The 60,948-nt window shown below is 39.5% G+C and overlaps 1 protein-coding gene across 1 annotated transcript; it reads right to left on the bottom strand.

Moving 5' to 3' along the window:
* Positions 1 to 214: 214 nt before the first annotated feature.
* coch (coagulation factor C homolog, cochlin (Limulus polyphemus)) lies at positions 215 to 36,437 on the bottom strand. The gene is made up of 11 exons (XM_072251104.1): positions 36,424 to 36,437; positions 32,822 to 32,863; positions 32,319 to 32,450; positions 14,597 to 14,730; positions 11,595 to 11,654; positions 9,646 to 9,729; positions 9,416 to 9,563; positions 9,177 to 9,280; positions 5,040 to 5,266; positions 3,963 to 4,476; positions 215 to 543 (listed from the first exon to the last, which is right to left on the bottom strand). The coding sequence occupies exons 1-11, from the start codon at positions 36,435 to 36,437 to the stop codon at positions 368 to 370; spliced, it is 1,635 nt and encodes a 544-aa protein (XP_072107205.1). The 3' UTR covers positions 215 to 367.
* Between the last annotated feature and the right edge of the window lie 24,511 nt (positions 36,438 to 60,948).

Here is a 60,948-nt window from a genome sequence, read left to right as displayed (position 1 = left end):
ACATTAAATGTAATTTGCATTTAAATATTTAACTGAGGTTACTTGTCAGTGAAATCAAATGGCCATCAATGTTTTTCCAACACTCTCACTGAACCTACAACAACATTTTCCTCAAACATGCAATTGTCTCTTGCACAATACAAGCAGTTTATAAATGCATCTTTGTACATAAATGTAATTAAGCTTTTCCAATGCTGCTGTCAGTTTGGATAGTTTGTAGGAGTAATGGCACATGCAGGACTGTTTGTTAATAATCAGGCCTAGATTTCTACAAAATATTGCACTATCACATTTGTTAGTATTGTCATAAGAGATCTAATATGTTGTTGATAAAAGATTCCCTTTGAATATCAAAGCAGGTGCTGGATCACATTGCTTTTGCTGAATAGTCGTTGCAAATTCCCTTAAGAATATCAGGCACCAATTTGTTCACCATTGGGAAATCTTTCGCAAAGAAATTATGTGAATCTTTAGGTTCTGAAGCCATCGCTCTAAGTTCATTTGGCATTGCCCATGAAATTCCAACTGAATAAACTATGACACCTGAAAGGGGAAAAAAAGTACATGAATACTTGAGAGAAATATTTCATTGTTGAAATCCAAACCAATATCACCTAAGCTTTCTTGGGGTATAGTATATTATTTTGTAGGATTCTGCCTCTTAAATTACTCGAGTTTTTAGCCAAAGTTCGATTGCCAGAGACATAACATGATGGTTTTAGTGGGCAACCTTTTAAAGCATTGCAGCAAGATTTAATGAATATGGCTCCTCAATTTTCAAATAGAATTTTTTTTTATCATTCTTTCTTTTTGTTCAAACATCAAATCACCACAAGTACTAAGCTATTAAAATATCAGTTTGGGTTGTAAATTTCTTTTGTCTAAGATGGTTGTTGTTACACTGGCACTATTTTTTAAAGGTTTAAGACTAACGACAGCAAATTGAGTACTAAACCTTTACCACCCTCTGATAAAGCAGATTTTCATTATCCCTCTATCCTTCTAACAATTACTTTATGTATTTTGATCTCTGTTAAGGGAAATTGGTTAATTCCATTTTCTCTTATTGGCTTCCTCATAATTTTATAAATATTAGCTTTAATTCTGGTGCTAGAAATGGATTACTAGGTTAAAGCTCCTCCTTTGTGTCTTTTCTATATCTCTAAAATACCATTCCTTTTAAAAGTATTTAGCTGTCAACCCTTTGTTCACATAAATCGGTATTACAACCAGGGATTTTGATCAATTTCACTGAGAATTTTTATTTGTGAATCACATGCTCCTTTTTTCATTGTAGATCCCAAAAAAAGGGGGAAATTGTAAAGCATGAGAAACTAAAAGCAGTTGAAAAATATTTATTCCCTGTGCTCAATACTCAGTTAAACCATCTCTCGCAGCTATTACAGACAGTAGTCTTTTTGGATTAGTCTTTATTCGCTTTGCACAAAGTGGTGGAGCAAGTTTTGTCCATTCCTCCTTGCAAATTTGCTCAAACTGTGCCAGTGGACAACAATCAGATGTTTGATTGGGTTAAGGTCAGGACTCTGGGCCACTCAAGGGATAATTTTTCTTCATTTAAAGCCACTCTGCGGTTGCTTTGGCAGTGTGTTTTGAGTCATTGTCCTGATGAAAGACTAACCTCCTCCCCAGTTTGAGCTTTCTGGCGGAGGCCAGCAGGTTTTTTAATCCAGGATCTCTGTATTTAGCAGCATTCATCTTTCCATCAATCATGACCAGAATTCCAGTCCCTCCTGCTGAAAAGCATCCCCTGTTCCCAGTAATTTAATAATCCATTTCAAATGCATTTTTAAATTACCAGAATTAAAGTGGCTGTGGTTTCATGTTTTTTTTCCAGTTTTTCACAATGGACTGCACTGAGCTCCGAGATATGTTCAGTGCCTTTAAGATGGTCTTATAGCCTCCCCAGATTTGTGCTTCTCTATTATCATTTCCCTGGCTATATTTAATGTACTTTTGTGTTCATTTTGGTTTGGTCTGTTGAAAACGTACTATAGTGTTAGACCCAACAGAGAGAGGGGGTATTCTTATGAATTCATTGAAAAAAAGGTGATCCTTCTATCTTCTGTATCAACAAATTGGTTGTGTTGGAAGATAATATAGAGTATTGCACCCGAGGAAAGTTAGTGTAGTAATTGCAAATGGGATAAATACCTTTTCAGCCTTACAATTCTGGTTTTTAATTTTTAGTAAATTGTCAACAGCTTTTGAAATTTTTCTTTTGATTTGATATGATGCATACAGTTTACAGATTAACTCAAAAATATCCTACTTCAATATATTTTAAATCTAGAAAATGAGACGGTAAAATGTGAAAATAGTTGTGGGGGCTGAGTACTTTGTCAAGGCAGTGTATATTGGTTTTCAACTTTTAAGTCCTTAAATTTAAAAAATAACCAGTTTTAAAAACTTTTGTGAAAGATTTAAGTAAAGTTGTATAACAAATTGAATAAGTTAAATGACTTAGGGAATTTGTTTTTTATTTGTGGACAGATCAAATATTGACCAATTCAAGTGGTGCTTCTTTAATGCAGTCATCTTTAACGATGCAGAATTCCGTAAGCATTTTCCTGCCAAGAGGATCACAAAAGGTAGGATTGTATTTTTAATTAAAGTTTCACTTTTGAATGTACCAAGGCATGATTGGCAAGTTTGCTGATGATATTAAATTAAGGGGTCTTGTTGATAGTGGAGCAGATTACAATGAATTCCAAAGAGATCTTGATCGGTTATGGGGATGGGCTGAGGAGTGGCAAATGGGTTTCAACTTGGATGAAGGTGAGGAGATGCATCTTGAACAGTCAAACCAAGGTAGGACCTATACATTGAATGGCAAGGCACTGACGAGTGTTGCAATATAGAGGGACCTGGCAGTTAAAGTTACAGGGAGAAGGCAGGAGAATGGGTTTGAGAGGGATAATAGATCAGCCATAACAGAATGGTAGAGCAGCCTCCATAATCTAATTGGCCTGATTCTGCACTCCATGTCTTATGGAGTATAAGCGCATAGTTCACTGAAAGTGGCTGCACAAGTAGGAAAGGTGCAGTAGAAACAAGGCATTTAGCATGCTGGCCTTCATCAGTCAGGGCACTGAGTTGGGAGGTAGAGACGTTACGAGTATTGTGTACAGTTTTGGTCACCCTGTGTAGGAAAGACACTGTCAAGCTGAAGAGATTTACAAGGATGCTAGACTAGAGGGCCTATGTTCCAGGGAGAAGTTGGCTACGCTGCATCTTTATCATGAGCTGCCAGAGAATGTGGTTGAGGCAGGTACAAATGCTATATAAAAGAGGGATTTTCATTGGAACATGGAGGGAAAGGACCTGGAAGGTTATGAACCAAACACTGGCAACTGGGCCTAGCAGGGAGCACACTGTGCTGCGCACATACCAGTTAGTTCAAAGGGCCTGTGCTGTATTATTCTGACCTATTGTGCCGTGTGGAGTGTACTGTGAAGATATGACAGTCATGTGGTTTATTGTCTCAACATAAAAGTTTTAAATATCAAAATAGCATTTGCATTTATGATGACACAAGGGAGTACAGGTGCCAGGATCTGGAGCAGAAAACAATTGCTGAAGAAGCTTAGTGGGTCAAACACCACCTATAGAGGCAAATGGGTAGTGACATTTTGGTTCGTCATTATGTATTAGGTTTTTAAATAATTTATGATTGTGGTCATCATTGCATTCCAAAGTTTAGCCTTGCCATCAAAGGAATAAATGGACACTTCGGAAAAAATGGATAGAAAGAGTTAATTAAACTCACAGGTCTTCTACTGGCTGGTTATGGATTTGCAGTCTCCTCGAGTGGGAAATGACATAAGATGCAGTATACATTAAAGGGCACTTTATATGCCCTGTATATGTTGTAAAAAAAAAAAAGACAATATATTCTACATTATAGCTAAGATTGAAGTGATATTATTTTATCATCCACCCACCTGCTTGATGTGCCAGAGTTGCTGGACTCTGAACATCATCATAAGATTGACCATCAGTGATGACAATCAGCACATTAACGTTGTTGTTCTTGATTTTTCCAAAGAGGTTCTTTAAGGTGTAAGTGAGTGCTTCTCCTGTAGCTGTGCCACCACTCCAGTAACGGATGCTACTGATGGCATTTAGCACATCATCCTTTGTTAAATGGTCATCAAAATCAAATTCAGTTCTTTGATCATATGTGAACTGTACAGCACCAACTCTTGCACCGATCTGATGAATGTCAAAGGGTTTCAAAATTTCACTGATGAAATTCAAAACGGTGCGGAAGTTGCTATCACCAACACTGCTTGATCCATCAATTAAGAAGCCAAGGTTGACTGAATTGTGACATGTTCTACTGCATATCATCTGGCTGTGAGAGCACAGCCTTTGTGCTATAGGTTTTATAAACTTGTACATACCAAACCAGTTTTGGATGGCATAAGAAAATAATCCATTGTTTCTGCAAACAATCTGGAATTGAAGAAAAACAATGAAGCATTATTATAGTGACACAAGAAATTTTGGATGCGCTAGCAAATTAAGTTCACCCTGATATTTTGTACCAGAACAATGCAATAAAATATATTACTTATTTGAATTTGGTGGTTAAGTTTTATAATGCTGGTTATCTTTTGCCTAGAACAATATTGCACATTCTACTCTGCTTTTGGAATTGGCTTCCATCAAAATCTGTGTCTTTATTTATTCCATAAAATGGAATAATCTGACAGAGTAGTTAATTGTTGAAGATTCATTAGCAAATGTTAAAATCTAAAAAGCTACATGATATCCCATTGGTTACAAAATTATTTAAAAGGGTTTTAAAATATTACCAGATAGAAAGCAAAATATGAAGCCACCGCCTGAGCAAAATTCACAGCTAACAAAGTGATTGATGGGGGAAGAACAGGACATAATCAAAATGCTGGTGATGCAATGGATTGGAAATAATAAATACCTTTAACACTTCTATTTTTGTAAATAGAAAACAAATGATTACATTATTATACTCTTAATTGCTGCAGTGATCTTACCTTTTCTGCATAATTCTGGTCTCGCACCATTTTCCTCTCTTCAGGAAGGGCTTTTGCAACAGAGACAATAAAAACATTAATGCCTGATTCTCTTGCCCGATGTGCAGCGTTTTCAATTTCATCTGAAGGCCATCCATCCACAAGGACAACTACAACTTTTGGATATCCAGTCCGTGCACCCTTGTTAGGAGTGAAAAAGCCCTCTGTTGTGTGCATCAGTGCTTTACCTGGTATATACAATGAACATTTTAAGTAAAGAAGTAATTATTTAGAAAATTTCTACATAACTTGAGCTGGTCCAGTTAGTACAATCATATGGATGCCAGTAGGAAATACAAGTATCTGTTCTTAGCCTAGTTGGTAGGGAACATAAGACATCTTTCATGCACAGCAGCCTCCCACCCCCATCCCATCCTTACTGCAAAACAACACATCCATCTCCCAGAAGTTCACCATTAAATGAAAAGAAAACTTCTGAACAACTCATTTCATGATACTTTTTTTGTACTGACCTGAAGAAACCAGCACAAGGAATGAAAAACATTAATGCTTTCATGACTGTCCTGGACCTCTAAGAAATCTGTGATTTTTGTTAACATTGAGAAGCTATAAACTGGGGCTCCTTTATCTTATCTGTTTTAATAAATGTGTAAAATGCAAATGGTTGGATACATTTTGTAATGGTTGTAGACATATATGCAACTAGTTAATTTTGGGAAAGAAACTAAAAGTGGCCTCTTGGAAGTTTTAGTTTAACATATGAATTTCCTTATTTGTAAGAAAGAGTTTCAGACCAACTCGTGTAAAGTCCTTTGGAACAGCACCACACTTATTCCCACTGGGATGAACGAAAAAGCAAAGCTTTCTACTTTCTTCTGAGTAAATTTTGGAGATCATGTGTAAAACCAGTACTGTCAATCAATATTCAAGTAAAAGTGCTGATGATTGAGGTTTTGATTGGATAGTTGGTACAATACCCAAAACATAATGTCCACAACCTGCAATAAGTCACTGAGGGTGTTTATGTCATAACCCTCAAATGCAGGCATCAATGGAAGATGACTGATCTTATTGTACTTCTAGAAGAAACTGTGATTGGTTGTTAGAGAATCTGATAGATTGCTGTCAATATACGTCTTTATTTTTTAAAAAAAGGGGGGCAACCAATGATGCTTTTGACTCCCAGCAGTCTGTTTTGCACCAAAGTCAACTTCCTGAGTTTTTTGTCTCTCTCAAATAAGATGTATTTAGAAAGGGGAGAAATAAAACAGCAGCATCTTCCCAATAAAAGATTGGGAAATTTCCCCTATTAAAGGCAGTGATGGAGAACTGTTATACAAATCACAGAACTTTGATTGAAGTGTGCTCACCAAATTTGATTTAAATGTTTATATTTATTTACCATTAATTAATTTGTTTTCTCAGCTCTTCCATATCTCTTTCCCTGTAGAATAGGATGGTTGCCTTGAAATTAATCTCTGGTTGTTAATCACAGTGAACTGACAGTATATTCTACTCTGTGTCTGATATTCATTTTATTGATTTCAGGGACTATTATCGCCCACCCCTCTTCCTTCAATCCCTCCTGTGCTGTTGCATCAAAAGCAACGGAATCCTGGTATACTGAGCTGCCAGTCCTGCCCCTCCTGCAAACAAGTCTCACTAATGACTACAATATCATAATTCCAGGTGTTGATTCTTGCCCCAAGTTCATCTGCCTTTCCTACAATACCCTTATGCACAGCTCAGGATATTATTCACACCATGCGCAACCTTTTGCTACACTGAGAGCTGCTGGCAATATTTTGCCTGTGGATCAGTTCACCAGTATGGCACCATGCTGTTAGATGTTAGAAATGAACTGAAGGTGAAATGCATTTGTTCTCCTTCTCTGCCCAACACTCAACAGTGACCAGATTTGGTGCAGAACATCATGCACTTCATATCTACACTCTTAGTTTTATCCCAATGATGGCTGGCATATGTACCTTGAACACCTTCAAATGATGAAGTCACTAACTGTTTGAAAAGTTGTGTGTTCCCAACTTAATTCTTCATTTTTGATTATTTAAATGTACTTGAAATGTCTGTAAGTGTCTAAGATTATCAGAGGCATTCAAAGATATTCAACAGCTTTGGCATGATGACAGAAGGCCCTCAGAGAGATTTGGAGATGAGGCTTCAGGGTCCACTATCTGAGGCCCAATTGCTGCCCGCTCATCACAATGCCTTGCTGAAAGGGTGTGTACAGGTCAAGTCTCCAGCAGGCCCCAAAGAGAAACTGCAGTGGATAAGTGCAGGGTGGTATGAAAGAGTGGGATATGGCTGGATCAACAGTCAGCAAAAACAAACTAGCTGTTCATCTACCACCAGTCTCAGTTTCATTGACAATTTGACAGAATGAGTTTTAGATTAAAACTAAGCTCTTTTTTAAATATATACATCACTCTTAATTTACTGTACCTCTACTTTGAAAGTTGCTATCAGTGAGTCTGTATGGAAACAGTCTGGAAAAATTGCAGATTTAATGATATTAGTGAAAATCTCTTGCTCTCTATTACTAACCAAGAAATTAGGTACTTGTGTTCTGGAACAAACTATAGGATAGAGAATCTATACCATAAAATGATGAAAATATGACAGACATAACCTTTTAAGCCTCAGATATTAAAATGAATGCACAGATTATAGTTAACAATGCATTGAATCGAGCAGGGATACACCATAGTTACATTTGGAGTCATTGATATGTTATGTTCACTCTCGGAGATGGGATATTAAGAGAAAACAAAACCTGGTAAGTATCATTTGCAGTAATGGTGCTGTGAAAAATACATGCCATCTTATTCGGGGAACAATATGTACAAACTACAGTAAAGAGGCCAAAAAGTTTAAGAATCAGCATATCATTCCATATCAATAACAAAATGCATATTTTCAAGTTGCCAGCTTGATTGGAGAACAATGTTGAAAGTCCAAATTAAAAATGCAGAAGCGAGAATAATGTTAATGTGTATATTGTAATAAAAAAAACATTCCAAACTCTGGCTGAGCAGTTGTCCCGAGCTGCTTGGGAAATAGAGAACCTAGAAAGCAGGAGACGGGAACAAGACAACAGAAGGAGTTTAGGAAGAGACTGTCACTTCTCCGAGGGCAGCCCTCACCTCCTCCAGAGCAGCCATAAGGTTTGGCTAACTTTAAAAGTGCTGATAAACTAAATGGAAGCAAAAATATATGGTTATATACCTATCTCGAGAAATACATGTTATAATGTGAATTTTACATTTCTCAATTTAAAAAAAAATCATTTATTCATTCCTTTTTCCCCACCTAAATGAGAATATATACATGGGAGGAATACACAGGGAAATCATTTCTGTGTAATGGACATAGTTTTTTTTTTTTACTTTTATAGGTACTGCAGTGGGGGCCCTCAACCTACAGGTAGGAAGGGCTATCCCCCACGGCTAGACTTTTCTTCTAGCCCAACCCAGTGTCATCTAGAGACCTCAGCCTTGGAACCACACCTTCCTTACCTTTCTTTTTATTATTCACTTTTCTTGGTTCTTATTTGTTGAGGGAGTAGATCGATTAAGTTATATTCTGCAAATTTCAATGATATACTAACAAATAAATACACTTAGTAAGACCATATATTTTGGGTATATACCTCAAGAATGGTTGAAAAGAGAGAAATATAAATATTTAGTGAATGTACTGCTGATGGCTGGTAAAAAGACCCTTACCAGGAAGTGGTTATCTCAGGAGAGCCCAACTTTAAATGTATGGATGGAAATTACAATGGACATTTACAAAATGGAGAAGATAACAATATCTGTTAATCATAAGTTGGAACAATTTTATTCATACTGGAAAAATGGTTTAACTACATAACATCTCATAGGCCTGATTTTATTCTCACAATCAATGAATATGTTGTTTAAAAAAAATCACTCCCTACTCTGTACATAGTTTTCTTCTTGTGATTGTTCTTTCTTTCCTCCTCTTTCTATAAGAGTATACTTCAGATAAATATTATGTGGAGAATTGTGACAAATTCTGAAATACATCCTGTGGAAATGTTTGATGATGAAACTCAATAAAAAATAAATTACAAAAAAAAAACATTCCACTCACCAACATTGGTCTCGCCTCCCTTATACGTCACATTTTTGATCGCAGAATTAAGATCTCTTGAATTAGTGTTATCCTTCAACATGAACTCAATTTTAGGATTGTCACTGTAATACATGAAGGACATTGTGACTCATTTTACACCGATGCAGACACTCACATTTTCACAGGTGCAAATGATAGTTTAGCCTTAATTGGAAAAGTTTAAGAGAGCAATTTGATACAGTTTTTTCCTATTTTACCTGACTTGTACAATGCCAACAAGTGGCCCTTCTGGCCCAATACCAAGCAAATTGGTAACTCTGATGACAAAATTCTTCTGTAGATTAAATCTGCGTTTACCTAGGTTCCAGCTCCCATCGATTAAAAAAGCGATATCAGCTTTGCAGTCTGTGGGATAAAGAACATACGGCCGTTCAATCAGTAGGTAAAATTTTACTAAAAGGAACTGTGTGTGGGGGAGGGTCCTTACCTTTGATTACTGGTTTTGAATTCCTTTTCGCATTTTTTGCAGGTTTTTTCTTTATAGTTCTTGCTAAAATATGAATAATGGAACCTATTAGGTGAAATACAGTTCTTATATGTTTTCTTTTACAGATCTTAGTGAAGTTTGCAATACCATGTTAAATGAAGAGTTTTTTTCTTAAAACATCCACAATCCGTTAAAATAGGAACATTTCTTAGGAACAGAAAGTGCTGGAAATACTCAGTCATTCAGAATGCATTCTTAGGAGGGAAAATAGAATTGACATTTCAAGTCCTTTATCAGTTTGCAGATCAGTTCTGAATAAGGGTCATTTGCCTGACGTCAATTGTGCTTATCTTTTCACAGATACCACCTGACTACTTGGGTATTTCCAGCATTTTCTGTTTTTATATCTGATTTCTATTATCTACAGTCTCATGATTTTCACAAACATCAATATTAATTTACCTTCCAAAATATTTGTCATAATATTAAAAAAGTTTATCAACAATATACAATAAAGTTGAACCATGTATTATCAGATGTATCTTTCCTAATTCTTTTAAATAGCTTTACTATCGTGAAAGTGCTGACATGAAAAACAAATTAACTGCTCACAAACTTCTCCATCGACCTTGAATAAGTGTCTGGCTGAAATTTGTAAAATCCTATATTCTTAACTAAATAGTATTGGATGAGAAGGATTAGGTAGATCAAAATTAAATAATAACTGTAGGACAGTGTAGGTTTGTCATGGCTGAAATTCAATCATATATATCAGGCACTTGGAAAAAGAACACTGACCAAAACAATTGTTATAATATCCAGAAAACATGTTTCAATAACAATAAGTAACTATATTCTATAGAGTCATAGAAAAGTATAACACAGAACCAGGCCCTTCAGCCCATCTAGTCAATGCTGAACCACTTAATCTGTGCAACTGGAGAATTGGGTCTGGTTCTGTCTGGTAGCTACAGTTCTGGATGTGGAGGTACCATCTTGAGGTTACGGGTGTTCAGTAAGGAGTTGTTTTCTTTGGAGGAAATATAATTCAGAAGAAAATTGGTAGATGTTTACAACACGTGGAGCAGACACAATGTACCAAATAGCCTAATTCTGTTCCTATGTCTTATGGTCTAATTTCATGACTGGTTTAGCTGGGATAAACTTTCCTATTAAAAGTGAGAGACAAAGGATATGGGGAGGAATGAGGGAAAGCTCTTTTCTTTTTAGGAAAAAAACCCCACAGTGCCAATGATATGCAACTGATTGTACGATGATCAAAACAGAGTTAATTGAGGCTTTCAAAAGATAATTGAACAGGTAGTTAAGGAAATTTACTTACTGCCCAAGGAAAAAGCAAGTGAATGGGACTAAATGAATTGATGTACAAATCCTGGGAATGTAACCGCTGGACAGAATAGCCTCTTTTTCAGCTTTAATAGTTCTAAAATTCTGCAACAGGTTTTGTTGTTGTAATGATTTTCAGTCTGATTAGACATCACACAGTATTAATCTTAATGGCTCCGTCTGTCTAGGTAGACAATGGATGCGCCCGGTTCCTGGGCGATGAATATGGAGATCCTGGGCTGCCCAGACATCGAGATCCCCCTCTCGGCCTCGCGGATGTGGTCCAAAGGAATGCGAAGCAGTACATTTGGCATCAGCTTGGGTGCAGGAGCTGCCGGCAGGTGATGTGATACATCATCCAACTGCCTTAGGGGCTCCACTCCGGATTTGTGTAGGGTTTACTCCTTAGCCTTCTCTTCTCCCGAAGATACCCACAAGGCAGTGGGATCCATAACCCTGGATAGGGGCCCATACCGGGTACTGTCAGCCAGAGCCAGCTGAGCCCGGGACTCGTGTAAGGCAGGGTCGTCACGCCCTGTAGTAGTGACATATGGAGCCACTACCCACACAATATTATGAGATGTATAGTAGGCAATACAAACCAGTTGGAATTACTGTTGCCTTTGGCTGTCCAGATACTTCAAGACTTGTTGTATTCCCTCCTGTAGAAGAAATTAAGTTAATATTTCAGACTTTGTACAACTTAGAGAAACAGCTTTCTATTTGTGTGGAATAAGACCATCTTATTTACAAGACTGCGTTTACATCTTTGGCCTGAATGCAAGTCGGGATTTATTGCCTTTTGATATTTTTATGCACGCCACATGTTTAATTTTGTAAACTGAGAGAAAACAGTGTAAACCGCATGTTGGTTATGCGATTTGCAAGGCCTATTCAGATTTTAAATAGAGAAAGTGGGCGTGAGATTTTCACAACCACCAAAATGTGAAATAAGGTGAAAGAACTTCAAATATTTAAAATGACATCTTTAAAAATTTAGTCACATTGAAGTTTCATGCAGGTCAAAGCAAACTATGGTGTCTGGTTAAACCTTTTTCTCAATTTGAAAGCAAGGTCACTTTGAAGCCAAATCATTTCTATGTTTTATTTTGGAAATTATTTCTGTGAATATTGTCATTGCAATATCAGCTGGTGATTTATGAAAGCAAAAGGAACGATTGAATATTTAATAATCTACAAGTTGACAAATTTGGTGATTAATATTGTTAAGTATTGGAATTTAATACAACTTTTATAAAATGCATACAGAAGGAATATTCCATTAAACTTTAACCAAATCTATTTATATATATGTTAATTATTTTGATATATTTTCCATTGGTGATGGTACATTGCTCTGGTTTAAACTTTCCAAGGTTTTATAAACAAATATTAAAGCTTATTTTAAAAAAAATATGGTCTTCACATTTAAGCACACGTTGATAAACAAATTTGAAGAAACTCCTGTGTGGAATGTGAGACTTAATAGGTAGATTGATAATAATGGTGAAACATTCACTTTTCTTAAATAAAATGAAATATTATTGAAAACAGCAGGCCAGTCACCATCTATGGTGATGAAATGTTACTGATCTGAAATATTTTATCTGTTTTTCTCTCTCCACTGATACTTTCCGAACTGCTGAGTATTTTCTGGTATTTTGTTATTTTTTAAGTTCAGGTATTCAACATCCACAGTTTTGCTTTTGTTTCATGATTGACTCTTCATATATTAACTTTTGTAAGCACACACAAAATGCTGGAGGAACTCAGCAGATCAGGCAGCATCTATGGAAAAAAACAGTTGACATTTTGGGCTGAAACCCTTCAGCAGACTGGAGAAAAAAGGCTGAGGAGTAGATTTAAAAGGTGGGGGAGGGGAGAGAGAACCACCAGGTGATAGGTGAAACTTGGAGGGGGAGGGATGAAGTAAAGAGCTAGGAAATTGATTGGTGAAAGAGACAGAAGGCCATGGAAGAAAGAAAAAGGGGGAAGGAGCACCAGAGCAAGGTGATGGGTGGGCAAGGAGATGAGAAGGGGGATGGGAAATGGAGAGGGGGGCAGTTTGGGGGGTATTACCAGAAGTTTGAGAAATAGATGTTCATGCCATGGGGTTGGAGGCTACCCAAACAGAATATAAGGTGTTGTTCCTTCAACCCAAGTGTGGCCTCATCACGACAGTGGAGGAGGCCATGGATGGACATATCAGAATGGGAATGGGAAGTGGAATTAAAATGGGTGGCCATTGGGAGATCCTGCTTGTTCTGGTGGACAGAGCTACATGCTTGGCGAAGCGATCTCCCAATTTACATCGGGTCTCGCTGATATACAGGAGCCACACCGGGAGCACCAAACGCAGTGATTGACTCCAACAGACTCACTGGTGAAATATTGCCTCACCTGGAGGGACTGTTTCAGGCCTGGGATGGTAGTGAGGAAGGAGGTAGGGCGGGGAAAAACCTCATAGTTCCCACACCCTGCACCTCCCTTATCTACCTCCTACCCAAGATCCACAAACCCATTCAAGTAGACCCATTGTTTCAGCTTATTCCTGCCTCACTGAACTCATATCTGCATACCTCGACTTTGTTTTATCCCCCCTGGTTCAGCCCCTTCCCACCTACATCCATGACACCACACACGCTCTTGATCTTCTCAAGGATTTCAAGTTCCCTGGCCCCCATCATCTTATTTTACCATGGTTGTCCAGTCTGTATACACCTCTGTCCCCTACCAGGAAGGCCTCAAAGCTCTCTGTCTTTTTTCTGGACACCAGACCTAACCATTTACCCTCCACCACCACTCTCCTCTGCCAAGTGGAACTTGTCCTCATTCTAAATAATTTCTTCTTTGGGTCCTCCCACTTCCTTCAAACAAAAGATGCAGCCATGGGCATTCGTACGGGTCCCAGCTATGCTTGGCTGTTTGTTGGCTACCTGGAGCAGTCCATGTCTGAAGCCTACACTGGTGACTGTCCTGCACTTATCCTACGCTACATTGACAACTGCATTGGTGCTGCTTTCTTCACCCATGCTGAACTTGTCGACTTCATCTACTTTGCTGCCAACTTCCACCATGCCCTCAAATTCATCTGGTCTATTTCCAGGAGGCCACACTAGGAGAACCAAGCACATTAAACTTCCAGTAATGCCCCCTAACCCCCCCTTCTCCATTTCCCATCCCCTTTTCCATCTCTCACCTCATCTCCTTGCCCATCCAGCGCTTCCCTCTGGTGTTCCTTCCACCTTTTTCTTTCTTCCATGGCATTCTGTTCCTTTCACCAATCAACTTCCCAGCTCTTTATCCCTCTCCCCTCCAGGTTTCACCTATCACCTGGTGATTCTCTCTCCCGTCCCCCACCTTTTAAAGCTACTCCAGCCTTTTTTCTCCAGTCCTGCCAAAGGGCTTCAGCCTGAAGCGTCGACTGTACTTTTTTTCCATAGGTGCTGCCTGGCCTGCTGAGTTCCTCCAGCATTTTGTGTGTGTTGTTCAGATTTCCAGCATCTGCAGATTTTCTCTTGTTATTTTTGCATACAATGGGAATTTCATCAGTAATCATTCATTTATTATTTGAAATTCTTGAAAAGAATAAAGCACTACTCACTGGAGACTGTAAAAGACCTCTTCCATTTGTGAAGTGATGAAGACCATACCCCATTTGCAAAGGAAGGGTGATAACCACTCTGTCCTGGTAGAAACTTAAGATGAACCGGTCCTCCCCTGCTGTCAATCACACCACTGCAATACATCACAATGAAAGACAGCAGTGAGGAAATGCCATTTACATGTGTGTTTGGGATGATTGTTGGCAACATTATAATAATGAGTAGAAGGTGCTTCTTTAACTGATTAAATCATTGAATATGTTTTCTTTAATTGAACAAAAATGAAAGAAAACATGAAATTTCAACTAACAGTTACTTAACAATACATGCCTTGAGTCTGAATAATATCACTTATAACAGTGGTTAGTTATTGTAAGAGCATTATTAGTAATATTTCACAACTATTTTTAATGCTGCCAAAGGTACAAGTGCAATACCATTAAGAGTTTTATAGAAACCTCACCAACCATGATAAAATTACAAATGGTATTATAATTTTGTACAGGCTCCAAGTAGATCTCCAGTGAAGAGATTTGACATTTTTTGTTTATGGAAAGTTGATTAACTTTTATTATTAGATCACTTCTCCATGCATGATTTTAGTTTTCTAAAATTAGTAGAAATTGATCCACTGAAGAGGTTGTTTCTTCAGTAGGGTGAGGCAAAATAATTAAGAGCTTAAACATCTCCCAGGGATTGGTTACAGCATATTACAAGCTTGGAGAAAGTGTTATTCTAAAAGCAAAATAATGTAGATATTGAAAGTATTCAGAAGGTCCTGTGGAGAGAGAAAGCTAGTTATCCCTTTGCATCAATGATCTTATTTCTGAGAGTAATCCATCTTTCCACTCCAAGTCAGAATGGGATTTAAAGCTTATGATAGTTGTAAATAATATAAGACTTTAAAATAATTGAGAATGAAAGAAACCGTTCATCCAAACTCAATCATCCCTTCCAGGATTTCCTGCAATTCTCTCACTTAAATACTACAAAATGTCACGAACATTGCACTACTGCAAGTCCTAAATTTTTCTTATGCCAGTTAATTTGAGATTTAACAAGAAAGCAAAAACAGAAGAAAAAATATAAATTAACTTTGGCCCAATATCACACTAGTTGTGACATGATTTATAAAGTAAAATTGTGTGTGTTACTTTGCATTTCCAGCAGCTGCAGAAATCTGGTGTACATTAATTTTATCTTGGTTTAGCCTTTCTCAGTTGTGTGTGCTTTATTTGAAGTACTAAGATGCAGAAGAAATATTGTTCCAGCAATGGTCAAATTGTCAGAATGAAATGATTGTGCACTTTATGGATGTATAGCCAGAGAAATCGCAAAGCCAAATAAAACATTATACAACTTACACAAAAAACTTGAAAAATGGTCTTACCGGTTGTCACTATTGGTGCAGTTTAGTTGAAGCAATCAAGTTAAAGCTTCATGCTTGTCAGCAAATAAATCACCATTTTGCAAATTGGTCAATCATGGTAAAATCAAACTCAAAATTGTGAATTATTGCTTTTTTTTGGGAGGAAGCAATGCAAATAAGTCACACCTGGAGGCCAGGGATGTGATAACTGCAATTCAACCCATCAAAATTTTAGTCCATTGCCTCATCAGGACATGGAAGCCACAAGATGCCTTTCTAAAACTAGTGTTTAGGCACTAGTTACTTTTTTACATTTTTTAAAAACAGCATTTTTATGCTGCAGGTAAAATAGAACATGAAAAGAGTACAGAGAAATTAATTGAAGATGAGAGGAAATGTCAGTCATCACGATAACTAACACATTTTCTTCACTCTTTCTTTGAGGCAAAGAGCTGAAAAAGCTTTACAATGAAAAGACCATGTTCCAAAAAGGAACAATACATGTTATGGAATGCATCAGGTAAATAGAAAAATAACACAATGGCAAGAACTCATAACCAAAGGGAAACTGATGTGGAATTCCCACCAGCCCTCCATTGTAATTAAAGCTGAGGCATTGCCTCACTTGCTTCCGTAACATGCTGCCCCTGGTCACATCACAAGATGTGCAAGTTTTAGTCCACGGTGTTTTTCTCAAGGGATTAATTGTTCATTCAATTGACCCTACAAGCTCTTCTTGCGGCCTGAAAATGAGTGGTGCAAGTTTGACGAGGATGCCTGAGGCTGAGGCTTCTGTGGTTGGCAAAACCAGGGGTTCAGTCTCCTGAGGGTGTATATATATATATATATATATATATATATATGGATTTCACTGTCTGGACTAGTGATGGGAAAGTCCCAGCCAGTCTTCTTTCCTGTGCACTGGCAGGCAATAGGTAAGGCTGAGATGAAGGAGGAAACCTTGTGAGAGGGCAATCTACATCACATCCAAACTACTCTTCATCCCTTTCACTCTTTGAGGAAGAGATCTGATAATGAGTGAAGTTCCAATTACAGGATATTTTGAAGCTGGCAAAAATGCTGGAGCCCAGCGTCTGAATGGCACCAGCTTAAATTTTGATCAAAGATGTATAAGCATCTAACAGGATTCCTGTGGAGAAGGTTATTTGTGGTATTCACAGAACTGACCGCGGTCTCCTTTCTAACAACACTGGCCGGAATGTTGACGATGTGGCATTTGAGTGTTCAGACTGCGGCAACTGAGAGAGAGACGACTCAAATCTCCAGTGATTAACAGTGCACAAAGAAACCGTTTTATTTTTGAACTGTGTTGTCACTCCTCTCAACCAGAATACCGGAGGCCACTCCTTTGTTGGTCCCGTAATGTTCAATCATGCTCTTTGCATCTTTCTCCAACTATCTTTTCTAGTTATCTCCAGTTCTCAGTATATCTACTTCTGTTGGCAAACAGGTTACGAGTGAGGAGAGTAATCTCCTCCATAACCTCCTTTGCAGGGTCTAAGTCATAAAAGAAATCCATATGAATGGGAGAGAGAGAGAGAGAGAGAGAAAGACAAGGGTCAGCACATGAGAAGAAATATGTCTTGTTGCACATTGATTTCATGTTTAATGGTGATGAAATATTAAACCAGGTATTCAAGATTTCTTTGGCATTGGTTCCAGCCTCACCTTTGCTGAAGTTCCCACCTTCTATTCACCAGTAATGAGCATTTCTTCACTCCCACCTGTGTCAGAATCTGGATGGAGACTGTTCCTCAGTTCAGCGACCCAAACATTCATCCTCCCCTCATTATTCTGGCCTTGGCTCATGAGGCAACATCTCCTATGCAGCAATTACAATTTGTAGGAAGTGTTGCATGATAACTCCATGTGGTGAGCACGAAGCTGTATGTCACGGTTGTACTGTACAAAATAACATGTGAAATTGGAGGGGTGAAAAACCATCTTGTTGTGAGCCGATGTCTGGTTGAATGAGTTTAAGGAGAAGGTACTGTTTGATGTCACAATGATCTGACATGATTGAGAATTAAGGTGAGGAGAACTTGGGTGTTGTGGGGAGAAGGTATAGTACAGAAAAATACAGACAGAGAGGAAAACTACTTTGTTGTCTTAGTCAGGCTGTTGACCTCCTGACCAAGCTTGCTACTGGTCTCAAGTTAGCACTGTGTCTACTATCATCTCCATAACTGTGCTATTAAACATAGCCTTTGACATGATGGTACAAGTTACACCAATTCAAAATAACATTTCCAAGTGGATGAAATTGGAACACTAAAATGTTCTTCGTCCTTTAAATTTGTACTAGGTAATCCCACAGCTCAATTACTTGGCCTACCTGTGACTGAAAACTGGTATTTAAAGTAATTGAGTAGAATCAGAACACAACCAACTAATTTTTGGTGACATAATCACATGGCTGGCTAACATGTTGCTTTCTACTGTGTCTGAAAATCATCCATTTACAATAAGTCCAATTTAACAAATTGAAATTTATTTAATGGATTTTGTTTAACATTTAATTTGGTTATGCTTAGTAGTAGGGATTCAAACAAAGGAATTGTGAATTACATTTCCTGTTTCATTTCTGGAGGATTTGTATGTTTCTTTTCTAAACATACATATAAATCCAGAGCTTAGAGGACAAATGCAACATTTTTAAAGTTACTATTAAACGTATTCAAAGTGAACTCAATTCACTTCAGTAGTATTACTGACTATTGCTAGAAAGAAGAACGCAAGCATAAATACTTTGTTAAGGCATTTACTTTTAAAATTGTGCAATGTAGTCAGTGACATCCTTATATAAAACATGCAGAAAACTTGAGTTAGATGATAAGCAGATTTCTCATCCAAATGAGAGAAATGTAAATGGCATAAAATGAAAAAAAATACAATTGAACTTCTAATGAATTTTAATTTAGAAAATCCCCTTCAGAGTGAGTAATATTGCACAGTAAGCACAAATAGATCTCACCATGTATTTTGAAAATGAGACTTTTTTCTTACAATGTTTTAGAGTTGTCCTATCATATCCATATTCACTTTTTTGTCTATTTGTGCTAATCCCATTTGACCACATTAAGACTGTATCCTTTTGTGCTTTGCCCTCTATTTTTAAGTGTCTGCCTTAATGCTTCTTAAATTAGTAATTGTATTCAATTTCATGATTTCCTCTCGCAATACATCTCAGATTTCAACCCCTACGTTAAAAAGCTTATTCCTCATATCCCCTTTAGAAATTCTTCCACTCATCTTAAATCTATGCCCTCTCATTTTTGATGCTGTCCCATGGGGAAAAATTCTGTGCCTCTCATAGTCTTAAATACCTCTTTCTCTCTGGGAGAAAACAACTGAGCCTATCCAATCTACCACAATAACTAAGATCCTCCAATCTAGGCAAAATCCTGGTGAATAATCTTTGCTCTCATATCCCATAATGAGAAAACCAGAATTGTACATGGCAATTGATTGAAAAGACTGCCCTGTAGATCTTGTCCATGCACTAGAGTGCTAACATAATTTTTACTATTGAGTATTTTCAATATTTAAAATTATAATCAATGACATTGGAACACCTGGGATTTCAATCAATTCATTCGTTTAAAAAAAAAGCAGTTCTGCAAAGGTAGACTTCAAACGATAGATCTGATGCAGATGAGCATTTCTGAATAGAAGAGATTTTTCAAATAAAAATTTAAATTATTCCCATTTCTTACAGTTATTGATGTGACCTGTCACATCAGGTAAGCACTTCGGACTACACTTGCAGAAGTTAACATAGAAAGCTTTACTCATACTGCTGTTAATTTTAAGTGGCTTTCCCTCTATTTATTTTGTTTTTTTATTATTTACTTACAAAACAAAGCTATGTTTTAGCTTCCTTCCTCTGGTGAATTGGGCTGAATGGCCTCCTCTGTGCTCTAGGAAACTATCATACTTCTAACCCAGTCAATTCTGCTTCCTGAAATAACATAGGAAAAGTTGGAAGCGAACAGGCCGGTCAGAAATTTTAAGATGTTTTAACTGGGTATCTTTCATCTGTTTTTGTTCATAAATTGCTGATGCTAAAACTGCAACATTGCTAGCTTTGTTGCTATTGAAAAAAAATCTGACATGTCACTGAAATATAATGTAAGCATTGTGGAATAAAACAGAAAAAGTTGGAATTACTCTTATCTCTCAGTCAGCATCTATGGAAAGAAAAATAACTGCATCACTTGCTGAGTATTTCCAGCATTTTAATTTATTTTTAGATACATATACAATGCCTGGCCTTTCAAGTCACTCCATCCAGCAACCCACCAATTTAACCCTAGCCTAATCACGGGAGAATTTACAATGACCTACTAACCTGTACGTCTTTGGACTGTACCCATGCACACATGGAAAGAACGTACAACTGTTTTAATTCATATTTCGAGCATTTGTAGTGTTTGGCTACGTAACAATAACAATGAATATACGCTTTTTGCCATTCCTTTATCTATTTTCTCTTTCTCCTTGTGCAACCTTTAATAATTTGAACATAATCAATTTTCTCAAGTGGCTAACTAACTTGCAGGCTGTCCTCCACAATTTCTTTTAAAATGTTGCATGCGTACTAAGTGGCAGCTTCAGGGAGTAGAAGCTGTGTGGAATTCTCTTCTCTAAATTAGTAAATTGAAGCTGCAACAAAAAGTAATTAGAACTAGATTTAAGATCAGCAGCATATGTGATGAGATTATCAACTTTGTGGCAGCAGTACAACGCAATACATGATAATATAGAAAAATAAATCAATTACAGCAAGTATATATATGTATATTAAATAATTAAATTAAAAATAGGGCAGAAACAGAAATAATATTTAAAAAAATAGGTGAGGTAGTGTTCATGGGTTCAATGTCCATTCGGGAATTGGATGGCAGAGGGGAAGAAGCTGTTCCTTAATCACTGAGCATGTGCCTTCAGGCTTCTGTACTTCCTTCCTGACAGTAACAGTGAGAAGCAGGCACGTCCTGGGTGATGGGGGTGCTTAATAATGGACATCGCCTTTTTCAGGCCCTGCTCCTTGAAGATATCTTGGATGCTATGAAGGCTCATACACAAGATGGAGCTGGCTAATTTTACTACTGTCTGTAGTTTGTTCTGAAGTTTGTGAACCCTTTTCTGCATTAATTACTCATAAAGTGTGGTCTAATCTTCATCTAAGTCGCAATAATAGACAAACACAATCTACCTAAACTAATAACAATTGTACTTATTCTCATCAATAATGAGTACACCATTTAAACAATCACAGTCTAGGTTCAAAAGTGTATGTGAACCTTCTACAAAAGCTATTTGGAGTCAGGTGTTCTAATCAATGAGATGAGATGGAGGTGTGAGTTGTAGAGGTGCCCTGCCCTATATAAAAGACACACACAGTCAGGTTTACTGACAAAGCCTGCTCTTCTCAAGAAAGATCTGTTTATGTCACCATATCTTGATCAAAACAACTTTCAGAGGACCTTAGAAGAAAAATTGCAGCTGGAAAAAGCAATAAAAGCATTTCTAAAGAACTGAGTATTCATCAGTGCACAGTGAGAGAAATTGCCTACAGATGGAGGAAACTCAGTACTGTTGCCACTCCCATAGGAGTGGGTGTCCTGCAAAGATCACACCAAGAGTACAATGTGCAATGCTGAAGGACATGAAAGAGAACCTAGGGTAACAGCAAAAGATTTGTGATATCTCTAGAACTTGCTGACATCTCTGTTCATGTGACCACTATAAGAAAACAACTGAACAAGAATGGTGTTCATGGTAGAACACCATGGAGAAAACCACTGCTCTTCAAAACAAAAAATACTGCATGGCTCAAGTTTGCAAAAGACTACCTAGATGTTCCACACTGTTTCTCGGACAATATTCTGTGGACAGATGAGACAAACATTGGACTTTTTGGCAGAAATGCACCTTACTATGTTTGGGGGGAAAAGGGCGCTGCACACCAACACCAAATCCTCATCCCAACTGTCAAGCATGTTGGAAGGAGCATCATGGTTTGGGGCTGCTCTAATACCTCAGGGCCTGGACAGCTCGCAATTGTTGAGGGAACAATGAATTCATGGAGAATGTCAGAACAGTGGTCAATCACCTGAAGCTTAATAGAAGTTGGGTGATGCAACAGGACAATGATCTGAAACACAAGAGTAAATCAATAACAGAATGGTTTAAAAAGAAAAAAAAGTTGTGTTTTGGAATGACTAAGTCAGAGTCCAGACCTTAACCCAATTGAAATGCTGTGGCGTGACCTGAAGAGGGCTATTCATGTAAGGTATCCCAGAAATATTGATGAACTGAAACAGTTTTGTATGAAGCAATGGTCTAAAATTCCTCCTCATTGTCGTGCAAGTCTGGTCAGCAGCTACAGGAAGTGTTTGGTGGAGGTTATTGCTACTAAAGGAGGTTCTACCAATTATTAAATACAAGGGTTCACATACTTTTTCCAGTCTGGACTGTGAATGATTAAACAATGTGTTCAATAAAGACATGAAAAGTACAAATGTTTGTGTGTTATTAGTATTGTATTTGTCTATTATTGTGACTTAAATGAAGATCAGACCACACTTTATGAGTAATTAATGCTGAAAACCAGGTAATTGCAAAGGGTTTGCAAACTTTTTTCTAGTAACTGTACATACCCTGTCATAACTGAAAATCTAGAAAACTGGAAAAGATAGAAATTAGAAATAAAAAAGAAAATTTTAGAAGCTTAGGAAGTCAGGCAGCATCTGTGGAGAGATAAACAGTTAATGCTTCAGGTGTAACATAACTCTGTTTTCCCCCACAGATGCTATCTAATTTGCAGTCTCGAATGAGTTCAGCTAACTCAACATTCACTAGCTCGATAGAATCATCGAACACCAGGTATAGCACTCCACCGTTAACAGAAGATAGTTGTTTCATCCAGTAAATAAAATTAGAATCAACAGCAGCATCAGAACTTGAAATAATAATTGCCATTTTCCATTTTTGCTGCCTGTTAATCTTTAAAAAGTGCATAGATATTACTGCAAGAATACGATTATTTCAATGACTGCGTCAGGTACCGGGGGAAGTGAAAGAGGGAATTTGTTTCCAGCACTGATGGCTTACTGTGGTTCAAGTAAATTCAGCATTGTATGTTATCTGCATCTGAGGTTATACCTGAGCAAAGTTATGAGAAGAGTTATGTTTTATTTATTCTTTGGACTTGAGAGGTTTAAGGTCAGCTGATAAAATGCAAACATCTGCAAGGCAGCAAGGATTGTGTATTTTATTATCCTATCTGAAATGCAGCACTCTCTTTCCTTACAGTGATCCATTCATTGACCTTTCTAGGAATTGGCAAATCTCCCCTGATGCAAGTATTGAATGTGAATGCCATTCAAATGTGGGGCACAAACATATTGCTGGTCGATTAAGTTCCTACATAAATCAAAAGGCAGTGTATTTTGAATGGAGTAAAAATCTTACATTTTGTATTAATTCACTCTTTAATTTGATAGCTGCTGCTGTAAATGTACATTCAAAATGGCCGATTGTCCAGAGGTTTCAAATCAACCAAGATATGGAAATCAGAACAGCAAAATGTAAATCCTGCTTTGCAATAATCAAACAATACGCTCATTCTCTTCCCTTTCTCAGTTTCTATTATATCCAAACGATGCTGAGATGTGAATCAGGATGTCAAATGCAAATCTGTGTCGCTGCAGTGTTGGGAAATGTGTTGTCGTACAACTTATTAGTTAATTCCTCCATACTTGATTGGTATATGGGTTAAGGGTTACAGAGAGAAGGTAGGAGAATTGGGTTGAGAGAAAAAAATCAGCCATGATAGAATAGTAACACACATACAATGCTGAAGGAACTCAGCAGTTGACACAGCATAAGTGGAGAGGAATAAAATGTTTCAGGCTGAGCCCATTCATCAGAACTGAATATTCAATCAGCCACGATTGAATGACAGAGCAGACTCTATGGGTCAAATGGTTCAACTCCGCTTGTGTAGCTTATGGTCATCCCAAGTAAGAGCAAGTTAAATGTCCTTCAATTTCAAATAATCTTTTCATCTGACTTACAAAATAACTTCTTAGTGCAATCATTCTCAGTTCACCATGGGCAGAAAATCCGCAACAACAAATGACTTGTTTGCTTAAACTTGTCCATATTTTGAGAAATAGACTAAAATTACTGCACTAGAATAATGTTACAAAATAAATTAAGTCATAGAGTACACAGAAACAGGCCTTTAGCCCAACTAGTCCATTCCGAACCAAAATTCTGCTTAGTCCCATCAACTGGAATTTGGACAATGGCCCTCCATCCTCCTCTCATCCATGTACTTATACAAACTTCTCTTAAATGTTGAAATTGAACCTGTACCTGCCACATTTGTTGACAGTTCGTTCTACACTCTTACCACTCTTGAGTGGAGAAATTCCTCCTAATGTTCCTCTCAATCATTTCATATTTTACTCTTAAACCATGAGGTCTGGTTCTAGTCTCACCCAACCTCAGTGGAAAAAGCCTGCTTGCATTTATCTAATCTTTTCTGCTCATAATTTTGTATACCTCTATCAAATCCCTCTCAACCTTCTATGTTCTAAGGAATACAGTCCTAACCTATTCAACCTCTCACTCTTACTTGGGTCCTCAAGTCCCAGCAATATCCTTGTAAGTTTTCTCTCTACTCTTTCAAACTGCACACAAAGCTCCAAATTCGGCCTCACCAGCATCTTATACAGCTTGAACAGAACATCCCAACTCATGTACTCAATGCTTTGATTTATGAAGGCCAACATGCCAAAAGCTCTCTTTATGACCCTATCTACCTGTGATACCACTTTCAAGGGATTATGGATCTGTATCTGATTATAATTAAGATTATTGTTTTTGGGCTGTGAGCTGGTATCTGTTCCAACCACTATTGTTCATATTTGTTTTGGTTGAAGTGTTGTGTTATATTTTGAACATTCCTATTTGCTGATTTAAAACCAAAACAATTCCAATTTGTTTTACCAACTTTCAGTTATCACTGACAGGATAGATCCCTATGATGTCTCAACTAGCTATATATAACCCTGATGGATTGTAGACTTATTTGGCCTTCTGAATCTTGACTGCTTGCACTGTAGTAACATAAATGGGCAACTCCTTTAATTAGTGGAGGCAATATGAGATGATATCCATTCTTGCAATCAACTGAACAATGGTAACTGGAATCAGTGGTAAATTATTTGATTGAGGCGCTCAAAATTCTCAAATAGAAGAATGTGAAAGGCAGATAAATACAGGTGTGTAGGTCATTGAAACTGTAACTAATTTATCAGGAATATAAAGGTTAGATTGAGTATGTTATTTGCAGACTGCTGAGAATAAGGAAAACTACTCACTGGATATGAATTTTTCAGCTCATATGCTATCATTTTGACATACTGTAAATAGACAATCCATGAAAAAAATTATTCCAGATGCCATATTGCCTTTTCTCAACTCCTAAAGTTCATTCATCTATTCTCCTCCATGTTAGGTAAGGAGACAAAACAAATATTTGGATTTTATCTCTAGACTCTGATAAATAGGGTCAGAATATATATCACCCTGTTTTAAAATTATTTTTAACAAATTATTCCAAAGAGCTTAAAAGGGTGAAGATTCCTATTGTATCAAGGTCTAACTTCACATCGAATGTTCTGCAGGACACAAGATTTTTGTTATACTGAGGAATAGTTGTGATAACATCATTAATAAAAATACTGCAGTATTAGTTAACAATTTTGTTTTTAACTCTGTGGAACTAAAGTGAACATTTAATAAAATACTCACTCTCATTATTCCCTACATTCTATATATTAATTGCATAATGTCAATTAATTCCCCCCACCCCATTAATCAGCCTGCACTGTATTTTGTTGGCTTTTCTCTAAAGCAGAGCTTAAAGTCATTACTGGCATTACTTTGTTGTCCTCTTGATTTAAACATTCACTTTGAGAGAAGAGGAACCAGTTTAGAGATTTATTTTTCATTATTAAAAACAAATTTGACAGCCATATTGTCAATCAATTAGAAAGTCAGATCAAGGAAGTGGCCATTTCTACCATCAACAGAACACAGCTGAAAGGTTTCATGGACTGTAATTAGTTTAAAAAAAACAAGCATATAAGATTTAAAATTTTAAAAGCAGAACATGCAGAAGTAAGAGTTTAGAGAGAACAACTGGGAGAGCAGAGATTTTGCAACAGTTAATTTCAAAGCTATTGTAAGGTGTTACCGTGCATGAGCCATATGATTTTGTTTCAGAAACTAAAAAATTAAAATCTTAACCATTGTTAATTCATGGATCACTGGTGTTTCTTTATGTGCTGTCTAATTAGCACATTTTAAATGAAGTAAAATATTTTTGCCAAATTGACACTGGATCTATAGAGCATTTGTAATCAAGATATATATTCAGTACAGGTCCTCCCCACATTACAAATACCTGACTTATGGACAGCCCATGTATATGAATGAGCATTCGGGAAACCAGTTGGATGGATAGGGATGGACTTCCCAGCTGCTGCAGGTCTACAAGTATCTCTGGCCAGGTGGGAATGCAGAATTTCCATGCCCTCTCCCCAATGCCCGCACCCCACCCTCCTAGCCCACACCCTATTCTCTGATCCAAGATGAAAGCACTGATGAGTCTAGCTTACTCGCTGATTCTGTAAGGCCAACTGACAGCCATTATTTCTACACCTGATCAATCTCCCATCATAGCCGTTTCTGTGGTCCTCTCCCCTACAATGTTATTCAGTTACAACCTGTGAATTGTTTGTTGCTAACACTTATCAGGAATGGAGCCCTGTTGTAACCTAGGACCGTGAGGCAGCGGGGGTGCTTAAAAGAGAGAAAATTGTGAAGGTCGGTCATTTCTTTGGCAGTTGAACGGGGCACAACTGCGCAAGTGCGTGTAAGTCGGACTGTGAGGCAGCGGGAGTGTTTAAAAGAGAGAAGATTAATGGAGTGGGCGACATTGTAGTGGGAGACAGAGTAGGAAGGCTTTGGCGAGCAGAGGCTGAGGAAGAGCTTCACTCCAAGTGAGGTAATGCTGGGTAAGTTCCTTTAATAAATTTAATTACCTTAAGAGCAGGTAATGGAGGCAGCAGTTAGGGCAGTTGAGTGCTCCGTTTGCAGTATGTGGGAAGTCAGGGCGAGCACAATCGTCCCTGATGACTACACCCGTAAAAGGCGTACCCAGCTGCAGCTCCTGACAAACCGAGTTAGGGAACTGGAGCTGGAGCTGGACGAACTTCGGATTATTCGGGAGGCAGAGGCAGGAATAAACAGGAGTTACAGGGAGATAGTCACCCCTAAGAGTCAGGAGACAGGTAGCTGGGTGACTGTCAGGAGAGGGAAAGGGAACAGACAGAATGAGCAGAGCACCCCACCAATAATAAGTACATCGTTTTGGATACTGTTGATGGGGACGACCTACCAGAGACAAGTTGCAGTGGTTGCGTCTCTGGCACCAAGACGGGACCCTCAGCTCAGAAGGGAAGGAGGGAAAAGAGGAGAGCAGTAGTGATAGGGGATTCAATAGTTAGGGGGACAGATAAGAGGTTCTGTGGAAGAGATCGAGAATCTCGGATGGTCTGTTGTCTCCCTGGTGCCAAGGTCCGTGCAATCTTGGATCGAGTTCTCAGTATTCTCAAGAGGGAAGGTGAGCAGCCAGATGTCGTGGTCCATGTATGGACCAATGACGTGGGTAGGAAGCGTGAGGAGGTCCTGAAAGGTGAGTTTAGGGAGTTAGGCGCCAAGTTAAAGGACAGGACCTCCAGGATAGCAATCTCAGGATTGCTACCAGTGCCATGTGCAGGCGGGTTTAGAAATAGTAAGATAGCACAGATCAACACATGGCTGAAGACATGGTGCAGGAGGGAGGGCTTCAGATTTATAGATAATTGGGCAGTTTTCCAGGGAAGGTGGGACCTGTTCCGGCGGGACGGTTTACATCTGAACTAGAGGGGGACAAATATTCTTGCAGGGAGGTTTGCTAGAGAGGCTCCAGTGGATTTAAACTAGATACAAGGGGGGAGGGGAACCAGAGTGTAGGAACAAATGTAGGGGAGAAGGAAGAAAAAGAAAATAGTAAAGTTGTTTGCACCGTTAGTGATAAACAGAGAGTAAGAGGTGGAAAATTTTCTTAAATGCATTTATTTTAATGATAGGAACATTATAAGAAAGGTGGATGAGCTTAAAGCATGGATTGATACCTGGAAGTATAATATGGTAGCTATTAGTGAAACATGGTTACAGGAGGGGTGTGATTGGCAACTAAATATTCGTGGATTTCATTGCTTCAGGTGTGATAGAATCAGAGGGATAAGAGTGGGAGGTGTTGCATTGCTTGACAGAGAAGATATTACAGTGGTGCTCTGGCAGGATAGATTAGAGGGCTCGTCTAGGGAGTCTATTTGGGTGGAATTGTGGAATGGGAAAAGTGTAGTAACACTTATAGGGGTGTATTATAGACCACCAAATGGGGAGCGAGAATTGGAGGAGCAAATTTGTAAGGAGATAGCAGATATTTGTAGTAAGTACAAGGTTGTGATAGTGGGAGATTTTAATGTTCCAAACATAGACTGGGAATCCCATACTGTAAAAGAGCTGGATGGTTTGGAGTTTGTAAAATGTGTGCAGGATAGTTTTTGCAGCGATACATAGAGGTACCAAATAGAAAAGGGGCAGTTTTGGATCTCCTGTCAGGGAATGAGATAGGTCAGGTGACGGAGGTATGTGTTGGGGAGTACTTCGGGTCCAGTGATCACAATACCATTAGTTTCAATATAATTATGGAGAAGGATAGGTCTGGACCCAGGGTTGAGATTTTTGATTGGAGAAAGGCTAACTTTAAGGAGATGCAAAAGGATTTAGAAGGAGTGGATTGGGACAATTTGTTTTATGGGAGGATGTAATAGAGAAATGGAGGTCATTTAAAGGTGAAATTTTGGGGGTACAGAATCTTTATGTTCCTGTTAGGTTGAAAGGAAAGGTTAAAAGTTTGAGAGAGCAATGATTTTCAAGGGATATTGGAAACTTGGTTCGGAAAAAGAGAGATATCTACAATAAATATAGGCAGCATGGAGTAAATGAGGTGCTCGAGGAATATAAAGAATGTAAAAAGAATCTTAAAGAAATTAGAAAAGCTAGAAGATATGAGGTTGCTTTGGCAAGTAAGGTGAAAATAAATCCAAAGGGTTTCTACAGTTATATTAATAGCAAAAGGATAGTGAGGGATAAAATTGGTCCCTTAGAGAATCAGAGTGGACAGCTATGTGTGGAGCCAAAAGAGATGAGGGAGATTCTGAACAATTTCTTTTCTTCAGTGTTCACTAAGGAGAAAGATATTGAATTGTGTAAGGTAAGGGAAACAGGTAGGGAAGATATGGAAACTATGATGATTAAAGAAGAGGGAGTACTGGTGCTTTTAAGGAATATAAAAGTGGATAAGTCTCCGGGTCCTGACATGATATTCCCTAGGACCTTGAGGGAAGTTATAGCAGGGGCTCTGACAGAAATATTTCATTAGAAACGGGGATGGTGCCGGAGGATTGGCATATTGCTCATGTTGTTCCATTGTTTAAAAAGGGTGCTAAGAGTAAACCTAGCAATTATCGGCCTGTGAGTTTGATGTCAGTGGTGGGTAAATTGATGGAAAGTATTCTTAGAGATGGTATATATAATTATCTGGATAGACAGGGTCTGATTAGGAACAGTCAACATGGATTTGTGCGTGGAAGGTCATGTTTGACAAATCTTATTGAATTTTTTGAAGAGGTTACTAGGAAAGCTGACCAGGGTAAAGTGGTTGATGTTGTCTATATGGACTTCAGTAAGGCCTTTGACAATGTTCCACACGGAAGGTTAGTTAGGAAGGTTCAATCGTTAGGCATTAATATTGAAGTAGTAAAATGGATTCAGCAGTGGCTGGATGGGAGATGCCAGAGAGTAGTGGTGGATAACTGTTTGTCAGATTGGAGGCCGGTGACTAGTGGTGTGCCTCAGGAATCTGAACCAGGTCCAATGTTGTTTGTCATATATATTAATGATCTGGATGATGGGGTGGTAAATTGGATGAGTAAGTATGCAGATGATACTAAGATAGGTGGAGTTGTGGATGATGAGGTAGGTTTTCAAAGCTTGCAGAGAGATTTAGGCCAGTTAGAAGAGTGGGCTGAAAGATGGCAGATGGAGTTTAATGCTGATAAATGTGAGGTGCTACATTTTGGTAGGACTAATCAAAATAGGACATACATGGTAAATGGTAGGGCATTGAAGAATGCAGTAGAACAGAGGGATCTAGGAATAATGGTGCATAGTTCCCTGAAGGTGGAATGTTATGTGGATAGGGTGGCGAAGAAAGCTTTTGGTATGCTGGCCTTTATAAATCAGAGCATTGAGTATAGGAGTTGGGATGTAGTGTTGAAATTGTACAAGGCATTGGTAAGGCCAAATTTGGAGTATTGTGTACAGTTCTGGTCACCGAATTGTAGGAAAGATGTCTACAAAATCGAGAGAGTACAGAGAAGATTTACTAGAATGTTACCTGGTTTTCAATCACCTAAGTTACAGAGAAAGGTTGAACAAGTTAGGTCTTTATTCTTTGGAGCGTAGAAGGTTGAGGAGGGACTTGATAGAGGTATTTAAAATTATGAGGGGGATAGATAGAGTTGACGTGGATAGGCTTTTTCCATTGAGAGTAGAGGAGATTCAAACAAGAGGACATGAGTTAAGAGTTAAAGGGCAAAAGTTTAGGGGTAACATGAGGGGGAACTTCTTTACTCAGAGAGTGGTAGCTGTGTGGAACGAGCTTCCAGCAGAAGTGGCTGAGGCAGGTTCGATGTTGTCATTTAAAGTTAAATTGGATAGCTATATGGACAGGAAAGGAATGGAGGGTCATGGGCTGAGTGCAGGTTGGTGGGACTAGGTGAGAGTAAGCATTCGGCACGGACTAGAAGGGCCGAGATGGCCTGTTTCTGTGCTGTAATTGTTATATGGTTATAGGAACTATGGGTATCCTTCAAGAAATTAAGTCTTTCTTTAATCTAAGGATTTCTAAAATGACATATATCTTCAATTTAAAAGCTCATCTTTCTCTTCTGATCAGACCCATAACACCAAGTACAAATCCTACTAGTCATTTCTGCACCAGCTTCAGCACTTGACTGTGTCCTGGTGGCCAGAAACATAGACAACTCCCAGTGCAAGTACTGATTATAAATTCACCTACTTTGCATTGTAGCATTTTGGCTGAGCAATTTAATATTCTACTTGATTTATATAGTGTGGACACTGTAAGTGTTTTATCAACTCAGACTCGAGATTTTCTTTTGCATTCTTTCCTAAGCCAATATGGGGAAGCATTGACCCCTGAACTTCTTTTTGAGCTTGTATAATTTGTATTGACCCTTTCAGTTTCAAACGTCACACAAAGATTAGTTGACTGATTTTGAGCCGGTGCCAATGTTCATGAACACTAAGTTTTAGATCTTGCTGAATTTGGTGAAACAACAGTGCTTAAAGAGAGCCCTCTGTACAGATTAAGCCATTTCGACAGTGAAAGCTGTTCCCTTTTCAATATTGGTTGGAGTTGGCTGCCACTTTAATGGGATCCCTGACACCCGGCAGTTATTATCAAGTTGGCTGAGAAGCTATTTACGTTAAAGCAAACAAAGAAGAATGACTTTTACCTCATGAGTTTTTTTTAAACAAGGTATCACATAAAGATTTGATCCTATGGTGGAAATTGAAGAATAAGAAACAATATGATTTTATAAATATCAAGGTGGGGAGATATTATAATCCAAATACCTGAACTTTGTTTATGGCCCAGAGAGTGCATGGATGGTAAGTATGCCTTAGTATTAAGTTAGAACTCATTTGGACATTATGCAACAACACAACTCCAGGGCGCTTCACAGTAAGTAATTATCTGAGATATTATTTGAGTCAATTGCTTCCTCCTGTTTATGATGTGGTAGGGAAATAAAAAACATTAAATGGTTTCTGTTAAAACTTAGATATGTAGAATTATTCTCATCTTTTCACAATCATTGTAACTGCAACAACTTGCCCAACATTTCTATGGATGCAGGAAAATGACTTGTTATTTGCATGATGCCATCTATACTGCCAAGTGATTGCTTGTGACTAGAGTGTTCATCAGCTGAGGTTCCAAAAGCCTTGGACATTTCTTAATACTGAATATTCATCACCCCCATGTGAATTTCTTTTGAGAACTTTGATTTCCTTTCAAAGTGTAAGCTTCATTGGGAAAATCTCACCTGTGAGCAGCAGCTGAGCAGATACTGGAGACAGAGGCATACACTCCAGTTCCCCAGACTTCACTCCGGGAAAAATCACAATTTGGTGGGCACAGCACATCCACCTGGCTCTCCTTGAAGGAACTACCACTGCTGGAACACATGACTGAAACTGGCACTTGAAGAACAAAGCACACTCTGTAATACACCTCAGAAGAATGTTAATGTTCCATTAACAGAACCATCAAGGCTACCCCATCAGAATGCTTTAGTAACTAAATCTTAATAGAGTCACAAAATGATATCAACAATCTACAGTGTTTCATATGAACACTGAGAGAAAAATAGACAATAAAAAGTAAATATGGTAGGATTTAGGGAAGCGATTACACATCTGTTGCATGGGATCTGTACAAATACATTTAATCTTGTTTCAATAAATCTATTAACTTCTAGTACAGAATTTTATAAATTTTATTTAAGACTTGGTTCTTGTCCAATAGATGTAGCTTTTACAATCATACCTGATCCTTGATCTGGTGCTGCTGAGGTAAATGTTAACGTTCCTGTATGCAAGAAAAGAAGAATCCTTTGTAACCCCAGGTTAATTTCTGACATAAATTTAAGAATCAGTCACATTAGTTGGAGAAAATGGAAATGATGGCTTGCATAAGAAGTCAAATAAATGGCAGTCCAGCCCCAATAATTAAATTTACAACGCACTCCAACAACCTTAACGTGAACATAGTGGGAGCTTAATGAAAAGAACGAACGATGTGAGTTAATAACTTTGAATTTTCAGCTACTAGATATCAGGATCTCCTTTGTGCAAATCCTTGTAAATTCCAGATTTTCTGGAGATATTTGTGTCTTTTACTCATCCGCAAGCGCAATTCAGCGGAGACTTTTGCTCTGTTCCATTCTAAAAGTACCGTATTTACATCAAATGGACGCAGAGCTCGGGAAAGCAAGGTGCACCGTTGGGTTGGATTTTAGTATTCGCCCAAAGCATTCCCCAGTTTCCCAGTCTGTGCCTGTAACGCGCTATTTGGTGTCTCTCCCCCCCCCCCCCCCACACCCACCCCAGCTAGGCTGCAGGTGAGCTCTGCTGTCTCGGGTCATTTTGAGCATTTGAATCTCCTCTCCCAACCTGATGGAGTTCGCCGCCACTGACTAATTGCCGAGTTTCCATTGGGAATGAGGCACTTACCGAAAAAGACGATTGCCCTAGTTAGAACAAACATGGTAACAGCATCCAGAGTATTCCGATCCAAGAGCTACAGTCAATGATAAAAGCACACAAGGTGAATATCACGGGAGTCAGGCTGTAACCACAAGGCGACCGACAATCCGCTTACGGCCGAATACTTGAAACAAAACCAACCGCAAAACAAGCAGCTTGGTTTAAGCCGCGTTAACAATGTACTGCTCAAAATGAACAGGTCAAAGCCCCTTTTCAATGATACAAGCTGAAGATGTACCCCCGGTGGCATCGCTAACCCTTTCTCTTAAACTCTCGGAAGAGTGGGGAAGATGCGCTTAATCAGGGCTTTACTTCAGCCCATGTTTTGTGATCTTATTGTCCAAACTTCAGTAACAACCGCTCCAGATATCTTAAGTATCCGGTATTGGATCAACATTAACGAATTTCTCCATGTCCTGTCGTTTATTTACTGCCAATCCAATGTTAATAAGAGGTTCGACCCTTTTCTTCCCCACTGTCCCTTCATACCTCGTCCAGATTTCCACTCACTTCACCTACCGTTCGCTGAGGAAACGAGACGATCTTACGCTTCACTCGGTAGTTTTCTGTGCCGCCAGCGAAAGGCTCAAATCTCACCCTGAATCTCAACTTCTCCAATTCACCTAAATACGCCTGGTTGCGTCACGCCGAGGCGTTCCAGATGCGCAATTTTGCGGATCACTGTATATTTCGTATTTATATCTGGCACTCTGGCGGCAGAACGAGTTTTCAAATCTGGATTGGCACCGAGTGACCGTAAATTAGAAGGGGGTAATCTACAAGCAAGAGAGAAGGAATCGGTCGACGATCCAGCCACAGATCACGGGGACCCGTTGTGGCAGCATCGCCGGAACGGGGACAATTCACCAGGACTGGGAAATTGATCGAAAGGGAAAAATCAAGAATTGAAACTATTAGTAGCTCAGGTAGCGTCTGTGGAAAAACACAGGCGTGAAAAATCAAACAAAAAAACTCCATAACCTGTCAGTTATGTTTGTCTCCGATTCAGGTGAATTTGCGTAACCTGAAAAGTAGCTTTTATTTCTTTCTTCATAGACAAGTATTTCCAACATTTTTGTGTTGTTTCAGATTTCCACCACGTCAAGTGTATTGCTTTAGGTTATCATCAGGACTATAGATTCTCTAGAGAAAGAAATAGCCTGGAATGGAAATTAATTGGAAGGGGAAAAAAATAGACCGGAATGAGAATTACTCAGAAGTGCAGATCACCGAAATTAAATTTATATTAATAATAATCAGAAATCATCAGACTGCAAACTCATCAAAGCCAGGAAACCGGTAACCACAAATACAGTTCCCTTCAATTCTAAAGTAACCAGAATAGTAATTAATTAGAAATGGAATTTGCCAGAACTGTGTCAGATCTAAAAACCCTAAGATTTCAACACAACCAGATATCAGAATCAAAGTCAGTAGCACCAAATCACTGGAACAGAAAGATACCAGACCCAGAAATTCATGAAAACTCAAAAATATCACATCTGAAAGTTGACAGAAATGGAAATCAACAAACCTGAAAGCCTTTTACTCAGAATGGAAATTAATGGTAAAGAAAATCATAAGTGATCATGAACACGACTGGAAATTGCCTAAGTTAAACAAAAGTCAGAACCAGAATTGACCAAGCATACAAACAAGAACTGAAAATAACCAAAGAACTGGAAATCACCAAGACCAGTTAGTCATCCCCAAACTGGAAATCATTAAAACCAGAATACATCACAAATACATTCATAAGAAAATTGGAATATATTTCCACACTTTACACTGTATCTTTAGTAATAGATAATGAAAATTCCTGAATTTCTATTTTACATAATAACAATATATTTCACAATTAGGTATATTAAAAATCTGCATTTATATTGTACCTCTAACATGGGAGGATATCCTGTGACTCTTCACAGAAACAAACCTGATTGTGGAAAGCAAAGAACACTCTGAGTATCACAAACTAAACTGTAATTCTTGAAATATATCATTAATCAGAATATGTTGCTGTGAAAGCACAATACTATAAATATCTCATTAGAGCTGTGAACAGGGAGGAATGTGACATCGGAGCAACACAGATATTTTACAAGTATATTTAAATAAGTTCATTTGCAAATCTGCTGGTGGGGGGAAGGAGGTAGCTAATATGTCATATTGATCGCAAACCTTTTATAGTACGTCCAAACTAAAGTTCTTCCCATATGATTTGCAAGAGCGAGTTGGGATTGTACACTTGGTTATAAACCAGTTTCCTATTCCAACAGAGAACATCCCTGCATCTTCTTCAGTGATTCTCTTGGAAAAGAAAATGTTGAGATGGTTCTCGTCCAGTCTGTAATGTTCTCATTTTTTTTGCAACATCGTTTCTCTGTTGCATTTACTTTCTTTAACGAAACAGTTAAATGAAATTTCTCAAATACAAAATGGTAGCACGGTCAGCTTTCATCTCCACTTGCTATCTACTATGAAATATGAACAATATGAAAGTGGTTATCAGAGGAAAATTAGACCTTAGAGCAGGGGTTCTCAACCCAACGTCCACAAACTCCTTGCTTAATGGTATTGGTCCATGTCATAAAGAACAGTTGGGAGGCTTTGCCTTAGAGGCTTGGCCGTTGTTCAACTGTACACTCTCCTAGCCATACAGTAATCAAGTGTGGTGCTAATGAGTACATGTAATTGTAGAAGCTTAAAGTCAGCCGAATATCCTTCAGCACTGGGCCACAGCAACTCCTGTGGATTTTCAGAAACTTGAAAAGCAGCAAGCAATTAAAAATTATGAACTGTCTGTAGAAATAAATCAGCAACTGACCAGAAATGCTTCCTTAAATAGCTCTGGTGGAGTGAGATGGAGAGTTGGGCCATTACTTTGCTCGAGGCATGGTTAGATGGGTAAAATTAAGAAAAGCCATTATCAAGAATGTGGGTTTAAAATGGCAGTATTGGTGTCAAACCCACCTCATTTGCTAATTGATGTCACCATGTTCTTGGACTGCACACTTGTCACATTGTCTTTTGAATCATCCTTTCCTCAAATATGCAAGGGCAAATTGGCCCTCATTTTGAAACCAAATGGCACTTGGGCACCCCCAGAATATATTCTATGGAACCAACGGATGCAATAAATATTTTAAAATAAACTCCAATTATTAACAAAACTCTGCTCTCTTTTGCACTGCACATTTTCATTTGTGAAAATTAATTGAGAATCTAGCTGATTACATCCAAGAGTTAACAGTTTCTGTACTATTAAAAGTCTGGACAAGTACTGGGGATCTGTTGTTTCCGTACTGATGAACCAACTGACATTTCTGATTGTTATCATAAGCTCAGATGGAATGATTAAGAACACATACACTTGTATTCACAATTGGTTCTATAACAAACACAAACAAAACATTATTAATAAATCCTAAAATACCATAGAATATTTCATTATGAAACCCCTGCTTCTACAGATTGGAAGTGAAATTGGGCATGAAACTTAAAAGCTTAAAGGTGTTCTGATTCAATTTCCAGCCCATGTTTCTGCATATTTTTCGACTTTGAAGTCACATTGACATTTGGTTTGGTGTCTAAACCAGATTTTACTTCTGCTTTCAAGTCTGATCTCTTAGACGCAGGAATCTGAAGTACCAGGTACTTGTCAGCTTTATTTCCAAGCTCTGGTGCCTTCCTGTCCACACACGGATAACCAGATTTCATGGTGCCTGCATCACCCCTTTCCTTCAAGCAGTGGAACAGAGCTTGGACCTCCTTGCGAAACTTGGGGCTCATGCCAAAGTAAATGATGGGGTTATAGAAGCTGGCAGATTTGGCAAGAAGACATGCCAGTATGCTAGTGATTGCTGGTGTGCTGTACCCACATGCTGACCACATTGAGATGACAGCATAAGGGGACCAAGCCAGAATGAAGGCTGTACAGATTACAAAGGACACCTGTAAGGCAGAAAAAAATCAATTGTTACAACAATGGTTAAAACAGAGAATCAATTTTCTCAACTTCCCAGTTGTATTCTACATGAAGTTTCATTGCCTCTGTTTCACCCTTTCCACAAAAAGTCTGACTATATAGTCCTGACTACATCTTGTGCTTTGTATTGCCAACTTTTTGCTATATATTTTGGATTCTACAATCTGATGCTCATCTTCCACTAATTAAATATTGAATCAATGCAGATAACAGTAAATGAAGCTCCAGATGTATGTTTGCTAAAGCATGGTAGCATAACTCAGACCATCATTTCAGCTTCAGCTGATCTTTGACCCTAGCTCATAACAATTCCTATTGTAGCCTCCGTACATCTTCACAAAGCCCAGGTTTATTTTTGTAGAGTTACAACACGGAGTGGGCACTTCTGGCCCCTTGAGTCAAGCTCCCTGCAATCCCCCATTCTAATCCTAGCCTAGTCATGGGACAATTTACAGTGACCAGTCAACCTACCAACCGGTATGTCTCTTGACTGTGGGAGGAAACCAGAGCACCAGGAGGAAACCCATAGGTCAGGGGGAGAATGTAGAAACTCCTAACAGGCAGCAGCGGGAATGGAACCCAGGTTGATGGTACCATAAAGCGTTGTGTTAACCACTACACTACCATGCCGCCCAAACGAACTTTGAAGGGAACTGATAGGAAAGATGGAGAGAAAGTATTTTTGTTGGCTGGGAGAAGAAACTACTTTGAGAAAGAGGATTTAAAAGCTTCTGCATGTATAAGGTGGTTAAAACTCGCAAATGCTAATTTTTTCTGGGTCAATTGTTTGTTGAAATATGGGTCTGGAAGAATTTTAATAATCAAAGTCAACTCTTCAGCCACAGATCCACTGTCAATTCATTAAACATTGGAAGGTGCTTGTCAAACAAAGCTGCCAATGAGCTTGAGCAGGGTGCAGTCATGTATTTAGTAGAAGGTATTACAGAAATAAATACTCAGGCTATGGGCTTGGTGTCATTCAAGGGACTGCTTTGTCCTGAATAGTCATGCATTATTACGGCTTGTTTCAAGCAATTAGGAGTATTTTATCACAATGCTGACCTGTAATTTGTAGATAGGGGAAAGGCTATTGGGCATAAGGAGATGAGTCACATTGCAGAGAATACCCTCCTTCTGATCGGTATCAGCTGCCACATTACTTGTGTGACTCAATCAGATAATTTTTTTGAATTGAACATGAACGTCCTTCCAGGTAGTAAGTGAATCCGGAGACTGGGTTACTGGCGCTGAGCATGGATCATTGGTGCAGAGGGAAAGGAGGGGTGTGGTAGCGATAGGAGACTCGATAGTCAGGGGAACAGGCAAGAGATTCTGTAGACGTGAATGGGACACCCGAATGGTATGTTGCCTCCCAAGTGCCACGGTCAGAGTCATCTCAGATCGCATCCACAGCATTTTGGAGGGGAGGGAGAGCAGCCAGCTGTCTTGGTACATATTGGTACCTATGACATAGGAAGGAAAAGCAAAGAGGTCCTGGAAAGAGAATTTAGAGAGCTAGGCAGGAAGCTGAGAAGCAGGACCTCCAGAGAAATAATTTCTGGATTGCTGCCTGTGCCACGCACCACTGAGGGTAGAAACAGGATGATTTATCAGATTAATGCGTGGCTGAGAAGCTGGTGTAGGAGGCAGAGCTTCAGGTTCTTGGATCATTGGGATCTCTTCTGGGGGAGGTATGACCTGTTCAAAAGTGATGGGTTGCACCTGAACCTGAGGAGAACCAATATTCTCACAGGAAGGTTATTAGGTCTGTAGGGGAGGGTTTAAACTAATTTGGCGGGGGGGGGGGTGTGGGAACTGGAATGAAAGAGCTCAGGATAGGATGGATGGTAAAACAGCAAAGATGGTGTGCAATCAGACTGTCAGGAAGGGCAGGCAGGTGATAGGACATTACTGCAGACAGCAGAGTGAGTAACAGTGCATTTGGGATACAGAATGAAAAAGGGTAGCAAATGCAGTACTCAATGTGTTCCGCCTCAATGCACGGAGTATAAGAAATAAGGTGGATGATCTTGTTGCACTATTGCAGATTGCCGGGTATGATACTGTGACCATCACTGAATCATGGCTGAAGGATGATTGTAGTTTGGAGCTGATTGTCCAGCGTTACACGTTGTATCAGAGGGACAGGAAGGAAGGCAGAGGGTGGTGTGGCTCTGCTGGTAAAGAATGGCATCAAGTCAATAGAAAGGTGTGACATAGGATCGGAAAATGTTGAATCCTTGTGGGTTATGTTAAGAAATTGCAACGGTAAAAAGACCCTGATGGCAGTTATATGCAGGCCTTCCAACAGTAGTTGGGATGTGGACCACAGACTGCAACGGGAAATAGAAAAGGGATGTCAAAAGGGCAATGTTATGATAGTCATGGGAGATTACAGCATGCAGGTCGATTGGGAAAATCAGGCTGGTAGTGGATCTCAAGAGAGTGATAGCTTTTTAGAGCAGTTTGTGATTGAGCCTACTAGGGAATCAGCTATACTGGATTGGTGTTCTGTAATGAACCAGAGGTGATTAGGAAGCTTAAGGTAAAATAACCCTAAAGAGGCAGTAATCACCATATGATTGAGTTCAATTTGATAGGGAGAAAGTAAAGTCTGATGTAGCAATATTTTAGTGGAGTAAAGGAAATTACAGCAATATGAGAGAGGAGTTGGCCAAAGTAAATTGGAAGGGGATGCTGGCAGGGATGACAGCAGAACAGCAATGGCATGAGTTTCTGGGAAAAATGAGGAAGGTGCAGGATAGATGTATCCCAGAAATGAAGATGTACTCAATGGCAAAATAGTACAGCCGTGGCTAACAAGGGAAGTCAAAGTAAAAGAGAGGGCATACAACAAAGCGAAAATTAGCAGGTAGATAGAGGATTGGGAAGTTTTTTAAAATCTTAGAGAGCAATTAAAAGAATCATTTGGAGGGAAAAGATGAAATATGAAAGCAAGTTAGCAAACAATATCAACGTGGATATCAAAAGCTTTTTCAAATATGTAAAAAATAAAAGAGAGATGAGAGTGTATATAGGAGTGGTAGAAAATGATGCCAGAGAAATAACTGGGGGGCAAGGAGATGGCAGATGAACTAAATGAGTATTTTGCATCAGTCTTCACTGCAGAAGAAACTAACAGTGTGCCAGACGTTGGAGGGTGTGAGGGAAGAGAAGTGAGTGCAGTTACTATTACAAGGGAGAGGTTGCTCAAATCTGAAAGTCCTAAGGGTAAATAAGTCATCTAGACCAGATGAACTTCACCCTGGTATTCTGAAGGAGGTCGTGGTAGAGATTGTGGAGGCATTAGTAATGATCTTTCAAAAGTCATTGGACTTGGGCATGGTGCCAGAGACTGGGAAATTGCAAATGTCACTCCACTCTTTAAGAAAGGAGGAAAGCAGCAGAAAGGAATTATAGACCAGTTAGCCTGACCTCAGTGGTTGGGAAGATGTTGGAGTCAATTGGTAAGGATGAGGTTATGGAGTACTTGGTGATACAGGACAAGATTGGACAAAGTAAGCATGGCTTCCTTAAGGAAAAATCTTGCCTGACAAACCTGTTGGAGTTCTTTGAGAGATTACAAGTAGGATAGATAAAGGGAGGTTGTATACTTTGGAGATTCAGAAGGCCATTGACAAGGTGCCACACATGAAGTAGCTTACCAAGTTAAGAGCCCACGGTATTACAGGAAAGTTACTGGCATAGTTAGAGCATTGACTGATTAGTAGGAGGCAGTGAGTGGGAATAAAAGGATCCTTTTCTGGTTGGCTGCAAGTGACTAGTGGTATTCTGCAGGGGTCGGTGTTGGGACTGCTTCTTTTAATGATGTGTATCAATAATTTAGATGATGAAATAAATGGCTTTGTTGCCATGTTATGCAGATGATACAAAGATTAGTGGAGGGGCAGGTAGTGTTCAGGAAGCAGGTAAGGCTGCAGAAGACTTAGATTAGGAGAATGGGCAATAAAGTGTCAATGTTGGAAAATGCACGGTCATGCACTTGGGTTGTAGAAATAAATGTGCAGGCTATTTTCTACGTGGGGATAAAGTCCAAAAATCTGAGATGCAAAGGGACTTGGGATTCCTTGTGCAGAACAGCCTAGAGAGGTAGAGTTGGTGGTGAGGAAGGTAAATGCAATTCTAACATTAATTTCAAGAGGTCTAGTATATAAGAGCAGGAATGTGATGTTGAGGCTTTATAAGGCATTGGTGAGGCTTCACCCTGAGCATTGTGAACAGTATTGAGCTCCTCATCAAAGAAATAATGAGCTGGCATTGGAGAAGGCTCAGAGGAGGTTCTCAAGGATGATTCCAAGGATGAAAGGGTTATCATACGAGGGATGTTTGATGGCTCTGGATCTACACTTGCTAGAATTTAGAATGATGAGGAGGGATCTCTTTGAAACTTTTCAAATGTTGAAATGCTTAGACAGTGTAGGTGTGGAAAGGATGTTTCCCATGATGGAAGAGTCTAGGTCAAGAGGGCACAGCCTCAGGATAGAGGGGTGTTCATTTAAAACAGAGAAGCAGAGAAATTTCTTTAGCCAGAGGATGGTGAATTTGTGGAATTTCTTACTACAGGCAGCTGTGAAGGCCAAGTCATTGGGTGTATTTAAGGCAGAGAATGATAAGTTCTTGATTGGACAGGACACCAAAGGTTACAGGGAGAAGGCCAGGGAGTGAGGCTGAGGAGGGAATTAAAAGAATCAGCCATGGTTGAATGGCGGAGCAGACTCAATGGGTAAAATGGCCTAATTATACTCCTATGTCTTATGATCTTATGGAATCAGGATGGTTGTTGGCTTGTAGGGTGCAATGGCTTAAAACAGCATTCATGTAACTTCCAAGAATCACTTGGTTCCGGCGTGGGACCGGAGAACTGGAAGATTGCAAAAGTCACTCCACTCCTTAAGAAGGGAAGAAGGCAAAAGATAGGAAATTATAGGCCAGTTAGCCTAACCTCAGTGGCTGGGAAAGTGTTGGAGCCTATTATTAAGGATGAAGTTTCAAGGTACTTGGAGACCAATGATAAAATAAGTCAAAGTCAGCATGGTTTCTGCAAAGGGAAATCTTGCCTTACAAATCTTTTAGTTCTTTGAAGAAGTAACAAGCTGGATGGAAAAAGGAGAGGCAGTGGATGTCATTATTTGAATATTCAGAAGGCTTTTGATAAGGCGCCACGCATGAGGCTGCTTAACAAGATAAAATCCTATGGCGTTACAGCAAGGATACTGGCATGGATAGTGGAATGGCTGACAGGCAGGAGGCAGTGAGTGGGAATAAAAGGGGACTTTTCTGGTTGGCTGCCGGTGACTTGTGGTGTTCCTCAGGAGTCAGTATTGGGACCACTACTTTTCACATTGTTTGCCAGTGATTTGGATAATGGAATTGATGGCTTTGTGGCAAAGCCTGTGGATGATACCAAGATAGGTGGAGGGGTAGGCAGTGCTGAGGAAGCAATGTGTTTGCAGCAGGACATAGACAAATTGGAAGAATGGACAAATAAGTGGCAGATGGAATACAGTGTTGGGAAATGTATGAAAATGCATTTCGGTAAAAAGAGCAGTAGTGTGGACTATTATCTAAATGGGGAGAAGGTTCAAACATCAGAGGTGCGGAGGGACTTAGGAGTCCTCATGCAAGACTCCCAGAAGGTTAATTTACAGGTTGAGTCTGTGTAAAGAAGACAAGTGCAATGTTGGCATTTATTTCAAGGGGAATAGAATATAAAAGCAAGGAGATAATGCTGAGCCTTTATAAGACACTAGTCAGGCCACACTTGGAGTATTGTCAACAGTTTTGGGCCCCATATTTCAGAAAAGATGTGTTGTCATTGGAGAGAGTCCAGAGGAGGTTCACTGGAATTTAGAAGAATGCGTTGGGATCTTATTGAAACCTACCAAACGTTGAAAGGACTAGATACGGTGGATGTGGAAAGGGTGTTTCCTGTGGTGGGGTATCCAGAACTAAAGGGCACAGCCTCAAAATAGGGGGGTGAGCTTTTAGAACAGAGGTAAGGATGATTTTTTTTTTTAAAAGCCAGAGAGTAGTAAATCAGTAGAATGCTCTGCCACAGACTGTGGTGGAGGCCATCCGTTAAGGCAGAAGTTGATCGTTTCCTGATTGGTTAGGGCATCAAAGGAGATGGCGGGAATTCAGATGTATGGGGTTCAGTGGGATTCAGGATCCGACAGGATGGAATGGTGGAGCAGACTCGAAGGGCTGAATGGCCTAATTCTGCTCCTATGTCTTATGGTCTTATGGTACAATCAAGAGACATATTTACTACTAACATTAATCTCGCTGGCTGGGAGAAGTAACAAAATCAGGCAGGATTTCGCTCTCATAAATTGGCCAGAAAATTGGTAACTGTGACTATAATCTACCAATAATTATGTTATTCTGATCACACCTGAGTATTAATATCTACTATTTTTAATTTCACTAGAGGCTGGTACTGCGATGTTCTAATTTTACTTGTTATTAGATCTTTACCACACAGTCAGATTCTATCCTGATATTCTCTATTCTGTTCATTTCCAGGCAATTTTAATCAAGCTCTCCTCCGCTCGACTTCATCAGCAGTTACATAGTCATCATTATTCCCTTACTTTTGGAACATCAGTTCTTACTCGTGTTATTTCGCGTTCCACTTGGCGTTGCCGCATGCTGACGTCACCTCCTCTGGCACACTTGTGACTGTGCCTGACCATTTTTATTATGGACACGTATGAAAAAATCATGATTGAAACGGGCAGGAAGAAGCAGCAGAGGAATATGCCAATAACATACGATTTGTAGGCAAGGGAGAAGGTGGTCTGAATCCAGTCGATTTCACAAGTGCCGTACATGCGATCTGTAACAGGTCAGTGTCGAGCATAATGATCAATAAAAACCAATATGTATCCATACTGATAATTTCCATCATACACAGGGCATTTATTATGAAATTCAGATTTTGAAGGCTTTTAATTTTAGCAGCAATAACTTCTGAATTTTTAGGATTTTTGAGTATTAAGTAACACTGGTCAGAACATGCAAGACTTCCATCAAAACATAGAAACAGAAGGCAGCCATTTAGGCCCTTATACCTAAGAACAAAGACCCTCACACTCTTCTGTCCACTATGTTTTATGCAAGTGACATAATGCACTCTCCTTTTTGTGCCGCAGTAAGTTCATCTACCACCTTGCACTCAGAAGTTTTAGTTCATACAGTGCAGTTCCTTTGATCCTGGCAGCTTCCTAATGGCCACTTTAAATAATGCTCACAGTGAGGGAGAGATGCTTTATTCCTTTTGCCAAGGTCAAGTTTGGCATGCATGGCTAATGTGCTGCACTTGCTGAATTCACTGGGACCAACAGGGGAGGACTGGCTTTAATACAGAAACATGCAAGGTCTGATGTCTCCAGCCGCGCACTCTACTTCTGGCATCCAGACACAGTGTCCTCAGTTCAAAATAGAATTGGCCGAATTAATTTTATTAAAATGAATGTTTTACCTGAATTTATATACCTCTTTCAGGTGTTACCCATTTTTATTCCTAAATCCTTTTTTGACTCTTTATCCTCCTAGATATGGAAAAATAAATGTCCTCGACTGAATAAAGTCCATTTCCAGAAAGTTAAAAAAAATGGTTTAGCTTTACCAAATTTTAGGTTTTATTGCTGGGCAACTAATATATGGAATCTCATGTTTTGGTTATACTATATTAATCACGAGGACTGTCCCCAGTGGGTTTATTCAGAAGCTAACTCGGTTAATAAGTTTTCTACTATCTCCCTTTTGGGATCTTCACTTCTTTTATCCTTAAGTAAGATAACTGAAAATGTGGTAGTCAAACATACTTTGAGGATTTGGATACAATTTAGAAAACACTTTGGTTTATTGAGATCCTCCCTTTCCAGTTCCATTTTTTAAAATTATTTTTTTAAGCCCTGAAACTGATGTAGTTTTTAAACAACAGGAAAGAATGGGCATTACATGTTTCTGGGATCTGTTTGTGGGAAGAAGTCTTTCTTCGTTTGAACAATTGTCAACTAAATATAGTTTAGCAAAAACCCATTTTTTTCAGTACTTACAAATTGGAGATTTTCTGCGATCTCAATTATATACATTTCCTAATAGTCCTGATAAGAACATATTAGATGAAATTCTTAATATGAAATCAACCTATAATGGTTCAATATCCAATATTTCTGATATGTTGTTGGGAATGAGAAATGATTCTTTAGACAAAATTAAAAATCTTTGGGAACAAGACTTACAGACCTCAATTTCTGAAGAAACTTGGAATGAGATTTTTAAATTGGTTAATACTTCATTGTTATGTGCTCGTCATTCCCTCCTACAATTTAAAGTGGTTCATAGGGCTTATATGACCAAGGATAAGTTATCTCGTTTTTATAGAGATATCTCCCTACTGTGATAGGTGTAACAATGGAGAAGCTTCACTTAATAATATGTTTTGGACGTGCCCAAGTCTTGGAAAATATTGGAAGGAAGTATTCCAAATTTTTTCTGTACTCTTTAAAGTAAATTTTAAGCCTAATCCTTTGACTGCCCTATTTGGTGTTGTTGGAAGGAAAGATATCATCTTGAAGACATCTGATCTGCACATTCTGGCTTTTATCTCTCTTATGGCTAAGAGGGCACTTTTGTTTAAATGGAAAGATGCTGTTCCGCCTAACCATGCTCAGTGGTTACGGGATGTTATGGCATGCCTAAATTTAGAAAAGATTCATTGTTCAATTTCTGAATCTAACCGCAATTTTCAAAATTTGTGGGGCCGTTTTTAAATTATTTTCGTGATCTTTGACTTCTTGTTAAAGTACAGAAGTTGGCTAATAGTATATTTTATTATCTGATAAGTGTTTTTTTCCCCTTTTTTTCCCCAAACAGCTTCAACTTTGGTAGTGGGTGTAAATTTTTTTAAAAAATAAAATTGTTTATATTCTAATATACAAATTAATCTAATCTATATGAATATAGAGTAAGGAGTTCGTTAATGTGATTCAATATACTGTATCTGGTATTATTATATTTTTCTTTTGTTTTATAATATGTATTCTCTTGAACTCTGTACTCTTCTATATAAAAATCAATAAAAATATTGGAAAAGAAGCTGCTAGGAGTGCCTTATACTAATTCACTGATACAATTCATAGCTGGATTTGAGGGCAAGTTGGCACCAATAATATAGATACATCAGGTCCACACAGCTCTTATGATCTATTGGAGAAGTTGAGAACATTTTTCCATCTTTTATAACATAGCATGGAGCAAACTCTACAGCCCACAATGTTGTGTCAAACCAAATAAATAAATAAATAAATAAATAAATAATCAAATGGCTAGATAAACTAGTCTTTCATCTCAATATCCCTCTATTTTCCTCACATTCATGTGGCTATCTAAATGCTTGTTAAAAGTCACAGTTTCTCCTACCACTCCAGCCAGTGCATTCCAGACACCCACCACTCTCTGTGCAAAAAAACTTGCCTCTCAGAAAACCTTTAAAGTTATCCTCTCATCTTAAGTGCATGCTCTCTAGTGTTAGACATTTCACCCCTGGGAAAGAGATACTGTGTCCACTCTATATATCAGATCTCCGCTCAGCCTCTGTCACTCCAGAGAAACAAGACAATTTTGTCTAAACTCCTATGATAGCACATGTCCTCTAATCCAGGTAGGGTCCTGGTAAACCTCTTCTGCACCCTCTCCAAAGCCTTGGTATCCTACCTATAATGGGGTGACCAGAACTGTACGCAATACCAAAGACACAGCCTAACTAGTTTTAAAAAACTGCACCATGATTTCCCGACTTTTTAACTCGATACCTTGACAAATAAAAGCAAGCACTCCATAGCCTTCTTAACCACCACATCAACCTGTGTAGCCACTTTCAGAGAACTATGGACTTGGACCCCAAGGTCCCTCTGCTCATCAACACTGTTAAGGTCTTACGTTTGATCTACCAAGGTGCAACTCTTCACATTTGGCCGGATTAAACTCTGCCGTTTCTCCACCCATACATGCAACAGATCTATCTCCCACTGTATTCTGTGCCAGTCATTTACACTATCCACAACAGCACCTATCTTTGTATCATCCGCAAACATCATACACTCCCATCTACATTTTCATCCAGGTTATTTATATACATCACAAGCAGCAGAGCTCCCAGTACAAATTCTTGTGGAACACCACTTATCACTGAACTCCAGATGGAGTAAGTCCCATTGAACACTACTCTATCTTCTATGGGCAAGCCAGTTCTGTATCCAGACTGGCCAATTCACCATGGATCTCTTGCATCTTAATTTTCAGGATGTAGCTCCCATGAGGGACCTTGTTAAACACCTTACTAAGATCTATGTAGACAACATCCACAGTTCTACCCTCATCAATCATCCTTATCACCTTGTCAAAAGCTCAACCAAGTTAATAGGACACGACTTGTCCTGCACAAAGCCATGCTGGCTCTCCCTAAGTAGGCCATGATTTTCTAAATGTTCATAAATCCTATCCCTAAGAGTTCTACCACTGAGGCTCACCAGTATATAGTTTCCAGGGTTATCCCTGGATCTGTTCTTGTACAATGGAAGAAGATTAGCTACCTGACAGTCCTCCAGGACCTTGCCTGTGGCTAGGTACAAAGGTATTTGTCAAGGCCCCAGGAATTTCTTCACTTGTCTCTCAACAACATGGGGTATATCCCATCAGATCTTGGGGATCTATCCACCTTAATATTCTTTAAGAGATCCAACACTACCTCATCCTTTACTTTCAAATACCTTAGCATATTAATACTCTCAGCACAGATCTTCCTATCCTCGGTAAATAATGATATAAAGTACTCGTTAAAGACCTCACCAACATTCTCCTCAACCAAGCAAATTTTCTCTCCTTTATCCTTGAGTTGTCCTACCCTTTCCTTAGTTATCTTCTTGTTCTTGATGTATGTATAGAATGCCTTTAGATTCTCTTCAATCCTACTTGCCAAGGACTTCTCATGGCTGATTCTGGCTTTCCTATTTCCCTTCTTAAGTTTTTTTTCTGGCTTGTTTATAATCTTCAAGGGCTCTGTTTGTTCCTAGCTTTCTAAGCTTTACATTCTTTTTCTTCTTGACTAAATAATGAAACCCATTACACATTTTATGGAAGTCCAAAGCATACACAATAAAATCACGCTAAAAACCTTTACATAACAACATCATCACGTCAGACCAGCCTCTCAAATTGAAACCCCCAACTCAACGACAGTGGTTGTGAATTTCTCTCAATTATGTTACCCTACACATGTGAAACGCAAAGGTTTCAGAGAGAAGGCACAGGTAAGAACAGGTAAGCTTTTAAAAAAATTGTCTGTAAATCCTTAGTCCAGAATTGGCAGAATAGTCAATGTGGTGGAATATTCTTCCTGTGAGATGTGGGATATCAGGGTATCTAACACCTCCCTGATGACTACATCTGCAGGAAGAGAATCCAATGTCATCTGACTGACAAGGTCAAGGAACTAGAGCTGGATCTGGATGCACTCAGAACCACCCAGGAGGCTGAAAACTTCATAGATGAAACTTTTACTGAGGTGGTCAGTAAAACAGAATACTGCAGTGCTACATTTATTCTATCCTGACTTATGGAAGTGAATGCTAGACCATTTCTCCAGCAATAGAAAAGAGACTAGAAGCAGCTGAATTATGATTCTACAGGAGAATGTTAAAAATATCATGGACCACACACACACATCAAATGAAGAAGTTCTCAGAAAAGCCCAAGCATTTCAATCACTCATACCAACAATAAGAGAAAGACAACTCAGATTCCTAGGACACATCATGCGGAAAGATGAACTAGTAAAACTCTGGAAAGATTGAGGGGAGTAAGCCTAGAGGAAGACCTTGGCTTATGTACATCAAAAGCATAGCCAGGTGGCTACACATCGAGGAAATGGAAGTCATCCAAAAAACGAAGGATAGATCTATATGGAAAACCATGGTCAAAGTCCACATCAGATATGGTACCCAAACAGACACAGGTCACATACAGAGTGCAGGCTCAGAGAGTAGATGGGTGACCACCAGGAGAAGTAAGGGGGGGGGGTAGATAACTCAGTGCAGGATAAACCTTGTGGCCATATCCACAGTGACAAGTGTAAAGTCAGGCAGAGCAATAGTGATAGGTGACTCAACAGTTACGGAGAGAGACAGAAGATTCTGTGACTGAGAAAAGAGACACCAGAATGATGTGTTATCTCCCAGGTGCTAGGGTCCGGGATATCTCACAGTGGCTGCAGAATACTCTCAAGGGTCAGGTTGAACAGTCAGAAGTCATGGTACACATTGGCACCAATGAAAAAGGGAAGAGGTCCTTCAGAGTGAGTACAGGGAGTTAGGGAAGGGGCTGAAGAACAGGATCTCCAGTGCCATGTGGATTTAGTGAATAAAACATGTGAGATTCATTCTATGTGCTTAACAAAAGTCACAGCCCTTTACTTCCAATACGAATAAAACAAAAGCAGCCACCTTACACCAATGTTGCCTCTAACTTGTAATGACCAGTGTGTGCAAAAATTATGAGCTGTGCAAATTTTTTGCTTAGTGACAATAAAGTGCACACTGAGTTGTATATATAGATGTATTCATTTTAACAGTTAGCAAAACACTGTTAATAAGAACTTTCATCTCTTCTGGGTTTGATCATTTTCGCTCTTGTTCATCTGCACTTGCACAAAACATACATAGCAGGCCTGTAGCAGGTAATGAAGGATTTTCTTGCTGGAGCTTTTGCACACATTCCATATGTGATAAGTTTGCTAAATGATGCTTTAAAAAGTCAAGTTTCCAAATATCACTCCACTTCTTCCCACTTTCAAATACTCCAGAAACTTTTGCATCGTGACAAGTTGTCAACACTGTCCATGTCAGAAACCAGAAAAGGAAATGTGACTGTGCATGATCATGAAATATACTTAACATGCCAACGAGGCTGAGAACATTTTGTGTGCAGTTTGAACTCCTTTGTGCACTCATAGCAAAAGGTGTGTGTGTGTGTATATACGTGCACACACACCTTAGAGAGAACATTGCCGTGCTCTGACATCGTTACATCAGATACTGTCCCTTACAGTGAACACAACTCAATAATGGTGTTTTTGAATTATGTAGAACAGTTTTTATTACGAACAATATGTGCCATGTGTCACCCATTACATTATCCTACACAGGCCTCTCCAGAATTCACCAAAACCAGCGGTGAGAGTGTCTGGAGCTCGTACGAACTGCCCAGCTTGGGTACTCTGTGCCTTGGTTGGAGTTACAGCAGGTGCCTATGGCTCATCCGAGGGTTGGAGTGACAACGGGGGCCTCTGGCTTGTCCACGGGTGTGCTAACATTCCCATGGTCATGTCATGATGCAGGGGATATGGTCATGGAACCATCCAAGTCCTGGTGGGCCAGTTTAAGGTAATCTACAGAAATACCTTCAGGTTTATCCTTTTTATTTACAATAAAAGTCTTTTCGTCCTGTTCCAAACTGCAGAACGGGCCATTCTAAGGCACCTCCTCAAAAAATTCAGTTAAGATTTTAAGGCATGACCTGCCCTGGACAAATCCATGCTGACTCTCTCTAAGCAGGCCACATCTTTCCAAACATACATAAATTCCGTCCCTCAGTATCCTCTCCAACAGCGTCTCTATCACTATCGTGAGGCTCACTGGCCTATAATTACCTGGATTGCCCTTATTTTCTATCTTCAACAAAGACACTACATTTGCTTGTCTGCATTCTACCAGGATTTACAATGACAGCTCCTTGAATTCTGATGCAAAGTAACTCCCATTATCAATGAGTATAATAAAATACAGCTGAGGATTGAGTGTCTGGATGAGCCTAACCTACTGCTGTTTCTTGCTTGTTTTGTTTAAATTCTCTTCCTTTGTTCCCCCGGTGGATAGAACATAAAATCAAAGTATTACATCAACATAATGATGGAATGAATGGGGATCAAATATCATTTCTCAATATCACTTGATATTGAGGTGAAGAATGGGATTGATATTGGGCATTCAGTGTTTCCTATGAACAAAAATATTATTGTTTGCGTTTCATATACACCACTGTCAGACTGCTGAATGACTTGAATGTCTTGGCAATGGCAGAACCTTGCTAACTCAAGGTTTTCTTCAAATTAAAATCACAGTAACTTAAGACCTGTGCTTCAGAGCTTTCAGCACATCTTGCCAAGATGTTCCAGTGCAGTCATAACACTGGCTTCTGCTTGAAAATTTGGAAAACTATCCAGATATGTCCTGGTTATCAAGTGTAAGGCAACTCAGTCCATCTAATTAGTGCCCAGTCCATTCTGAAACAGCAGCAAAGTGATGGAAGATACAAGCAGCATTTATTCACCAATAACATTCTCATCAATGCTTGGTATGAATTTTGTCAGAAACATTCAAAAGTAGACCAAAGAGCTGAATTCAAGAGATCAGTTGAGAGCAACTCAACATTTACTTTAAGGTAAGTGTGAGGACCAAGGAAGTATGGATAAGGGAGGCACGGGAACATTTACAGGACTGCTTTGGATCAGTGGACTGGACTGTATTCAGGGATCTGTCTTCATTAAAACCTGTGTGGATAAGTGTGTGCCTATGACAACTTACTGGACATACCCAAATCAAAAGCATGGATGAATCAGGAGATTCGTAGTCTGCTGACAGCTAGGTCTGTGACATTCAAGGAACACACATCAAAGTTGCTGGTGAACACAGCAGGCCAGACAGCATCTGTAGGAAGAGGTACAGTCGACGTTTCAGGCCGAGACCCTTCGTCAGGACTAACTGAAGGAAGAGTTAGTAAGAGATTTGAAAGTGGGAAGGGGAGGGGGAGATCCAAAATGATAGGAGAAGACAGGAGGGGGAGGGATGGAGCCAAGAGCTGGACAGGTGATTGGCAAAGGAGATATGGGAGGATCATGGGACAGGAGGCCCAGGGAGAAAGACGGGGGGTGGGGGGGAGAACCAGAGGATGGGCAAGGGGTATAGTCAGAGGGACAGAGGGAGAGAAAGGAGAGAGAGAGAAAGAATGTGGGTATAAAAATAAATAATGGATGGGGTACGAGGGGGAGGTGGGCCATAAGCGGAAGTTAGAGAAGTCAATGTTCATGCCATCTGGTTGGAGGCTACCCAGACAGAATATAAGGTGTTGTTCCTCCATCCTGAATGTGGCTTCATCTTTACAGTAGAGGAGGCCATGGATAGACATGTCAGAATGGGAATGGAATGTGGAATTAAAATGTGTGGCCACTGGGAGATCCTGCTTCCTCTGGCGGACAGAGCATAGGTGTTCAGCAAAGCTGTCTCCCAGTCTGCGTCGGGTCTCGCCAATACATAGAAGGCCACATCGGGAGCACTAGACGCAGTATATCACCCCAGTCGACTCACAGGTGAAGTGTTGCCTCACCTGGAAGGACTGTCTGGGGCCCTGAATGGTGGTAAGGGAGGAAGTGTAAGGGCATGTGTAGCACTTGTTCCACTTACAAGGATAAGTGCCAGGAGGGAGATCAGTGGGGAGGGATGGGGGTGACGAATGGACAAGGGAGCCGTGTAGGGAGCGATCCCTGTGGAAAGCAGAGAGAGGGGGCGAGGGAAAGATATGCTTAGTGGTGGGATTCCGTTGGAGGTGGCAGAAGTTACGGAGAATAATATGTTGGACCCGGAGGCTGGTGGGGTGGTAGGTGAGGACCAGGGGAACCCTATTCCTAGTGGGGTGGCGGGAGGATGGAGTGAGAGCATATGTGCGTGAAATGGGGGAGATGCGTTTGAGAGCAGAGTTGATGGTGGAGAACTCCTGTTATCTGTGACATTCAAGTCTGGTGACCCAAGACTGGGCAAGAAGATCAGGTACAGCTTATGCAGGGCATCTCAAGAACAAGGGAACAAATCCAAACAAGTTTGGAGGCAGAATTGGATGTATGTCAATGCTGGCAGGGTTTGCAGGCTATTCCTTCCTACAAGGGAAATCTATCATCAACACCTTTTATACACAATTTGAAAGGGAGAATAAAGCTACAGTTATGAGGATCCTTGCAGCATCTGGTAGCCCTGTAATCTCTGTCTTGGAGGCAGACATCAGATTGTCTTTCAAGAGGGTGAACCCTCTTTCAAGAGACAGGCCCCGATAGAGCACCTGGTCAGGCTCTGAAAACCTGTGCCAACCAAATGGCCAGTGTGTTCGAAGACAATTTCCACTCTTTTTGCTACATTCGGAAGTTCTCCCATCTACTTCAAAGGGGAACAATCATACCAGTATCCAAGAAGAGCAGGGTGATCTACGGTGATGAAGTGCTTTGAGAGGTTGGCTATAGCTAGAATTAACTACTGTCTCAACAAGAACCTGGATCCACTGCAATTTTCCTATCACCACAATTGGTCTACTGCAGGTGCAATCTCATTGGCTCTTCACACGGCCTTGCATCACCTGGGCAATACAAAAACTTACGAGGGGTGATTGATAAGTTCATGGCCTAAGGTAGGAGGAGTCAATTTCAGAAAATTTAGCACATTTATTTTTCAACATATTTTCCTACATTTACACGCTTCGTCCAGCGGTCGTGGAGCATACGGATCTTGGACCTTCAGAAAATGTCCAGCAGGGATGATTGATAAGTTCATGGCCCAAGGTAGAAGGAGATGGCAGGTGTGTTTACAGATATTTTTAATCTCTCCTTCTCCCAGCTTAGAGTGCCCTCCTGCTTCAAAACATCCACCATCATCCCTGTACTTAAAAAGACCAAGGTAACATGTCTGAATGACTGGCATCCTGTCACACTGACCTCAATAATAAGCAAATGCTTAGGGAGGCTGGTCAAGGACTACATCTGCAGCATGCTACCACCCACACTGGACCCCCTACAATTCGCCTACCGACACAACCGATCGACAGATGATGCAATTGCCACAGCTCTACACACTGTCCTTACACATATGGAGAAGATGGATGTTTATGTGAGAATACTGTTCTTGGACTACAGTTCAGCATTCAACACCTTAAATCCGTCCAGGCTTGACAAGAAGCTCAGAGACCTCAGTCTTCACCCTGCCTTGTGCAGCTGGATCCTGGACTTCCTGTCAGATCACCAGCAGGTTGTAAGAGTGAGCTCCCTCACCTCTGCCCCTCTGACCCTCAACACAGGAGCCCCAGGGGTGTGTCCTAAGCCCCCTCCTTTACACTTTGTACATCTATGACTCTGTCAATACCCACAGCTCCAATCTACTAATTAAATTTGCTGATGATACTGCACTGATTGGCCTTAGCTCAACTAATAACGAGGCAGTCTACAGAGAAGAAGTCATCACCCTGACCTTGTGGTGTCAAGAAAACAACTTCCCCCTCAAAGTCACAAAAAACATAGGAGCTGGCTGTGGACTACAGGAGGAATGGAGACAGGCTAACCCCTATTGACATCAATGGATCTGGGGTTGACAGGGTGAACAGCTTTAAGTTCCTCAGTATACACATCACTGAGGACCTCACTTGGTCTGTACATATTGGCTGTGTGGTGAAAAATGCACAACAGCGCCTCTTTCACCTCAGAGGCTGAAGAGGTTTGGCATGAGTCTCCAAAACCAAAGCACTTCCTACAGGGGCACAATTGAGAGCATCCTGACTGGCGGCATCACTGCCTGGTATGGGAACTGTACTTCCCTCAATCGCAGGACTCTGCAGAGAGTGGTACGGACAGCCCAGCGCATCTGTAGATGTGAACTTCCCACTATTCAGGAAGTTTACAATGACAGGTGTGTAAAAAGGGCCCGAAGGATCATTGGGGACCTGAGTCACCCCAACCACAAACTGTTCCGGCTGCTACCATCTGGGAAACGGTACTGCAGCATTAAAACCAGGACCAACAGGTTCCAGGACAGCTTCTTCCACTAGGCCATCAGACTAATTAATTCACACTGATACAATTGTATTTCTATGTTATACTGACTGTCCTATTGTATATCTTACCATACATACTATTACTAATGACTAATTTGCACATTGCACATTCGGACAGAGATGCAATGTAAAGATTTTTACTCCTCATGTATAGGTAGGATGTAAGAAATAAAGTCAATTGAATTCAGTTCAATTCACTGGACACAATGGCCACAAGGGCAGATCAGAGGTTGAGTACTCAGTGGTGAGTGACTCACCTCTTGTTCAACCAAGGTCTTTTCTAACCTCTACAAGACATTTACCCAGATAACTGCAGAATCGAACAACACTCAGAAACTTGGTACCATCCAGGACCCTAAACATTTAATCCCTCCATCACTTTCAAACAGAGGCTGCATCATATACCATCTACAAAATGCACAGAGTTTGTTAACTTAAGTCAGTCAAATAGCATTTTCCAAGCCTGCTGTCTTTGCCACCTAGAAGTACAGGTGCCTCAGGCAAATGGGAAAATCATGTTCCTGCTCCATACTAAATAACATGTTGACATGAAATACCTTACCATCCCTTCATCATAACTTGGTCTCAATGCTAGAACTCCCTCCCCAACAGCACTTAACTGGAAGGATTGTAACAGTATAAGAAGGCAGCTCTAAGTCACAGACAATTAAGGACTGGCAATAAATTCTGTGCTTATAATGCCCAGATTCTGAAAATAATAATGCACGGCAAGGTGTCTGTGCAGAGGAGTATACTGAGTTTCTGGAAGGTACTACATAAATGTATTCACTTTCCTAATGCTTTCATTAGGAAACTAATAAATTGCAGAATGGGATACAATATTCTATTAAAGACCCAGATGGGAGTTGTATACAGACCTTTGAACAGTAGCAAATATGTATTTTACAAATTACAACAGGAGATAGGAAATGCATGTCAAAATGGCGATGTTATGATAGTCATGGGGGATTTCAATATGCAGGTAGATTGGGAAAATCAGGTTGGTGATGGATCCCAAGACGTGGAATTTGTAGAACACTAACAAGATGGTTTTTTAGAGAAGCTCATGGTTGAGGCCACTAGATGATCAGCTGTTCTGAATTAGGTGTTGTGCAATGAACCGGAATTGATTAAAGAGCTTAAAGTAAGGGAACCCTTAGGGGCCAGTGGTCATAATATGATGGAATTCACCCTGAAATTTGAGGAGAGGCTGAAGTCATATATATCAGTATTACAGTGGGAGTAAAGGGAATTACAGAGAGCAAAATTAATTGAAAGGGAACACTAGCAGGGATGATGGCAAAGCAGCAATGTCTGGAGTTTCTGGGAGCAATTTGGAAGGCACAAGGTATATACATCCCAAACTAGTAGTAATATTCTAAAGGCAGGATGAAGCAACCGTGGCTGATAAGAGAAGTCAAAACCAACATAAAAGCCAAAGAGAGCATATACTAGAGCAAAAATTAGTGGGAAGTTAGAGGATTGGAAAGCTCTCAGAAGGAAATTATGGGCCAGTTCGCCTGACCTCAGTGGTTGGGAAGATGTTGAAGTCAATTGTTAAGGATGTGGTTTCATGTACTTGGAAGGCAACTGAAAAGTCATAAGGAAGGAAAAGATGGAATACAAAGGCGAGCTTGTCTATATTATTGAAGAGGATATCAAAAGTTTCTTCAGATGTATAAAGTGTAAAGGAGAGGTAGTAATGGGGGACAAGGAAACAGCCAATGAACTGAATAAGTATTTTGCATCAGTCTTCACTGTGGAAGGCAGTAGCAGTAAGTCAGAAGTTCAAGAGTGGCAGGGGACGGAAGTGAGTGAAGTTGCCATTCCTAGGGAGAAGGTTCTTAGGTAAACTGAATGGTCTGAAGGTAGATATGTCACCTGGACCAGATGGTCTACACCCCAGGCATCTGAAAGAGGCAGCTGAAGAGATTGTGGAGGCATTAGTAACGATCTTTCAAGAACCACTAGATTCTGGAATGGTTCTGGAAGACTGGAAAATTGCAAATGTCATTTCTCTCTTCAAGAAGGGAGAGAGGCAGAAGGAAATTATGGGCCAGTTAGACTGACCTCAGTGGTTGGGAAGATGTTGAAGTCAATTGTTAAGGATGTGGTTTTGCGTACTTGGAAGCACATGATAAAAAAGGTGGAAGTCAGCATGGTTTCCTCAAGGAAACCATGTCTTGCCTGACAAATCTGTTGGAATTCTTTTAAGAAATAACAAGCAGGATAGACAAAGGAGAATCAGTGGCTGTTGTGTACACGAGGTTGAAACAGACTTGAGAATCCTTGTGCAGGATTCCCTTAAGGTTAATTTTCAAGTTAAGTCAGTAGTGAGGAAGGCAAATGGATGTTAGCACTTATTTTGAAAGCACTAGAATATGAGAACAAGGATGTAGTGTTTATAAGGCACTGGTGAGGCCTCTCAGAGTATTTTGAGCAGTTTCGGGCCCTATCTAAGAAAAGATGTGCTGACATTGGAGAGTGTTCAAAGGAGATTCACAAAGATGATTCTGAGATTGAAAGGCTTATCATATGAGGAGTGTTTGATTGCTCTGGGCCTGTTCTTACTGGAATTCAGAAGAATGAGAGGGGGATCATTGAAATTTATCGAATGTTGAAAGTCCGACAGAGTGGATGTGGAGAGGATGTTCCCTATGGTGGGGAGTCTAAGACCAGAGGACACAGCTTCAGAATAGAGGGACGTCCATTTAGAACAGAGATAAGGAGGAATTTCTTTAGCCAGAGAGTGGTGAATCTGTGGAATTCATTGCCACAGGCAGCTGTGAAGGCCAAGTCACTAGCTATATTTAAGGCAGAGTTTGATAGATTCTTGATTGGTCAGGGCATGAAGGGATACAAGGAGAAGGCAGGAGGTTGGGGCTGAGAGGGAAATGGATCAGATATGATGAAATGGCAGAACAGACTTGATGGGCCAAATGGCCTAATTCTGCTCCTATGTCTTATGATTAAGATAACCCTTCACCCTGGGTGAGAGATAGATTGTAGACATTTATTAATTTACAATAAGCTGAAATGGGAAACCAGAAGTGAAAAGGTGACCTAGAATCTGAAGTGACTCAGTGCCATTTAAGAAACAGTTAAAATTGATGGCAGTACATTCTGAGCATGAGTAACACAGCAATAATATAATCATTAGTTCTTCATCCAGTACGAGCCTGGGGTTGTATTGAATTTCTGTTTTCTTAAGGTCACAATTCTTCCAATTGCACAAGGAGGAGAAAACCAGACAACACTCAAATATTAACCAGGCCGTATCAACCAACTGCCCTACATGAATGCTGTCATTGCCGATGAGTTTTATGATGGTTTGCATTGGCCAACAAACCTTTTGGACAATGCATGTTTATAGTGGAGGATTAGATCAGAAGTCAAAATGAAAAGGAAGGAAGAGCCAAGGGAATCTGAACTATGATACAAGAAGTAATTCTAGACGAGTAAAGCTCCATACACAGAGTTCATGTTCTGGTCACCCACCATCCCAATGCTTGCCAAGCTACATAGGCATATGGTTAAGCAATGCCTCTGTTTTAAATTTGTTATTGTTTGTTTTCCTTGCCCTACACTGTTCAAGGTATTTGCACCCATTTAATTCTGGCGTCATGGCCATCCCTGACTGTAATCACATTGGCAGCCATGCCTTCACTGGCCCGAGCCGAAAGCTCTGGAATTTCCTTCCTAAAGCTCTTGGCCAAATAATCTGCTTTCTGCCTTTACTGAGTTCCTTAAAATTTGCCTCCTTTGTCAAACCTTCAGCAATCTAAAGACAAAAAGTTGCATACCGCCAGAAATAGGAAATAAAATTAGAGAATGCTGGAACTAATCAGCTGGTCTGGCAGCATTTGCTGGAAGAAAAACAGATAGTGTTTCAGGTTGATGACTTTTTAACAGCAGTGTGATCTGTAAAAAAAAGATCGGTTTTGAGTCACAAAGAGAGGGAGGGAGTGTGGAGAGAACAGATGGAACTTGATACAATTGAAGGCAGGAGTGACACATTTGGTTGTGGTGTCAGTTGAAAGTGGACTGTATGGGTGTAGATGTAAACTGAAGCAGAACAATAAAACTGAAGTATCTGAGAGAATTACCTTTAATGATTTCAATTTATGCCAGTCTCATGTCTGTTAATGTTCCTGTGAAGCGCATGGGAACTGTTTTTGCTTGATAAAAGTGTTATATAAATGGAAGTTTGTATTATTGTTTTTAATTCCTATTTGGATGATTGTTAAAGGGGACAATGCTATTATATTGTATGGCTGAATTCCCAAAGCAGGTGCCAGAAGGTTTGCTGCTCTTTCTTCAACAATTCTGGCAAACTGTAAGGATTTAAAATTACATGTTAAATTTTAATTGGTGTTTTAAAAGAATAAGGTAAAACGATTACAAGCTTAGGTAATTATAAAGCATAAATAACTTTATGGGTACTGATGCTACTTTGAAATTTACCATCAAAAACAAATGTAGTCTCCTTTAATTATTAATTATATTAAGGAATGGGCGCGTTGAATGCACTGCCAGCGAAGGTGGGAGAGGCGGATACAATAGGGTCTTTTTAGAGACTCTTAGATAGGTACATGGAGCTTAGAAAAATAGAGGGCTATGTGGTAGGGTAATTCTAGGCAGTTTCTAGAGTAGGTTACATGGTCGGCACAACATTGTGGGCTGAAGGGCCTGTAATGTGCTGTAGATTTCTATGTTTCTGTTTTCTTCCCTCCTTGCCCCAAAATAAGATTATTGTATAGTTCAGATCTACCTTAGAATTAAAATTTAGCTTCATTTGTGGTGATAGTCCTCCTTGAGGTTAGATGAAGTAGAATATACCTTCCAGATTGTTTGTGGAGGGATAACCAAAAGCATAAATGACCACAGCACTTTCTAACAACTTGCACTTAATATAAAACTTTTATCATCATTTAACATTCTTTGCATGAAGTGTGTAAAAATAACACTATAGAAAGAACTGAATAATCTTCATTGGAATTTATTTACAGTGTCAAGTCTTCTGCAAACTTGCCATCTTGAATTTTGGCCATTAATGGGATTTAACATATTCCTTTCCAGTCCAGTTTCCTTTTGAGGCAAATGTATATCTTTAGCAATAAAAATACATTTTTCATTAAATACTTGTGCATGTAATGGTTGCAAAGACAGTCAAGCATTAAGATAAAGGATATCACATATCAGATATCTAATGCTTTTGCTATGGCATTAGGAAATTTTACATTGTATTAGCAACTCAGCACGGTAAAAGTTCATTGAACCCAAATTTTCATATCTGTATCTACACTAAGTGGCCACTTTACTGGGTACACCTGCTCATTAATGCAAATATCTTAATCAGTCCATCATGTGGCAGCAACTCAATGCATAAAAGTATGCTGATATGGTTAGGAGGTCCAGTTGTTGTTCAGACCAAACATCAGAATGGGGAAGAAATGTAATTTATGTGACTT

The sequence above is a fragment of the Mobula birostris genome, chromosome 1 (genome assembly GCF_030028105.1).
Source record: "Mobula birostris isolate sMobBir1 chromosome 1, sMobBir1.hap1, whole genome shotgun sequence".
Taxonomy (NCBI): domain Eukaryota; kingdom Metazoa; phylum Chordata; class Chondrichthyes; order Myliobatiformes; family Myliobatidae; genus Mobula; species Mobula birostris.
The sequence above is the reverse complement of the archived record's forward strand: the minus strand, read 5'-3'. Positions and strand labels throughout refer to the sequence as shown.

What these genes read in the sequence shown, in the direction of transcription:
- coch (XM_072251104.1), bottom strand. An exon ending in GTTGGCATTGTACAAGTCAG is followed by an intron (nt 9,281 to 9,415) that starts GTAAAATAGGAA and finishes CATGTATTACAG; the next exon opens with TGACAATCCTAAAATTGAGT. An exon ending in ACCAGAATTATGCAGAAAAG is followed by an intron (nt 4,477 to 5,039) that starts GTAAGATCACTG and finishes CTTCAATTCCAG; the next exon opens with ATTGTTTGCAGAAACAATGG.